Source organism: Zeus faber (assembly GCF_960531495.2).
Source record: "Zeus faber genome assembly, chromosome: 9".
In the NCBI taxonomy this organism is placed as follows: domain Eukaryota; kingdom Metazoa; phylum Chordata; class Actinopteri; order Zeiformes; family Zeidae; genus Zeus; species Zeus faber.
Window position 1 is genome coordinate 17,730,253 of NC_137197.1, and position 72,089 is coordinate 17,802,341.

Consider the following 72,089-nt stretch of genomic DNA (forward strand, 5'->3'; position numbering starts at 1 on the left):
GAGTGTGTGTGTGTGTGTGTATTCCTGACTACCATAAATCACTGCCTCTGGGGGGGGAAACTAGTGAACACAGAGAACTGCTGCATTTTCAACACAAGGCTGCAGCAGCACTTTTTAAAGTGGGCTACAGCAATAGAAAGAGAAAATGACAAAAGGAAGAAAGAGAAGAACAACAAGAATAAACGGAGCAATAACAAAAGGGTCCTCTCACACATTCTGTGGGAGAGGACCCCAAATACCATTGGTCAACCTCAGCTGTAAACTTATCCCTTTACGGTTAATTATATTCATAGAGAATTATTATAGTCATAATAGAAATAGAGCTGAAGTTTTGTTTACAGGAGACATTATATATATATATATATATATATATATATATATATATATATATATATATATATATATATATATATATATATACACACACACACACACACACACACACACACACACACACACACACACACACAAACACACAGTATTTTCTGTAAAAAAAAAAAAAAAAAAAACAATTACATTATTGCTCAGAGATAATGCAATTCGATTGTGTTTTCACCCCCGTAAAGTCCTACTTCGCAACCCTGCTTTTAAACAATTACATTGTGTCTGCACATTTTTGGAGCAGTTCTGTGGCATATTAAGCTGAAGTTCAAACCAAAGTGGGCATTACTGTCGCAACTCACTTTGAAATGCACACGGACCAAAACAATGTTGAAATGCAGGTTGTACAACATGTTTAAATAGAACAAAAATCAACAAGGCAGATCAACCTGATGTTTGAGAGATCTGAGCTGTGCATCCAGAGCCGTGGCCAACTCCAGGATCATAGCACAGGGCACCGCTGAGTCGCTGGCTCCCAAAAACACCTTCTCCAGGGCGAGGGGGTCAGGGGGCAGGGCTTTGGAGTCGTAGTGGCAGGCGAGCAGCAGTCTGCGCGGGACGGACGGATCCAGGGTGGCAACGATGTTGGTGAAGGTGACCTGGCCTCGAGGGGTTGCAGACTTAAAGGAGTCGAGCTCTATGGTCCAGCCAGCTGACAGCGAGGTCAGCGTGGTGGAGATATGCTGCGGGATATGGGACAAGGGAGATCCGAGTGAGAAACGAGTGTGAAGCACCAGAACAAAAAACGGATTCAACAGCGTTCCTCTCACCTGTCGTACGGCCAGGCTCCCCTGCGTTCCCGGGAGCCTCTCGATGAGGATCGGCCTCAGGTGAGTCTCCCACAGACGGGTCCCCTCTACCTGGGAGGCCAGGCGACGAATCTGAGCCGGAGAACTCTTACTGGGCTTGTGCGACAACTGAGGGGAGGTGAAAAAAGTACTTGTATTATAGTAGAGTGTCAAAAATGTCATGTTATTGTTGTTATTACAATTGTAAGGGGCCCTGTAGGAGGGAATTATGTTAGGCGCTGCTAGTGTTGGCATTACGGTAGCATTGCAGTTCATTCACTGCGCTTATAAGGAAGAGCGTCATGCCAATATGGCACGTCAAGAATTTGGAAGACTTCACGGCCACGGCATCATCCGTGCGAACCTTTTGACACTAAACCTGAGTACAAGCTGGTTAGCATGCTCTTGTCGGGTATTTTTGGTACATGCCTTGTCGATATGTTTGAGTGCTGTTGTAACAGCACCTTGATATTTGATAGGCAGAAGCCGGACCTGTAGGCTACGTGCAGTGACTATGGTGGTTGATGACAACTCAATCTGAGGATACGGTTAGGAGCCTTTTGGGGTACGATTTATAAAGGTTTGCACTTATGTGTTTATTTGGTCATATCTTTAACCTAATAACTTTGCGACTGGCTAATGGTGTGTTTTGTTTGTTTGCTTAGAGTGTCTGTCACTGTTTTAGTCAATCAATGATAGTAGTCGACATGCCAACAAACATCACGTCATTCTTGTAAACCTGATCCGCCAGTCGACAAAGACGCCACTCATAAGGTGTTTTTGTATATAGTATTGCAATCCCTTCTCTATATTTTGTATGACTAATATGTATTTTTGTTTGTTGTATGAATAAATAAGTAAATTCATTGAAGGCTTGGATGTCTGTGTGCCTCTATTAATGGAGGGAGAACCAATAAGTGTTACACAAACTTAACACACCGGAAACGCCCAAACGCACTCGATGCTCTATCATGTCTCACGTGTTCTCAGAAAATAATGTATGTTCTAGGTTGTGTGTAGAGTGCCAACAAAAATGCATTTGCCCCCTTCATGATTAGCTCTATTATTGCATTTCTGTCAAACTGAGTGGTTTCAGGTCTTAATCGTCCATGTCACCTTTGGGGGAAAAGTAATTGCCATATAAAACTGAACAGGTTGCACTACAGATAGATAGATAGATAGATAGATAGATAGATAGATAGATAGATAGATAGATAGATAGATACTTTATTCTTCCGCCGCCACACCTCCCTGTAATATTTTTCATATATTTGTTGTATTATTTGAGTCTCTCACCCTGTCTTTGGACAGATCCGCAGCAGGCGTGCGGTGGACATGGCCGCTGGTCGTGTCGTAGGACAGGCAGATTCCCAATATTATCGCCAGCACCAGCACCCCGAGGAGGCAGAACACCAGGACGCGAACCGTGGGCACACGCACCCGGTCGCAGCCCGAAAGTGAACCGCTGTTGGACTGGAGGAGCTTGTACCTCCGGCTGGACCTGGACATGGTGGCCGTGTGGACCGCGGGAGACGGGGAGCCCACGTCAGGCTTCAAAGCTACGTGACGAAACCAAACGTGTACACACGCAGACACGCGGGTCACGCACAAGCCCGGGATGAAACGTGTGGATGTCGGACATGTGGAAAGGTTCAGATTTTGTGCGTAAACAAGAGGGGCGGATGGCTCCGGCTCCGCTCGCTCGCTCGCTCGCTCGTTTGTTTGTTTGTTTCTCAGTTGGCTTGCTCGCCTGATTTCCTGTCCGCTGGCGGTTCTCCTGCCGGGCCCACACGTCAAATAAAGAGCTCTCGTAACTTCCGGGTAGTGGTTGGAGTCGCAGCGGCTTCCGCCAATGGGCGATGAGATTCCTTTTAAAGAGACACCGAGTTCACGAAAATGCTCAACGCTTTGGTAACGAAGAGTCAAGTGATGACAGCGCCGAGGTGGAAATCATCAAGTTGGAGAAATGGAGATCATAAAAGAGCGACAAGAAAGGCGAAAAAATACATATATAAAAAATACACATAAAGAAATAACAAAGATAAGAAGATGGCAAATAATGAAGTCATAATAAAGTAATCATAAAGAATAAATAGAATTGAAGTATAATAATAATAATAATAGTAAAAAGTCCAATCAAGCAGGGTAATAATAAATAAAGTATTTGTCAGCTTCACTGACCCAAATGTATGCCATGCTCGTTTTTATATATGAATGTAAATATGAATATATAGATGTAATTTTACTAATACTTTAGTAAAATTTGCAACGATAATATATTATCATTGCAAATCGTTACACGTTGCTTTTATAAAACTATACGTTTTTACAGTAAAATATCCATATTTTTTAATAAATGTAGAGCCGCAGTGTCAGCCAGTGTTCTAATTGGAGACGACGGAGGGGGAAGGTTTGAATTTCTGAACGTCGCGACACCGGTTTTTGGATTTGCTGCCCGATTAAACGACGCCGATTTCGCATTAGGGACGCCGAAGTTAGCTTCCGGTTCGGCAGTTCAGGGGGAAATTAAGGGAAACGTCACGCCGAAGTTATCCTCCGATTCAAACTAACGCTGGGGCGAGCAGCCGATTCACGGCGCCTGTTTTCATGGCGCATTAAGTGTCCTCGGAAACGTTACACTCCTTTTTCTACAGTCAGACTACCTACAGCCACGTCAGACTATGTACTTATAGTAGTCAAACTACTGTGCATGTGGCTGTCAAACCTGGACTATATTATAACAAGAAGTCCAGATTGAATTTCTAACACAGTATCTGATTTGTGGAAGTCATACTGTATTCTATTTGTGAAAACGGGAACAAGGACAGGATTACAGGGTACGATGATGTCAGACGTTAACAACAACAGCGGCATGGAGATTAGTGAGGAAAGAGGGAAACTAGTGACGAGGAGGGAGAGTGAGTCGGAGGAGGTGTGTATGATTTGAGGGAGGGGTGGGGTTAGGAAAGTGGATCGGATTAAGCAAACTAGAATCATTAAGAGGACGGGTTGGAGAAGTGAAGTATGCGAGAGTTTTGGGAGATGGCAACTTGCTTACCGGCTGAAGCACAGATGGAGAAGGCGACGAAAAATGAGTGATGTTGGAAAAGTCAGAGTAGTCAAAGTTGTAAGGGGTGGATGGGGAAGAGGGATGGTGGTTGCAAGGGGGTCATGTCCGGAATACCTCTCAGTGTTGGTACGAAGGAACTAGTGGAGAACTTGAGGGTGTGGAGTAGTTCAGTGAAAAGCGCTGAAAGAATGACGAGGGGAGCCGAGAAAAAGGAGACGGAAAGCATTTTGGTGGCGTTGGAGACAAAAGCCATCCCAAGGGAGCTGGACTATGGATTTATGAAATACTGTGTAAGAGGGGCTATACCAAAACCTATGAGGTGCTTTAACTAAAAGGAGGTTTGGGAATGTGGCTAAGGTGTGCAAGGGAAAGAGAAGATGTGGTGGATGTGGTGGGGATCATGGGCATGGGAAGTACGGAGAGGGAGCGAGGCCAAAGTGTTGTAACTGCAGAGGTTTACCAGTGTGGCCTTTCGGGGATGTGAGGTGTTGAGACGGGAGGTGGAGGTGCAGCAGATAAAAGTGAATGAAAGGGGATTACGCAGAGGCGGTTAAGAGGGCTTTACAGAAAGAAAAAAAAAAAAAAACAGACTAAGGGCGGAGAATATGACAAAGCGCAAAATGCAGAAGGACAACAAGAGCAGAGAAATGTATGGGGACAAAAGAAGAAACCGGCTGGTGAAATTGGTAGCAGGGGTGATAAATGCTAAATCTAAAACTGAAAGCATCCAGGTTATTGTTAAAGCAGCAGTGCACCACTTGGATATGATGGGGTTGAAATGGGAGGGAGTAAGGGATGAGCATTCCAACGAATGTTACTCCTTCGGTGGAATGCCAGAAGTCTGATTACAAATGGACAAGATTTTAAGGAGTTCATAGCCAGTAAAAGAGAAAAAACAGACATATGCATTCAAGAGTCCTGCCTAAAGCCTAATTTGTATTTTGCCACATGTGGATATGAAGCAGTTTGGCGAAAAAGGGGAGACGGTGGAGGTGGAGGGTGTGTCACTTTTGTGAAACAAGGGTTTTACTACAGAGTACTAGGTGTAGGGAGAGAACAGGAATACGTGGCGCTAGAGTGGGGGGTGAGAGGAAAAAATTAGTCATAAATTATCACAAGCCATGTAAAGTCATAAATTACAAAAAGCCATGTAAAGGGCCAGGGATAAACAAGCTTAAGGAAATAGAGGGGCAGGATAGAAAAAACATAGTGCTTAAACTTGCTTAAATGATGGAAATAAAACAAGGATAGATGTTGGCACCAGAAAGGAATATACGCTTGATCTCACGCTGGTTTCCAATAATATGGCACCAACGTTTGATTGGAATGTATATCAAGAAGGGACCACTGGGAGTTACCATTACCCAGTCTTCTGTAAAGTCAACATTGCTACATCACTGACCACAGAAGACGGGGGAGGGAAACGGGATATTTGAGAAGGCTGATTGGGAGAAACTGCAGAAATAAAGTGAGCGACTCCTGAGCCAGATTGATTATATTATCGACATAGAAACATTTGATGATAATATATGAAAAGGTGTACTAACAGCTTCACATTCCTAAAAGTAAAGGCAAAGTAAAGAAGAAAGCAGTACCATGGTGGGATGACAAAATGTAAAGTAGCGGTGAGAAATAGAAATAAAGCATTTAAACCGGTGAAAAGAACCCATCATTTCCAGCCAATGATTCAGTACAAACAAGCTCAGGCAGTGGAAAGGAGAATGACAAGACGGGAAAAACGGATATACTGGAGAAAGTACTGCGACTCGGTGGGGAACACCACTCAGGTAGTAGAGGTGTGTGGGATGATTAAAAAGACGGGCGGAGACAGGAGGGAGTGGAGGTATCCTGTGTCCAGCAGTGGAAATGATATCATTTATTATCGTACCATATTTTTGCAGTCAGGAAAAGTCTTGAGATGCTGGCGAAGGCTTTTGTTACGGTACACAGGTCCAATAATTAATCTGAGGAGGCAAGAAGAGGCGAAGAGAGAGAACCAAATCTGGGAAACATGGCGGCACTGAAGGAGGAAGGAAAGCACAGAGGATGAACAAAGTGTGCCATTCAGCGTGGGAGAATTTAAGTATGGAGGGACTGAAGAAATTGCTGGGGCTTTTTAATAAAGTTTGGGAAGAAGGAAGAATCCCAGAGAGCTGGAAGGAAGCGGTAGTTCATCAGATAAGGAAACCTGGGAAGGATCCCAGGAAGCCAACCAAGACTCAAGAAGTTATTTATCACATACATACAGTACATACTGGCATGTCACAAAGCGTAGAAGTCCTGGTGTGTCACAAAGCTTCAAATGGCTCAACAGACCAACTACAGGCCTTGACCTCAAACATCTGTAAATGGATGGAACGGATGGTCAACAAGAGGCTAATGTATTTCTTGGAAAGAAGAGGAATGCTGGCTACATACCAAAGTGGATTTAGGAGAGGGAGGTGCGCTATGGACCCAGGCAGTGGCGGCATTGGTTTTTGATGTGGGGAAAAGGCACATGACACATTATGGAGAGAGGGGCTGATGATCAAATCACATATTTCCGGGAGTTGGAGGGAAGATTTTCAACTGGATTATGGACTTTGTGAGCGGGAGATCCATCCAGGTTTAAATAGGGTCAGAACTGCCAAGCAAACATGTCGATCGTGGAACACCTCAGGGAAGTTTTGTGAGTCCACACTTTATTTTCTCTGATAAGTGACATGTTTGAGCCGTGTGGGAAAGAGGGAGGAATGGCGAACATATAGTGAAGAAAATACAAGATGGGATTCATCAAGTTGAAATGTGGGGGACGAAGTGGGGATTTAAATGTTCAGTAGTCAAGAAAGAAACTCATGGAAGGTAATAATCTGACATTATATGCAAGTAACTTGGAGAGAGTTTGAACTTTTTGTTTTTTTGAGAGTGAATTTTGACTCGAGATTAACATGTAGCGATAGTAGAAATGTGGAGGATAACGGTAAGGAAGTTATAAATATTGTGAGGTGTCTTTCAGGAATGTAAGGGGGAGGTGATACTGCACCACTGAAATAGGCATATGTAGCTCTAATAAGATCAAGGCGGGACTATGGGATGGATGGATCAGCAGCAGAATCTGTGCTGGCGGGGCTGGAAGAAACGCAGGCTTTGAGAGCGTGTTCGGGGGCCGTGAGAACGTCACCAGTGTGCACGCTTCAAGTGGAGGCAGGAGGAATGCCGCTGTGTCCTCGTCAGAAACAGCTTGTAACATCGTGTAAACTGCTGGATAAATCTTGAAGGGACGCGGAGAGAGTCATCCAACCAAAAGAGTGGTACAGGCCAGCTGGGAGAGGGAGATTGCACAAAGTTGAAGTTTTGGTTGGACGGGAGATGCAGCAGCAAGAGACCCGGGAGCGCACGAAAAGGAGTTTTGTCCAACGGTTTTATGGCCTTTAATCCCTGTGCGGACACTAGAAACTCTGGTGGTAGATTTGAAAGTACTTCAAATCAAGACAAGGGGGGGAAAAAAAGTGCGGATCTGGCGAGTGAGTTTTATGTGTATGTATAATCTATAAGTATAAAGAACCATGTGCAGGTTTTTACAGATGGATCCAAGGATCCAATAATAGGAAACACAGGTTCTGCAGTTGTAGTTGCTAGACATATAAGTGAGATATGCAGAGATATGCCTCCAATTGCCTCAGTATATGTACTGTTGAGCTGAATGCCATCTTGATTGCTTTAGAATGGGTTGAACAAAACAAACAAAAGTCTTAATCTGTAGTGACCCACCCCCCATCACCCTGTGTGACTCCGCAGTCGACTCTGTGGAGTCCTGCCTCTTCATGGGAACTATCGTCTCCCAGGACCTCAAGTGGGAGCTGAACATCCGCTCCATCATCGAGCGAGCCCAGCAGAGGACGTACTTCCTGCGGCAGCGGAGGAAGTTCAACCTGGAAGAGACGATGATGGTGCACTTCTACACCTCCATCACTGAGTTCGTTCTTACCTCCCCCATCACCATCTGGTACGCTGCTGCGACCATCAAGGACAAGGGCAGACTGCAGCGTGAGAAGAGGGAGAAGGTGAGAAGGTGATTGGCTGCAATCTCTGCGATCTCTCCAGGACCTGCACGCCTCCAGGACCTGACCCTGAGGCGTGCAGGTAAGATTGTGGCTGACCCCTCCCACCCAGGACACAAACTGTGAAACTTTTCCCTCTGGCAGGAGGCTGCGGTCCAACAAGGCCAAACCTCCTCGTCACAAGAACAGTTTCTTCCCGTCTGCAGCTCATCAACAAGGCCCCCACCCTGCTACGCCTTAAATTGGGTATGGGTATGTCAATGCGTTACATTAACACACATTCCTCATTCTTCTGGACTTTTATCCGTAAACATTGCACCTTCTGTTACACTTTAGATTGGACATTTGCACATTCCTGCCCAGACTGTACAGCTTTATAAAAAAAACAACAAAAAAAACAGCCTTATTTTACATATTCTTACATATTTTACTTATGTTTTACATTTATGTCTCATGTATGCACCAAAAAACAAGACAAATTCCTTGTTCGTGTAAACTTGGCAATGAAGACTTCCGTTCTGATTCTGACATAGTGTATAAATCACCAGGAATTACTTTACCAAATAATATCAGTACACGCAGGAATAAGGAAACAAGGCGCGGAGGTCATATTCATTTGGGTTCAGGGCAACGAAAGAGTGGAGAAACTAACCGAGCAGGTTGTTAAAAACAGAAAACATAGACGCACATATAAGTCTCAAAATCAGAAGGAAAAGGGCGTGGCGCCGAAGGAAACCAATAATGGGCGGCGGAAGCACTGGGATGCGGAGACAAAAGGAAGACATTTACATTCCATTCAAAATAGAGTTGGCGTTTGCGAGGAGAAGGAAGGAGACAATCACGACCAGGTTGAGATTAGGACGCAGTGATCTGAACGGTGCACTGCACATTTTGTGATCACTGTCAGGAAGCCGAACGTGTAGGCGCAGTGAGAAAGGACATGATGGAAGAAATGGAAAGATCAGGACTAACAGTAGGGTGAGTAAATGAGTCTTTTAACTGCAGTGTGGTGGAAGTGGATGAGGAAAACCTGACACACTGGAAGTTGTAGAACTAACTATCTAACACCGGGAGATGGCGGTAGTGGGACATTTCGGGCGCACGCTTGCCATTAAATCCCAAAGAAGATGAAGAAGACGAAGACGCGTTCTGATTGGCCGCCCGTTTCGTGGCCCATATTACGAGGCTGTTGATTGGTGCAGCGCCTTGGCCGAACCCCCCGGACGGTACCGCCGCTGTTTATCGGGGGATTTGGTTACGCCGTTGCCGCTTTCTGGTCCCCTTGGCTCGGACGCTGTGGATGCTGTGAATCCGCGCGTTGCCCCTCCAAGTTCGACCCGAGAAACGTCTTTTCCCCCGCAGTGAACACGAGTCTCACCGAGCCCTGCGACCATGCATGTGATCAAACGAGGTGAGTGTTAGCTCGCAGCTAGCTAGTGCTTCATGGGTGTTTATCGGCAACTGACAGCAGCTGTCATGGTCCTTTGGCTTCAAACTGCGTCGGTTTTTAGTGAAATAGTTTAAAAAAAATATATCACACTCCTGTGTCGTGTGTTTTGTGGAGGTTGACCACAAGTTGAAAAAACAAAATAAAGAAAAAAATCATTTATAAAGTGTTATAAAATATACACGCAAACCTGTCACTGTATGTATAGCTTGCACGGACAGGTTGTCTATTTAATATTGCCAAATTACTTTGTTTTTAGTTAATTTTTAGGTGTGTTATACATTGTTTTATTTAAACTTTTTTTTGTTTCTTTTTAGGTTATTGCATGTTGCCATTTATTTTCCATTATTACTTTATTTGGGGGGTTTTTCATATTGTTTGCTGTGCACTCCTGTAAACACTGCAATTTACCTGTTTAAAAAGTGAAAAGTCTATACACTATTTGTTTATCAACCGACTTAACAAGCTGATCAATCAGGCTTTTCTCATGTCACTGCTGCGTCTTGTGTGTGTTTTTACTTTGCGCCGTCGTTTTAATCACTTGTGTACATTTAAACTGTCAGCTGTTATTTCACAAGACAAACACCTGTGTTTCAGATGGACGCCAAGAGCGGGTTATGTTTGACAAAATCACGTCCCGTATCCAGAAGCTTTGCTTCGGGTTGAATTCAGACTTTTTGGATCCAGCTCAGATTACAATGAAGGTGATCCAGGGTCTGTACAGCGGGGTCACCACTGTAGAGCTGGACACGCTGGCCGCAGAGATCACGGCCACCCTCACGACCAAGCATCCTGACTATGCCATTCTGGCTGCACGGATTGCTGTCTCTAACCTGCACAAAGAGACTAAGAAAGTGTTCAGTGACGTGATGGAGGATCTGTACAGCTATGTCAGCCCCATTAATAACCGTCACTGTCCCATGATCTCCAAGGAAACACTTGACATCGTCCTGCAAAACAAGGACCGTCTCAACTCGACCATTATATTTGACAGAGACTTCAACTACAACTTTTTTGGCTTCAAGACTCTCGAGCGATCTTACCTGTTGAAGATCAATGGGAAGGTCGCAGAGAGACCCCAACACATGCTCATGAGAGTGGCGGTGGGAATCCACAAAAGAGACATTGACGCAGCCGTCGAAACCTACAACCTGCTTTCAGAGAAGTGGTTTACCCATGCGTCTCCCACTTTGTTCAACGCTGGGACCAACCAGCCACAGTTGTCGAGTTGCTTCTTGCTCACGATACAAAAAGACAGCATTGAGGGCATTTATGACACGCTGAAACAATGTGCTCTCATTTCCAAATCTGCTGGAGGCATTGGTCTCGCCATTAGTTCCGTCAGATCATCAGGGAGCTACATCGCTGGCACGAATGGCAATTCAAACGGCATAGTCCCTATGCTTCGAATTTACAACAGCACGTCACGGTACATTGACCAAGGCGGCAACAAGAGGCCTGGGGCATTCGCTATATATCTGGAGCCGTGGCATTCTGATATCTTGGACTTCTTGGAATTGAAGAAGAACACAGGGAAGGAGGAGCAGAGAGCCAGGGACCTGTTCTATGGCCTGTGGATTCCGGATCTCTTCATGAAGAGGGTCGAGAGCAATGGAGACTGGTCTTTAATGTGCCCCAGTAGTTGTCCTGGGCTGGACGAGTGCTGGGGGGAGGAGTTTGAGAATCTCTACACCAGATATGAGAGGGAGGGCAGAGCAAAGCGTGTGATAAAGGCCCAGCAGGTTTGGCACGCCATCGTCGAGTCCCAGACAGAGACGGGCAACCCTTATATGCTCTACAAGGATGCCTGCAATAGGAAGAGCAACCAGCAGAACCTCGGCACCATCAAATGCAGTAATCTCTGCACAGAGATCATAGAGTACACCAGTCCCGATGAGGTGGCCGTTTGCAACCTGGCCTCCATCGCTCTCAATATGTATGTGACCCCCGAAGGAACGTTTGACTTTAAAAAGCTGGCGCACGTCACCAAGATCGTAGTGAAGAACCTGAACAAGATCATCGACCTCAATTTCTATCCGGTGCCTCAGGCTGAGACCTCAAACATGCGTCACAGGCCAATTGGAATCGGTGTCCAGGGTTTGGCGGATGCTTTCATCCTAATGCGGTTCCCCTTTGAGAGTCCCGAGGCCCAGCGGCTCAACATTCAGATCTTCGAGACCATCTACTACGCAGCTCTGGAATCCAGTTGTGAGCTGGCGGCGGAGCTCGGCCCTTACCCGACCTACCAGGGCTCGCCCGTCAGCAAGGGAATCCTCCAGTACGACATGTGGGAGAAGACGCCCACGGACATGTGGGACTGGAAGTCGCTGAAGGAGAAGATCGCCGAGCACGGCGTGCGGAACAGTCTGCTGCTGGCGCCCATGCCCACGGCCTCCACGGCCCAAATCCTGGGCAACAACGAGTCGGTCGAGGCTTACACCAGCAACATCTACACCCGCAGGGTTCTCTCGGGGGAGTTCCAGATCGTCAACCCCCACCTGCTGAAGGACCTCACGGAGAGGGGACTATGGAACGAGGAGATGAAGAACCAGCTGATCGGCCAGAACGGTTCTATACAGGTTAATGTCAAAACCACAATGTAATGTCCATCTAGGGAGTGAAGAGAGCCAGGCTGACGCTTGTCCTATTCCTGTTCCTCCATAGAGCATCGACGGGATCCCCAAAGATCTGAAGGAGCTGTACAAAACCGTGTGGGAGATCTCCCAGAAGACCATCATCAAAATGGCTGCAGATCGAGGCGCTTTCATTGACCAGAGTCAGTCCCTGAACATCCACATCGCCGAGCCCAACTACGGCAAGCTGACCAGCATGCACTTCTTCGGTTGGAAACAAGTAAGTTTTGGCCGCAAAAACAAAAACTTTTAATAGGAGGGAGAGGGAATTTCCAAGGCGACTCGCCTGAATGACCTGCGTTCTAAAGTGCCCTTCTCCCTTTCATTACAGGGTCTAAAGACTGGAATGTACTACTTGCGGACAAAGCCCGCAGCCAACCCCATCCAGTTCACCCTCAACAAGAAGCTTAAGCCCGAAACGACTTCAGAGGAGGAGATCAAGGAACTCAATGACGGCGCCATGGCGTGTTCCTTGGAAAACGGGGACGAGTGCCTCATGTGTGGATCTTAATATTCCTTACCCACACACTTCCCTTTAACTCACCACTTTCTCAGGCGGAGAGATTTATTTTCTCACGTGAGAAACGGCTCCAAATTGCATGTTTAAAACTTTATTATTTATTATTATATTTATTATAAACAAATTATTTGAATCTTTCTAAAATAAGCTATAAAGTGGGTCTTGGAAACGCATCATTATTCCACTTAGCAAGTTTTAAATGTCTTTTAATGAATGGGAATGGAAAGTAATACTTCTGACCAAATTAGTATTGTGATTAATAAAAAAATCTATACAGTAATATCGGTTCATTGTTTTTATATTCATTTATTTTATATTCCTGTTCCAGGTTGTCTCCAGGCTGGTCCACAACCAATATTTACACCATTTCACAGTGTAAATTTTATTTAAAGTCAACAAAACCAAGACTTGAACAATAGTGCAAGCTTGAAAAAAGATTTTCTCAAAAGGAAACAAAGCCATTGGAAGAGATTTTTTTTTTTTTAAATATATTTTCTTATAAAATAATGAAAACATAATTTACACTTTAAATGTACACTCATTGATAAAACCCCAAGCAAAACAATGTTAAATCTAATGCATTACGTACCGCTGCCACATGCAGAACGCACCAATGCAGAGATAAAATGATACAAATCAGCTTTATACAGTGATCAGAAATCAAATGGCGTACATTGGATTAAAAACAGTACCCTCGTGTCTTCACTATTTTTCAGTTTGCAAAAGTGGCCAATGTCTTCAAAAATAAATTATCAAAATATTAAACATTAAAAAAAACAAAAAACTTTTGAGTCATACAATATTAACCACTTACCTTAATGCATTACTATGTAATTTGTGAGTGCAGCATCGAGGCACCAAGCTATACTCAATATGTATCATTGTGTATGCTAGAATTAGCTTCAAATTATACTTATATTAAACAAGATAAAATAAAAATAAAAAAAAGACACCCATGGCCCTCCACATGCAAAAACTTAAGGTTAAGACATCGCTGACTTCAATAACGGCTATATTTGTCAAGCTTCATGGCTGAAAAAGTTTTCCATTCGAGGAATAATCGGAGTGTAAAGGTTGTTCTAGGAATATGTGTTTTGGTTTGTCTTAATACACCCCCCCCCCCTTCTAAACCTCAACCCAGCCCGCGGGATACAGCTTTTTTTCCAAAATTTTTTTTTTTTACGAAATCCTAAACTAACCTAATAGAAAAGGTTGCAAAAATGATCTTGACATATTGCGATGTGCATTTTTGCGACTGGAAAATTCCACCTGATCAGACTAAACCACTCGGGTCCGTGCGGGTCGGGACATCTGGGGAACAAACCGATAGAACTGGGACATGAACACAGTGTATTTAGGTAAGATTGTGATCAAACATCCCAATCTGCCTCCAGTAATCCAATGTATACATAGAAATACGCCAAGTAGAAACCCCACAGCATGCTTTAGTCCGTCACACGACCAAAGGTGAATACAATTGTGCTTGTGGCGTGTCACTTCACTCAAGACCTTGACACTTATTCTTTATTGATTCTTATTTGTTCTTACTTTGACTACTATTGACAGGTGTACTTATCGTTAGCGGCTTTGGACAAAAGCGTTGTGTAAGGATATAACAGGGTTATTTACACCGAAGTGAGGAACCCAAGCGAACATTTTTTTGTTTGATCAGGGCACTTAACTGATGAAGAATGGACTGTTGCATAGGGTTGGGAGGAAGATGGCGTTTAGAATGTTTTTTTCTTTTTTATATATATTTTTTTAACCAGGGCTCGCATGGTTTCGTCTCCTTCCACAGATCATGGGAGGGAGAGAAGAATCCGCTTCCATTCAGTGCCAGACGAGCGTCCATATAAAAAGTGTTTTTGAGCGTGTGTGTGTGTGTGTATGTGTGTGTGTGTGTGTGCGCACCTTTCGCTGAGATTCTGGTTACGGGAAAAAAAGGATTTTGGACCCAGAGACTTTTTTTTTTTTTTTTTGCGTCCTGTGAGAGCGACGGGCGCTCACTCCCTTCGCACCCGTCTGCGACACGGTTCCTGATATGACACAGTAGCTTCAGTGTAAATAGTGATTCCAATGTACAGCAAAGCAAGGTCGGCTGAAACCTCCGTCGCATGTTTCAGCTAATGAGCAAAACGTGGCAAATAAATATGATCATCCCGTCCTGACTATTTCTAAGGCTTACTATCTAAAATAGTGACACTCACACACACACGATAAAAATAACAATCGGAGGATTTTAAGAACTGAGATGACTGCACTCTGTGAAAAAATCAAACAGACGAGCGACGACGCTGGTTTCACGGAGCTCACGACGTCGATGGCTTGTTGTTATACCTGTTCACTAACGAAAAGGAAATGACAGCCTCCGCTCGGATCTATATGACCTTAAACAGAACCACTACGGTCGCACACACTCTCTCTCTCACAAGCACACTCTAAAACATGTCCGGTGGTAGTAAAATCCATCTCTACGTTGTGCCACAACGCCGTCGCCTTGGTTTGAGTGTTTCCTGCCCCCGACACCTCGCTGACGCTGACACACGCACACACACACACACACACACACACACACACACGCTACTGTTATAAAGCCTCACTACAATGTAGATTACGTTTATAGAATATGCTGGAAGTACCACACAAGCACTGAACTACAGTACCATGTCTTAAAAAACGTAAAACCTGCGAGTCTGAGTGCACTCCGGGAGATGAAGTCCGTTTTGTTTTTGGCTGATTTGATGGAGGAATCATGTTCGACCTCTCAGTCTCTGGATTTAAAAAATAGCTTTTCTCCTTCTCCTCCACCGTAGTTCTCTCCAGTTTAAGGCAGTCTAGTTTTGGTCCGTGGGTCTCTGCGTGCCTGCGGTGAAATGACTCGAGGTTCTGTAACGGGACACGACTTCAGAACTTTGGGGGCTTTGCTCCTCGTAGTGACGGGCAGCCGACTTCACCCCCCCGTCACCTCGTTAAAAAAATAAAAAATAAAATAAAAATGTGGAGTGGAATGGAATGGGTGGAGGTCACTTCCTCTCCTGCTGAGGGTTGGTGAACAGGAGGCTGAACTTGCGGAGCTGCTCACTGGCCGAGTGGCTTTCCTCCTGCAGCCGCTGGTTGTTCTCCCTCAGATTAGCCATCTCCGCCAGCAGCACCACCTTGTCCTTCTTCTCCTTGGAGGGGGAAGAGGAGAGGGAAAAGGAGACTTGTATGTTTGTTCGGGAAAAGATGTTTATGCTTACACAACTTACTTTATATCGCCAGAGGAGCTAAAGAATCCATAAAACCAAACAAAAAAACAACCCGATAATTGCCTTTATGAATATTGTGAGTTTCCCCGTGTTTTGAAAAGGACATTTCACTTTTTAAGGCTTTAAAGTTCGCCTCGTTGCTCTGTACGTTTCTCAACAGTAAAGCATCCAGAGACGTTGTGCTATGAACAGTTAGAAATGATGGAAAGCAACATTTTAATGAGGCCGGGGTTGAACAACGACAAACGAATCCTTAAAGGACACGATGGGATAATTCTGCCCTTCTGTCACTTGATTTCTCGTAGCGTTACATCAACGACCGTTTCATAGGAAAACAGGGATCTCACCTTGTCCAGGTCGTTGTTCAGCTGCTTCAACATCACCTCCAGGTGGTACAGCCTCCCCGACAGGTCATTAGGAACCTCGTCGCTGAAAACATCACAAACATAAATGTTTGCTTGCAAAGAAAAATAAACTGCTAAGCCTCACATGTTGATGCTGGTTGCCGTAGGCGACCACAGTGAGTGAATTGGAAACCACTTTTTCAAGTTCAAGAGATTATTTGTCACATACATTTTTAACATAAAAAGTATGGACAGCGCTGCCAGCCAAAGAGCCAATTAGTGGATCGCAGTAGAGAAAGCTTATTACACACAGGGGTGCAAACAACTTGCTTTTTGGTGAATATCGCTTTTGACATGTCAATTTGGGTGACTTGTGTGAATCTTCCAAACTGATCTGGGGCGGGGTGTGTGCGACGCCATCCGCGATCAAACTAGTGGACTCGTTCTCTGATATTGAGTTAGAACTGAGATGCGGACAACGGCTCGAAGCGCTCCAAACAGCCAGGAAGCGATGCTGCGTTCATGGGCTCGGAAAACTGCAATGTGAGTCGGAAGTGATGCGTTCACTGGAACACCACCACCAGTGGCCGACGTATACAAGTATATTTCAGACCTTTTTTCCCCCACACGTGTTTGCATCCCTGTACAGTTAACGAAAAGTAAACTAAAAACTAGAACTAGGCGTGAAAAAACATTTTAGTTGAAACAGACAAAATGAAAACTACCTGAAACATTATTGTGTACTTAAAAAACGAACTATAATAAAATAAAAATATACAGGAAATGTCTTTAGATTTAGTAATTTTTTCTAGTCAGTTGGGTCAAAATTTTGAACATATAGCCGTTACAATACAATAACCAGTTCTTATCTTTGTTGACAGACAGCATTAATAATGATTTTGGCTGAGACCTCCTCTGGTGGAGAGCTACTTTTAAATGGAAAAATGACATTTAGAATTGACCATTGTTAACAATGAGGGGACAAACAAGACTGTTGAGATTCTTATTGTCTGTGTGGTGAGCATATGCTGTATGTGTGTGTAAGAGAGAGACAGAGACACAGGCTAAGTGTGATCAGGCCAAGTGTGACCAGAAGAGTTAGTGTTATCACAGCTCTTGTCTGTCTTGCTTGTGTTTCTTCACCTCTGAAGATTCAAATTCTGTAAAGTATCAGATAAACACAAACTACAAAGAATTTTGTTCGGTCACTGTAGTTAGTCTTTTTAACATTATTTCATGTCACATTTTCATTAATAAGCATTTATAGTATAACTGCACAGTATCTTAATTACTCAAACTATGAGGTGACTAAAAATGGCAACCATATTTTCAGATTCGGCAATCAAAAGCTGATGTCAGGTGGCCAGCCTAGCAACCACTTTTAAAAGCCAGTGTTGAGCCCTGAGGAGTCACCAAACTTTGGGAATGTTTAACAGATGTAAATGAGTGAAACAGCACCTGGGGTGGAACCAAACTGGTAAGGCAGAAATGGGAGTATAGCACCGTTTAAGTTAAACAGTGCTACGATAAAGTCAACAAAATCGCTTCTGTTTCATTACCAACTGCTCCAGGCTGGACGAGGAGGACTGCTGTCAATGTTTACTCTGGCAAGAGGAGACAAGGCGGCACCTGACTATACCGCTAACTACCACCAGATGGCAACATTGATAGTTCATAGAATAGTTCATCACAAACCATGTGGGAGACAGTGAGTAGATAGATTCAACCAACTGCCATTGCACAGAGCACAAGTACTGAGGCAACAAAATGAATTCCTCTGCATTTTACCATCCTAGTAACTGACGCAATGTGTTTTTGTTAATCAAGTAATTTCCCTACAATGTGGTTAACTATGTCATATAGGACTCCATTGAACATGTGAAAACATTAGAAATATACAATCTCTTGCCCTACCAAACTTGGTTATAGATGGAACGCCTTTTGCATGTCTACAGCTGGTGGAAATTGGTGAATCTGCATTGTGTGTGTGTGTGTGTGTGTGTGTGTGTGTGTGTGTGTGTGTGTGTGTGTGTGTGTGTGTGTGTGTGTGTGTGTGTGTGTGAGTGTGTGTGTGTGAGAGTGAGAGAGAAATACCCGCTGAAGGTTGGGGTTGTGCGCGGTGTCTGAGGAGTTTGGAAGTTGACTGGACTGATGACCGGCCTCATGTCTGGACCCCCGAGCGGAGGCTCAGTCAGGGAGAAGAGGGAAACCGCTCTTTGAACTGTAAGAGCAAAAGTCAGAGATGCACACGGGGGATTACAAAAATGCCTTAAAATAGATGTTCACCATGAGATAACACCCAGCCACAAGTACAGTAGACACCCAACTATCTAGACGCCATGGGAATGACGCTTGTATAAGACAGAGAAACACGAATGCAAAGACACAAAACCCCGTTTCTAAATCGGGCCAATGGGTTTATGAAGTACTTACAGTATGATCCCTAAAAATCGAAAACACTACAGGCCCATACAGTATAAGGGTAATGGACAACTAGATACTGAGGTTAGGATAAATGGGGTTCTACTGAACACACATTTGGCTTGGGCAGTGAGTTGAGGCTTGGCTGCGTCTCTTGTGTTTGGTCCTGCACCACAGGGGGCACTGGGGGATTAGACATGGATCCAGTTTGTGAAGGAAAGAAGGTTTTTGTTCACTGGGCACCGAACAACCCAGTACCCCCTCTCTTTCCCAGGGGTGTCATGTGACACATGGAGCGAGATTGACCGAACCATTGTGAACCCCGATGTAGACATAACGCAGCCAGAGGGGTGTGACACTGACATCTGTCAAACTACATTCCACCCTTTTGTGCAATATTTGTAAAACCAAATCCTAATATGTGCATAAAGTCAACTGAGCAACTGAGTAAGTATCGCTTAGCAACTAAGTGATTGCCAATGGCCAACCAGCTCCCCACCCCTGAAAATGACGCACAGGCATTTTCTACAATATTATTACATCATCTGCACTGTCACTCCACTGTTGCTCAATTACATGCCTGCATTTTCTTTGCATACATTATTATTATTATTATTATTATTATTATTATTATTATTATTATTATGATAGGATGTTTCCCCTTGGTGATCAAATAGGTTTCATCGTATTTTCTCCAGACCTTCCTCACCTTCATAGGCTTTTGCAGCATTGACCAAGCTGGACCACTCCAGTCCACAGGCGGTGTCCGGCAGCGGCATCAGCCCGGGGTCCAACCTCCTCAGCGGAGGAACCTTGTCCCTCACTTCCGTCAGGGACAACTCCGACGCAGACAGAGGGACTGGGAGAGAAGGAGGACGGCGGGTCAGGACACAGTGAAAAGCCCTCCCTCCCCTACTTCCTGTCGCTGAACATTAAAGCGCTCGAGAAAGCCCGCACCGCCGTGCCTAGAAACCACACCGCCGATGGCAAACTCACCCTTCTTGTTTTGCATGGTGTTGCCGTGGTTGCCGGAGGCGTGCCTGCGCGTGGGCAGGGTGCAGGTGAATAGCAGATCGGTCTGGTTGGCCTGATTCTCTGAGTTTGCGAAGCTGTTCTCCCTGCGGCCGCTGCATAGCGATTCGTCAGAGAAGGTTCGCTGCAGGGTGCGTCTGGGCGACTGCGGGGGAGACAGGAGCGGCGTTAGCGGCGCTCAGAGTGCCTCATATTTACTCATTTACACCTCTCCGTCCGCGTGGTCTGTGTGCGTCTGTTCCGTACAGTGTCTCTCTGCGGCGCCTCCGCTGGGTCCATGATGATCAGTTTCTTTAAGTCATCCTCAATGGTGCTCTTGTACGTTCGCCGTGGAGACCGAAGGTCCCGGAGTGATGCTCGCAGACGGGGCTGTCCGAACACGTTCTTCGAATTCACGTCTACTTGCCTGGTCACACGAGAAAACATCAAATCAAGCTTTACCTTGATTTCATCACTACGGATGTCCGATCATGACATTTTTGTTGATTTGCTGTTTTTATACAAATAATTGTTCATCTTCCGCCAGTACACCAGTGGCATACAATTTAAATTAAACAGTTCCAGGTTAAACAGTTAATTTGCCCCGAACGCAACTGATGGACACTCACCTAATTCACATTCTATTTATTGGGGCATTTCTAAATTTAAAATTCTAGGTTCCTAGGTTTAAAATTCTCCTTAAATTTGGATGGAAACATATGATTTCGGAATGTTAACGATTTTACAAAAAGATCGCAATCTGCTCAACTCATTGCAATCAGGTGCTTATAGTATGGAATGACAGCTCCATCATGATCATGATCATGATCCACCATGATCCAGTTTAAGCATGAGCAGTAGGGTTCCATTGTATGAAGTATGTAAACTGTCCCTTATTTCCCCATAGCAGTGCACCAAAATCTGTTTCTGAACAAATTTGAGGCAAGAAACAAGCAATCCAGTTGCTGAATCTTTACTCATATTGGATCTACAAGGCCAAATTTAAAAGTTTGTTCCAACTTTCATTGCCACTGCTTCTTGGAAATGCTTCAGGTTTGTGGTGGACAGTGCACAGGGCTTTTTTTGTTTCATTCAATTAGGAAACGTCAGAAAATAAGACATAAAGAAAATAAATATATTAACAATAAAAACACACTGTTTTTATTGGTTTTGTTTGGAGAAACGCGCAGCAGATCGCGTGGCACAGCCTATCGTTAACCTACCAGATACCTTTTTTTTTTTTTAAGAAACACAAAGCACATTAATTTTTTTTTTTTATATTCACATTTCCTTTATCTGCAGTTTTGTCAGGACAGTTTGTATTAATCCCTCTTTCTTTTAAAAGATTTGTGCTGGTTGGTGCAGCCAACAAAGCAGTTGCCATGCTTAGGGGGTCCAGCAGCTCTTGGTAGTACTTAAGCCGTGGGTGGAGTAACTCAGATTGGGGGCGGTGCTAATTCTCATGAGTCTCCAAGTGACTTAGGGAGGACACACAAATCGGAATGGCTTGTTGAATCGCATGTTTTCTGACAAAGGAAGCTCACAAAAAGGTGACTGGATTGTTCTATTTCACCGTTTGTGTATTAGAAGGCCCATCAGACACCCAAAGTGCACAGGCTCTGAAAAGGTGAGTTTTTCATAATTAGGTCCCCTTTAAAGGACAACGTTCACTACGCTTTATTAAACTCTTTTTGACCATTCCCAGTCTTATATACTGTACGGGGTGTCATGTATCTCAATAAAAGATTTAAAAAAATGATTAGACCAATTAGGTAAGTGTGTTTTAAGAGCTCAGGACCAGTAAAATCAAATCTCACAGTCACTAACTTACTTCTTGCTGCTGTTGCTATCAGTGCTGGAGGATGTGTTTGTGTTGGAGGTCGACAGGCCATTGTCTTCTGGTTGCCAGGCAGCCGGCTGACTCTTTCCATAAAAGGCTTTGGGGGCGGAGCTGGAAAGGGGGGTAGAGCTTAGATGAGCCGAAGTGGGCGTGGTGGTGGAGGCTCTGCCAGGCCGGGCTTTCTCAGCAGTTGGAGTCTTAAACCCTTGGGGTGTGTAGCAGGCCCTGGAACAACAAAGAGGACAAGGCGAAAAATGGTCGATTAATGTTTCCAAAGGATTATGATTTCATAGAGGGATGGTAATCAGGGAAAGCACTGTTAATACCAATGGAAGTAATTATTTTTAAATGCTCACACGTGGATCAGCCTTAATGTATGGGTAGGTGGCTAACTCCTATATTTTAAGTTGCAAAAAGTGCCCCTTTAACCTGCAAATTAGTTTTTCTCAAAAAACAAAGTTGAATGTAAAGTTTAAATAGTTCAATCAAAAAATAAGCTAAATTGGAAAAAAAATTATATTTAACGGTTATAATTACGTATGTTATTAGCATACACACATTCTGGTGTCCTTTGTTATAGGAGAATATATAAATGATAAAAATGTACTGAAAACTTTCCTTTTGTAGGATCTCCTTTTGGAGAAGAAAAAACAAAAAACAACTGTGAATCTAGATTCAACAGACAACCCGCCAAGTTCTTTCATCATCACCATAAATTGATATATATATAAAAAAGAAAAACATCTTCTAGATCTGTCTGAGCCTTTATCTATTTATTCTCCAACCATTTACACATCATGAAAACTGTACAATACCTGTGGCGAAGCATCTGTGTCCTAAAGTTTTCTGGGGTTTTTTCTGCATCTATGAAGTATTGCAGTTGAGTTTAGCCACAGACTAGGGCGTCCAGTTGATGGCACAAGGGATCTAAACACAGAATCCTTTTAATCCAGCACAGAGGGAAGCCAGACCTGTGCGTGTGTGAGTATTTAACAGTGACTATATGCATTTGAAAGGGGGGGGGGGGTTGTAATAATGCACCCACCAGCACAGCAGCTGGCCTGACTTCCTGTTTGCTTCCTAAGTATTTAGCGAGGAGGAGGAGGACAGCTATTACAACTCTATCGTAATAAAGCTGATTTAACTCTTGATATGATACAATTTCCAACCCTAACAATCTCTGCGGTTTATTGATAGTCTGCTCCTCTACACCATCTTGAAAAAAGGCCACCCAGCATCTTAGAACCTCTCAAGATAAAGGGCCTTCCAAACTAATTGCTCTCCAAAGATTTTTGGAAAAAAACCTTGGCCCCTCCCAAACAAGTTCTCTGGATCTGTGATCTGTGATATAATGGACAAAGGAAAGGTGCTGCAGTTGAGTTTCACTATTTATTTTGAACTGAAGTGTTCTGTACCACTTCACTTTTGGTAGAGGCAGAATTTGCTTAGCTTAAAGGAAAACATCAGCATTAAAATATTTTAAATTGTTTAAAAGATATCTATCACTTGGGTTGACTCCAAATGATGAAAAATTATAATTAACTATAATAATCATAATGATAATAATAATAATAATAATAATAATAACAACAACAATAATACAAATAAACAATAATAATTTATTGAGACCAGCTTTGCTATAATCCATGTTGTTGCAGCCTTTTTTAGTATAAACAGGCCAGAGTCGGGCTCTTACCTGGGTTTGAATGCATCTGATTTCTCAGCACTGGAGCCAGGAGGTGGGAAGGTCCTGGTCCGGTATCCTTTGTTCTGATTGGCCGACACGGGCGACGACTCCCTTCCTCTCGCCTCCCCGCCGCTGCTCTTTCCCACCAACAGCTCCTGGAAGCCGCTATAAGTCGCTGAGCAGTGCATGGGCTTGTGTGCTTGACTGCCGGACATGTTCCCATGGCGGTTGTGGTTGTAGTGGGTCGGGGCGTCAATGCCGCTGTCGCTTGAGCCCCCTTTGTTGAGAAGTTCGGGGTCAGCGTCTGCTGGCTCGCCAAGACAACCGCCGTTACCGCTTCCCCCTCGCTCGCCGCTGGCACTTCCATCAAACCAGCGCTCGTCACTGTGGCTGCTGGAGGCGTTGCTGGACAGAGTGTTACTGCTGGAGTGGCTCGAGTACTGGGTCTCCCCCTGCACACAGAACAGACAATATAGAAGTATTTATTAAGACAGAAATCACAGAGAATCCAAAACAATAACAATCAACATATCTGCTTTTCAAATCTAACTTGAATTAAAAAATGTATAATAATAATTTATAATAATTTAATTAACAACAATTCATTAAATTAATGTCAGACCAACACTTTATTTTTAATAAAGCCAAATAAATAAAAACAAAGCATTTCACCTCCTATAAGGTAACCAGATAAAGGCCATATCTTCTTACATTTGTCAATTTAGAACGCACAATTGCATAAAATGATTACACAATATCTTATTTCACTTAAAATACAATACCGCTCCAGGATAATAAATGATGAAAGCAGGTTCTTGCTCATCCCTAATATCTGACCTTTGAGTGTCTGTTTGGGGAGTCTTTTCCTGGGACATCTTGCCTGGTTGGCCTCCTCTGACCCCCTCCTCCACCCATAACCCGAGACGATGATGCTGGAACGTGCCAAAGAGGCTCTGTACAGAACCCCCCACCGACACACACACACACACACACACACACACACACACACACACACACACACACACACACACACACACACACACACACACACACACACACACACACACACAGACAGACAGACAGACAGACAGACAGACAGACAGACAGACAGACAGACAGACAGACAGACAGACAGACAGACAGACAGACAGACAGACAGACAGACAGACAGACAGACAGACAGACAGACAGACACACACACACACACACACACACACACACACACACACAGGATTAGAGCACACTACACTGGGTCTCTACAGTTGGCAAAGAGGATTAAATACTTTCAACACTTTTTAAATACTGACCACTAAAAATATACAACATGAGAGCCAGCTTGTGTGAATGCATGCAACAAGAAACCGCTATTATCGTTGCCTGAATAGTACACTTTTTTTGTGCGTGATGGTACCTGTTTTGCAGCGCTCCATGGTGCTGTCCTGGCTGGTGAAGCCTGAGGAGGATTCTCCACTGGAGGTGATGTCCAGACTGATGGGGAGCTCAGGACCCAGCAGAGGGCGCTGCCCTGTGCCATACCTATAGAGACAAAAAGTATGATGAACAGTCACTGAGTCACAAGTTTGGTTAATTTGTTTCCCACTGTTAATTTTCAACTACTGAACGGTCTACATTGTTCTATGATTTTATTGCATTTCAAATGTTCAGGTTACCTCGAAGTTCACAGGCCACATTCCCTGTAATTGGTCCAGGTAACATGTTTTGTGCAAACTATTTATAGAACTTTGTTCACACCTACTGTACAGGGGTTCGACCAGACTGACAAGAGTTTGCTTGTCTCACACCTGTCTAAAAGGTTCCAACTTAAAAAAAAAAAAAGGTCAGCTGATGCAAACAAGGTAGGTATGAAAGCAACCCAATTGCATAACATCTCCAATTGCAAGTATAATGACTCATAAACAACACTGTAACAGCCTAAAATGGATCCATTTATTAGTTTAAAAATGAAAAATGAAAGCGGAAGGAGATTTTCCAGTTTTGACTGTTTTTCTATTTCCCTAAACAGCCGTTGACTAAAACGTGTTCCTCAAGTTGGGCAGGATGTCGTAAACCCCCACACAGCCAGGAAGAGCCACCCACACAACAGAGCCTCCATCTCTGCTAATCCATGTTCACAGGTGTCTAACTGAGCGTAGCCAGGTTCTGTAGATTATGAACTGATAAATTCTCTTCGGGGACACATATCAGTCATTATGTCTAAATCCAAAAGGGGGAAAAGTTGAGACAATAAAGAGAGAGCAAGAGGACCACACCTATCAGGTGAAGGCTTGTAGCGTACGAAGGGGCCGGGTGTGATTCCTGGGGGCCCCATGGTGGACAGGCCCACCAGGCCAGAAGAGGGCGAAGAAAAGCTGGCTGAGGGGTTGCGGTACGGAGCCACTCTGTCGCTCCCCGCAGGGGAAAGGCTGTAGTGATTCTCTGGGTAACTCACTGGCCTGGAGGGCAATGGTGGTAAGAGAAGAAAAGACTTCAGAGCTGTATAATAAAAAAAAGATCACATGCTTTCTAGGGCTGTCAGTGAGTGATTGAGGCTTACTGACAAAAGAAAAACCCCACTGAGAAAAATGGGGCAAATATTTTTCATTGCAAACTTTCTAATGCAAGACACCTTCCAATTCACGACAACATTTGTTTACTTTGCACTGAAGCCGAGGTTGAATAATGATAAAGCAGCTTTAGCAGAGTAGTGGTGTGTCTCACCTTTTGGAGTTGAGGTGCTGGGGTTCCCTGTAAGGCACAGGTACCATTGCCTTGTGGGAGCGGGGCAGGGGAGGAGGTGGGGGGCCCATCGGTATCCAGCGCTGGGGGTTTGGGGCGCTGTGGAGCCCTGGGGGGAGCGGTGGGCTGTCCCATCGCCAGGCCGGGGGGCGAGGGGAGGGCCGGTAGCCGACGGCTAGAGGCTCAGGTTCTGGCTTCTGCTCCATGGTCTTCATCTCATACTCCTCAGTGCAGCCCCTAGAGGTAGTCAGGAGGGTTAGTACTCGGAATGTACCCGTATCCGAATCCGTTATTCGGGAAAGCACAAATAATGCGATGGACACTGTTATTTCTTCTACCCGAAGTTGCTCGTTATCATTCAGGAAAAAAATGACTTGTGTGATGTTGCACAGGACGCACAGGGCTTTTCTTTTTTGGTTAAATTAGAAAATGGAGAAAAATAAATACGTAGTCTACTGGTCAGGGGCCTGATGGGGTTTCCATGGCGACTGCCCAGCCTGCTGCACCCTGGCGTTGATCTGGTTGTGTTTCGCCTATCTCTCCCAGTGCCAGAACTCAAACTCAGTACATACACCACACAATTGGCGAGGGTTTGCGCGACTGTCGGGGTGCGATGTGGGGAGGGATGTGGTGTGCGGTCAGTTGCGGTAGGGCGGGCCTCGCCTTTGCGTGGGACATTGGTGGGCGGTTCGCCTGCGGGGTGGTGGTTTGTCGGCACGGGACCTGGCTCTGGGCCTGTGGTCCGTGCCTGCCGTCCACGGCCCGGTTTCTGCACCTGCGTCTTGTGCCTGCACTTGGGGGTGGGTTGTATGTGTGCGCCTCAGGGGGGGCAGGGTCTCCTCGCGCTCTCTGGGACTGGTTTATGCTCCTCGGGGCCGTTCATGGGTGTTGCTCCGCAGGCTCCTGGCTTCTGTAGGGTCTTTTGTGTCTAAACGGCTTCGGGACTCGCGTGGCTTCAGGGCCTTTTGGTGGAGGCACTTTGATATAATTCCGACCTCATGGACCAGAATCAATTGGGACAAGTCCCGTACACTCACCGGTAGACTCATGGTGGCGCGTGTGTGCCTCTGATATGTGTGTGCGCGCACACGCACACACACACACACACACACACACACACACACACACACACACACACACACACGCCACCAGCACCTGCTTTGAACCCACCCCCGAACACCCTCCAGTTAAATCCCTCTCTGCTGAATTGCTGTTCCAGTTTTCCTGGACTTAATGAACTCTGTTTTGTCGATACATGTTGTGATCTAAAGTTTTCCCATGTACATGTTTGTTTCTATGTTAATTTGTCTCACCCATGGTGATTCTCCTCTTCTTGGAGTAGTGATTAGTTGCTCATAGAGCAAAACATGGTAATATCGTTCTCCAAAGAGGGGGATTGGTGGTTGCTCTGTGTAACAAAAAGCTGTGCTCTTGTCTACAGGTCGTTTATAGGACAGAGTTATTGCAGCAGTTGTTGATGATTAAAGAAATAATAAAGAGTTGCATTGCAGGATGAGAAGTTGAACTCCACTTGCAGAATAACTCTGTCCTAGATGCAATGGCATACAAAAATACTCTGTGTTGTATGCCTAGCATGCTAACAGCACTGGAAAAATAAAAATAAAATTTCTCCAATCCACATTTCTGGAATATTTTGAATATTTTGCATTGCAACAAAATATCATTCAAAACATTTGTAATTGGTGGGCTAAGACGCTCCAAAATCTGGATTGGCCTCGGACCCAAAAAATTTGCCATTGCTCTGGCTCTAGTTGAAATATATTTCATAATTAATTATATGCCAATATTAAATCAATTTAGTGCTTTGAAGGCACACAAATTGCATTACTAATGAATATTAGGTTAGAAAATACAACATTTTCCCGATTCAAACATGACTTCCGGTATAAACCATGCCCGCTTCCAGTCTTCTGGCCGAATACAGAGACAGATAATTTTTTTGGTTGACAGATACGGAAAATTGTGTCTCTGTACACCTCCAGTTAGTACAGGTATACTAAGGAGTGATAGACTTTGTTTTAAACTGAGCACAATACTAATAAAGAATATAAACTCAAGTGCATCAGATGCATTTCATCATGATACAATAAGATATTCCTATGGATTTGTCTTAGCTCTCTATACAAATAATAATCTCTGCAGATGAATCAATTGACTTCATGTATGTTTTTTTGTTTTTTTTAAACAAACTCAAATTCAGACTTGAATGTGGTATTTAGGCAATAATATAACACCAATAAGCTCCCCACACAAAAAACTGAGCAAAGAAAAAACACTGGCAAAGACCCAATGACCAAGTCACCATCTGAGGTCATCGAATATTACTATGGGCGAACATGTGCACAAGCAAATGTGCACCTTGTCTTCTCACTTAAAATGAATACAGCAAATAGCACTTCCTTGCAAAATAAAATAAATAATTTAGTTAAAAAGCTTGCTGGGGCTTTGGAAGGCATCAGTGAGAGACAAGTGAGGTCCTGTTGTCAACCCACTGCGTCCACCATTCACATCTGTTTAGCAACCCAACAACACACTGAGGTGCCAGTTGTGTATTTGTCTCGGCGTATTGTACTCTGTCAAAACCCAAGCTACGCAATGACCATTAAAGCTTGCATTTTACGGGTATTATAACTGTTGTTGTAATGAAATCTGCAATTGCTCGTGGCAAAAGCCTGTAATGTAAGCTTAAATTGAAACCACCAGATCTAGCAAATATTGCATATCACAGAAATCATCATTCATAATTCAAGTCTACTGCTTGAGGTTAGGAGGCATTAATTATTGATATGTATGTATCCAAGACTAGCCAATTCTCTTACATACCAAGATGAAGAGAGAGGAGAGGGAAGAGAAGAGAAAAACAATGAGCTGTGGGGAAATATATGGACCAATGATGAGGTTGGATGGATGGATAAGACTGTAGAAACTGAAGCAGACTGTCTACAGTCAAAGTGTGATCTGTCCTGTAATATTTAACCGCGACCAACCCGTATGCTGAAACTTCCAATTTATGCCAAGAGAATAAAGAAAACAACTCAACTGGCCCTGCAGAAAAGTTAAATACAACAAGCCAAGGGGTGGGACACACACATAAAAATGTGAGCACACAAACACATTTTGGTGGCATTCCTCTCAGCAGAGGTGGACAATCAATCCCCGTTCGGACGAAGGTACCCCATCGCTATCAGAGAAAGACGCCCACAAACACACAGTCCGAGAGTACCAACCTTGAGAGGACGGTGTGTGTTTGCAGGCTCCTCCATGACACAGCTGGAGCGCACCCTCACGGCAGAAACACTGACATGCCGACACTACGAAGCCCGCCCTCTTTCCATGATATCCCCGTGCTTTTCCTGCTCGTCCTTAACAGAGAGCGAATGAGACACGCAAGGAGGGATATTTTCAACTGGCTTTCTTTCCATCTATCTTCCCATCTCACCCTTCCCTCTCACTCTCTCTCTCTCTCTCTCTCTCTCTCTCCCCCGCTCGCACCATCCACCCACTGAGCCACACATCCAAGGTAGTGTTTAGACACGTCCTTCTCATCAAGCACTATTCTGTTCCAAGTGAACACGCACACACACATGCGCACACACAGAATCCCCGCCTATCCCATCGCTCCCGTTTTCATTTGTGCAGGGCATCCATTTTTAATTAAATGTGCCCTTTTATTTATTTATTTGTTTAATTTTTATTTTTTTCCCTCCTTCTTTTGCATGCTCCAGGCCTTAATCTCTTACAATCTGTTTTCCTGGCACGCCAATGAGTCAGAATGGGAGTGCAACAAAGGGGTGAAAGAGGGAGAGAGAGAAGAGAGAGGGAAGGACTGAAATACAAGACTCTAATTATCAACTGCTTCAATGCCAGAGTAGAGAGCCTATGTGTGTGTGTGTGTGTGTGTGTGTGTGTGTGTGTGTGTGTGTGTGTGTGTGTGTGTGTGTGAGAGAGAATCAAAGGGATTTTACTTGGTGTGATTAAACTGCTTCGAACATTAAAGCAATCTAACCACAGTGCATCACAGATCCAACCACAATTACTGTATTTATGGACTCCCCACACACACACACACACACACACACACACACACACACACACACACACACACACACACACACACACACACACACACACACACACACACACACACACACACACACACACACACACCTGTGTGTGTGGTTGTGCATTTATCACTGTAACCTTTCTGTAACACCACATCAGTGTGTCGTGGGGCCCAATTATTGTTTTTATTCCATCACAGTCAAAACCTCGGTGTGGGATGAAAGCTTGCAAAGGACAGGAGGACAAAACCAGATAGGAATGGTGGAAAAGAAAAAACAAGAAGAAGTGAATTAAGAGAGAGAAGGGAATACACTCGAGAAATGCCTCCTTTGTCTTCTCCGTCTCTCTCGTTTCCTCCCGGCGAGGCCCTCGGGGAATCGGTCCACACAACTCTCTCGCTCTCTCACCAAACTCGTTCACACACTCCCACACAGAATCCTCTCTCAGAACGTTGGCGTCTGGCCACCATCTCGCCCTTGAGCGCTCTGTACTTCATCTGCCTCCCTGATTTCCCAGACTAAAAAAAACACCGAACCGCCCGCGGGAACCAAAAACAGAAATGGCGACAAACCTGCGGGGCCCTCCCTCCTCGTAGGGCGGGATGATGACCACCTTGACGGTGACCGACGTCCTCAGCAGGTCAATCATCTGCTCGTGGGTCAGCGTCACCGCGGCAACCTTGCAGATCTCCACTAAGCGGCTGCCCTGCCTCAGCCCGGCCTGCCAGGCGAAACCGTACTCCTCAACCTGCCGGGAAGCAGAGACTGGGGTGAGACAACGAGGCTCGACGACAGTTGTGAACGATGGGGGTCTGGTCCGCGCCGGGGGGTCAGAGCGCCGGCCGTACCTCGGCCACAGTGCCGTCCAGCCGCACGTGGAAGCCCAGCTGGCCCAGTCCGTTCCTCCTCAGGGTCATGTCCACCGTCTCGCAGCCCACCGTCAAAGACTGGACAAACAAGGGAAAGATGTAGAGTTTGTAGACCAGTAGTTTACTGTATAATAATAAGATTATAGATTAGATAAGATTTTTTTTCGTGATTTCTGGACTTTCTGGGCCCACTGAAAAAAACTTTGCAGAGAACTTTTTTTTTTTAATTTGACGAACAAGTGTGGAATATTTCTAGGAGGGTTTTCCTGGATGTTTGAGGAGTTTATATGACAAATTTGTTTGATATCTAGGAGCCATTATTATTATTATTAGCCTATTATAAGGTAAAACTGAAGGGTGTTGGAGGGCCAAAATTGGCCCATGGTCCACTCTATGGACAGGCTTGGAATTAAGAATTAAAGAATGCTCCATATGCCGCTTTACATTCCCTAGTTTTATTTCCTCGGCACTGCTTTTTGCTGCTCTTACACCTGAACTTCCCTCCAGGGTTTTATAAAGTGTCACCTTATTCTATCTTATCTCCTCTCTCACCTTTAATCTATGAACCACTTCTCTGATGTCCGGGGCAAAGCCCTCCGGTACGCGCACAGCGATGTGGTCTCCTCTCCCGTAAAAGATCTTCAGCGCCAGCCGCTCCGGCGTCCAGCCGATGACGTCAGCGCAGAAACAGTTGAACACCACCTCTTTGGTCGAGCAGTCGATCAGGAGGACGTACTCGGCCGACAGACCCAGCGCGCAGGCCAGCTCCGTTACGCCGCCGCTAAAGTCCTGGGCCTGCACCCTCCAGGCCACCGCCCCCGCCGCGCCAAGCTCCGCCCCCTCCCTCGCTTTGGAGCGCTCCCGTTTCTTGGACGCCAGGGAGATGAGGTTGTTGAGTTTGCCCGCGGAGTCCAGTGGCGTGCTGCTGACATAGTTCTCCGCCAGATCGCGGAGGTACTCCTGCCGCGTTCGCGTGGCCATCGTGTGGAATTTCTCAGACTTGTGTGCCGAGGTCTCTGCGTTGATGACTTTGGCCAGCAGGAAGTTCCGAAAGGCTTCCGGGTCGCGGAAGAGCATGCCGTTGGGGATGGGGGGGCCGAACGGGGGCACGTCCTTCATCCGGGTCACAGCAACACTGAAGACAGAGGAGCGATGGAGGCAGTTTGAGAAACAGCATGAACAGTGGTAAACAAACAGTTGTACTGCACAAGTGGTGGGAGGTTTAGAACCTTCTGGGAACTTTTACCTGTAACAAGTGTTTTCAGAGCAGGGGTTGTGCACGCGTACAATCACAAAGACGTGCTGGAAGTGTGAGCGGATATTTTGAGGTGTGAAAGGCAGTGCTCCAGGCTCCTGGAAGATTATAGTCACAATGTCGTTTCCTATGTGCCTCTTCCTCAAGAGCTGAGGATGAGAAGAAAAGAGAAAAGATTATTTTGACTTTTTTTTTTATTTAAGATTCAGGAAAACTTTCGTTGAATAATGTTTTTTTTGCCATTACGTTTTAATGCAGTTTTCATTAGGTTATGAAACTAGTGAGAAATAATGAGAAATTATATAAAGAGATGGCAGCTAACTGGAAAAGTGAGAGATAGACATACAGGTTACTGTGAGACAGTTAACAGTACAACAGCTCTTTATGTAATTCATTTTACTACACTGTGTGTTGATATCTGTGTCTCACAGTATGGTAGTCTGTCCATCTGTGTGAGTGTAAGAGTCGGACAAATGGCGTGCAGTCCTCTCTGTGGGTCTGCTCGCCACTTTCCCTTTTTCTACAGAGCGAACTGTGAAAGTAGAAATTATGTAATCCAGCCCACTACATAGAGTTAGGAGTTTATTCTTCCTACATATATATAAGATCTTGCTCTTCTTTCACAAATGCTCATATCAGACACATCCATCCATCTACTGAATTTTACAGTGATGGCTGATTGACGCTCTTTAAACCTTACGCCTGCCAATCGTGTTTGTCGGAATAGTGATTCCACAATTAGTGAAGAAACGGACGTCGCTTTCAGTCCATTTTCAAAGTACAAGCATCATGTGGAATTATTGGAGAAACACTTTGTTGCAGTTTGAGTGTTTTTTACTCATATGCAGGAAAAACAAGAAAAAAATGTTGGAATTGTGTGGCTAATAATGAAAAAAAAAAAAAGAACACACACACACACACACACACACACACACACACACACACACACACACACACACACACACACACACACACACACACACACACACACACACACACACACACACACACACACACACAAAAACATCATAATTATCCTGCATCTTATATAAAAATTGTTTAACCGAAGCGACTTCATCCTTTTTTTTTTAACTAATGCTGCCACCCACAGGTCTCTCTCAGTAAGTGAGCTGCAAGCTGATACCCTCCCAGGGCCTCTGGATGGAGTTGTTGTGTTGTTTATGAAACTAAACTCTCACGCAAATGAAATTAGGCAGTAAAACTATATTGAAAAGGGAGATGCTACATTGTTCAAACACACAGGTGTAACATGCTCATTAAAACCATTGCTTACCTACTTTTTTATCAGCTCTTGATCATCTTGATTTGGAGTATGAATGGCTTACATTTAAACGCTAGGAGCGCACCAATACCACTGTTTTGAGTCCAAAAATTGTAGGTATTGTCCAATTAATCCATAGTGATTAAGATACAGCACATTTGTCTCTGTAGAAACAGTTACCATGCTTTCATGTGGAGCGTTATTCAATATGAGTTTCCCTAAGGTTGATGGAATTTTGATAAAGGAACCTTTGACTTTGCTCGAAAACACACAAGTTTATGCAGTTGACAGAAATTGTGAAAAATATGTTTACAAACTTGGGGGAACATATGCGTGGGATGCAAACTATACAAAATACACAAACATGTGCTGCCTTACAAACTGCGAATATACAGACATATAAAGATATTCCTCATAAATGCATGGGGAATATATCGGAAAACATTCTTTTAAGAACATAGAAAGTGTGGAAAAAAAGGAGAAAAAAAATCTCTTTGGACCACTGAACCCCACCCAGTGGTGTTCAATTTACGAGACTGACAAAGAAAGAGGGAGAGAGAGCCAGAAAGACAGGCCTGAAATGCCCAGTCACACAGAACAAAGACTATAAAAACAGGCAGAAAGGAGGAACGCCAGAGACCAGTCATGTGGCTTCATTTTATGAATGCTTGCAATAGTTTATATCCCAGAATGGATAGCGGAGGCTGTTAGGAACCACAGCCAACACACACTGCAACGACAATCTGAAATGCTCTCGGTGACACTGACAGAAATCTTTTTTTTTTCTCTTTTCTTTGAAAAAGTCCTTTTCATCCGCTTACATCAGAGCCGGATCTGTGTTACTTTTATCTTTTGTTTTTATTCTTTAAACTTTATTCAACAAGGAAAATTCCCATTGAGATTAAAACTCCCCTTTACAAGAGGGTCCTGGCTAAGACAGGCAGCAGTACAAATAACAGGGTAGCAGACATTAAAAAAAAAACATACAACAATTTACAATGAAGATTGAGACAGGCAGGAGAGCCTACCTGCTGTGGGTTGTTCGGCATGTATGGCAGCATGGTGGACACATGGAACATGATCTCGTAGCCCTGATAAGTGGTATACAAGGAGTGGGTGCCTGTGGAGTCCGCTGCAGCATGAAAGAAGATAGAAAAGGAGAAGAAAAAGAGGGAGTGAGAGCAGAAAGACAATGAGAGGATTCTCTTTGATGGAAAAGGCGTATTCCTAAAGGTTCATGGGAAATCTTAATTGACAGGAAATGCCACGGCCAAGGCTGGAATGACTAGTGTTTTGTTTCACCGAGGTCAATATAACTCGGGCGGACGTCTGACTCATGATGACTTACTCTTTGTGTCAAGCTGGGCAGCGTACTTGCTGAAGCCTTTGAGCAGCACCTGCTCCCCCAGCAGCTCCATGAAGGCAGAGTAGGCGGGCGAAGCCTCCTCGTTGTTGTACATCTCCTCCTCCGTGCTCTGGCCGGCGCGGCACAGCAGAACGCCCACCTTGTGCTTCTGACTCAACTACAGGAGAGACGGCGTTCGCATTAGCAGCGATCATAACACACACACAAACACACACGCACGCAAGAAGCTGATAGAGCACAATTTGTACCCTCTGCTTCTGACTCAACTTGAGGTCAGGATAAATGTACAACGCAGATGCCCATATACGTGCATCCTCCGTGCATGCACACACCCCCACATTCGCAATTTTATAAACATCTCAGCAGCCCAAACTAATGTGGCTGTGGTGTTGTGTGCACCACCTGGATGAATACAAACAAGCAGCATGCTGGCACAGCACCTCCTCAATCAGCCTGAGAGATGAGATAACATGGCTAAACATTAAACCTTTTTAAATCTAACACTTCAAACCCCACTCGACACATCAAAACTGTACTTTGCATGGACGTTGACTAGTGTGCAGAGGTTTCGGTCACCCTCATGCACGTAAACACACACTACAGGGTGTCTAATGGCCGCATCTTCTGTCGGACAATTTTATTACTGATCAGCCTCTCCCACCAGTGTGATTATTTCATCACACTAAGTTTGGGACAAACATAAAAAACTCAATCCTCTTAATAACTCTCGAGGCCCAGCAGTTCCACTCACCCCCTGTTCGTCCAGCTTGAGAAGCTGCTCGGTGACCTTGGGAGTGTTCAGGGCCAACCTCAGACATGAGACGTTGAGCTCAGGAACCACTTGCTCCAGGACTTCCTTGAGGGGCAGACCCCGCACGGTGCCATGTCTCCCTGTGGAGGCTACGGCATCCTCCAGGATGGAGCCTCGCAGGGTCACCAGCTGCAGGCGAGGGGAAAGGACAGCATGACCAGTTGAAGATAGTGCCAGGCATGGCAGACATACAAAATAACACAAAACTAAATGAAAAGTACAATGTCAAAAAAATAATCTACTCATAATCGTTTTGAGAGATCTGAGCAAGTGTTTGAAACATGTTTGAAAAGCCTCTTTGTATTACATCATCTTATCCAGATGCGGAGAAATAACCCATTTTAGCCAGATATCGCACCCGTATTCAGTTACACGGTGGGTGCATCCCCAAATCAAGACCAGACAGATACACTTCTTCTCAGTGAAAATTCAGCTGGGAAAAGTGAAAAAAAAAAAGCTCAGGAAAAACAAGCTCAAGAACAGAAGGGCAGACTGGGCTGAGTTTTCCCCCGATCACTCTCCTTTCAAAGCTCATGTACATAAACACTGAGACACGAGTGCATACATACACACAGAGGTTCATTAAAAATGCAACGCTCAGACTGTAGCTAGAAGGGGCCACATATGCACTTGGACCCTGTAGTCTGGAAGACACCACAGAGGAATTAAACCTCAGAGAGGCGGGTGAAGCTGAGGAACAATGGCCTTAACTAGTTTGTGTGACACCGATTGAGCCTCTGCATCATGCTGCGTGTGGATGTCAGAACAGCGTGTGGATGTTTATCTGTGATGAAAGGGGGAGAGAGAGAGCGAGATAGGAAAGCAATTCTTTCCACCTTGCTGTCAGCACCGCTGCACGGTTAAAAGACGAGCCTAAAGGGGAATAAATATTTGAGAGCAGTGATGGCTGGATTGGAGAAAATCAGCCGGGAGGCTCGCTCTCGCTCTCTCTCTCTCTCTCTCTCTCTCTCTCGTGTGTGTGTGTGGGAACAGCAGGCTTTTGTAGAGCGACTGTCTGTGAACTGAGATCTGTGTACTTAGAGATCAAACCACTTCCATTGTTGCACCCGAGTTCAGATGATGAGGCCAGGCAGCCATGTAATCCATAAGTAAAAACAACAGAACACAAATACACAAGTGGAGCCCCCAAGAAACACACAGGACAGCGCAAAACTGCTGTTTTGTGTGTGTGTGTGTCATTACTTGGGGAATGCTGGGCAGGTAGACATAAAGACCGAATGAAACAACATAATTACCCTTTCCTCTGCACAGCGCCCGAGCTGAACACAAACCACAATGGTGCATTGAAAAAATGATTCTAAAATGGCTTTGGAGGGAATTCCACCACTGAGGAATTTCAGAAAACATTGTGAACTCCTTTTTGGAGGCGTATGAGTTGTGCCTTCCTTTTCAATGCGGGGTCAAGAACTTAAATAGGTCTTTTTGTTTAAAAATGTTTTAACAACATTTGAACAAGCTCATTAAATTGCGCAATATGATATAAAATCTAAGTACGGAAAGGCACGGTCACTCTCAATTCAAACTTTTGAAGTCATCGTTATTAGTTTGGTTTAATATTTTAAAAATAAACAGGCTAGCCATAGCCAATAACAGTAAAGTAAATGTATTGTTAATGTGCAGACACTTTTCTACTCTCTCAATTTATTCCTTATATCCCCCTTTTTTCTAGTTTATTATGAGTTACCATATCTGAATCGACCTACAATTTGCTTTGTACCATCCTTTCCACCCGTCCTCACCGTGGGTTTAAAGTCCAATCTTGCATAAATATTGTAAGCAGTTATTGCCCAGGACTAGCTCTAGAAACACTGCCGCTTTTGTCGGCAGCTGCTACAGCTCGTCAAAACTGTAATTGTAGTGGTGAAATATGAAAGGGTACCCAAATGTGAGTATAATATTCTTCGCCACAATGCGTGCCAAGTCATGGAATGGAACCTAGAATTGTCAGTATGGTGACCTTTATCACGAAGCAATTGGTCAAAATAAATATTTGCACAGAACGATTCTCATAAGGGATGCACCGATTTATCGGGCGTACATCAATATCGGCCAATATTCGGCTTGTTGGCGGCCATCGGACTATCTGCAAATAAGATGACGTTCACCGATGGCAGTGGCCAATGTTTATCTGTTGTGTTGCATCAATTTCGTGCTGGCAAAAAGTTGTGGTGGTTATTTGTGGTCTGACTCGGACAACGGTAGCCTACCCAGCTGCAGATCCGGAGGCGATGCTTTTCCACCGCATGGTACCAGCCAACTCGACTCGACTCTACTCGCTTTTGGTACAAGGTAATTTGTTTTCCACTGCAGGTAGCAACCATAGCATGAAACTGCCGTGACATCCTCTTCAACGCAACAGACACAGGAACAATGGAGGACATAGAAGGGATGGTGTTCGTGATTCTTTTGCCATTAAATGGAGTAGTCCAGCAAACAAAAATTTTTAGGGTTGCTATAGTAGAATGGCTGTTTGCAAATGGCGGTTTGTGCAGGGTGTTCCGCGTCACGCAATGATGACACAGTGATGCAATGATGCAGTGACGATTCTCTCCGACCAATCAGTGGTCTGCAGTGTTTACTACCCATAACAGCCACTGGCTGGACACCACTCTGGCATGACGTAAGAGGGCAACGGGTGCCGTGCGCACGTGTGGTTTGTTTCAAAGTAAAAGTGAAAGAAAATGTCTGCCATGTGGGAGTAGTTTCACTGTCTCGAGGAAGATCGGCAATATGTAGTTGGTAAGACATGTTCCAGTGACATTTCAAAAACAACGGTCTCCGCATCTGCCAAATTGTTATTTTAAACATCGGTATAGTCCCAGAATTTATATTATAAACATCGGTCCCCTAATTCTTAGGCTATAAAACAACGATTTAAGAAAATCAAAACAACTTCATAGTTACCCGCAACATACCTTTCCTTCTCAGTGTATTTAACCTATCATAATGGACGTGTGTCAAATACTTTGGTGTGGCCAGTCCAGTGTTTGAATTGGCTTCGTTGAGTGAGGCCTGGCAAGGTGGAATTTTCCATTGGCATAGAAGGGTGGAGCACAGTGGAGCAGAGAAAGGTAAAGGCCGACAGGTTTAAGTGTGACACGGCGAGAGCCGGGGCCAGGAGCACATTAAGAAGGACAAGAACAAAGCAGGCAGATAAAGCCCCCATGCTCCCCCTAACTGATGTATGAACTGAAGCCACTCAAACACTCTCACATTCCAACAGCATTGCGTATACATACACCATACATGCTGGTATGTACACATGCTCTATAGATTATTTTATATTGTGGATGTTTGTATGTACCTCGCTAGTTCGCACTATAAGACGGTACTGGAATTGGTCCTTGAGGTCTTTGGTGTCGTCCAGCTTCTCCCTGCGGATGCTCATTGCCACTGGCCCCAGCTTTTCGTCCGTCCCAAAGTAGTTGGAGTGCTCTGAAACATGAGGGGAGACAGCGGAGTGGTGTTAACAGGCTTTACATGCCTGGACATGTCCTTATTTATGTTAACAGATCAAAGGGGGAAAAAAAAGGTAAAGAAAGTAAGCTCCTCCTGTCAAACCTGCTGGGAATAATAGGGATAGGAACTAAAACAGGAAACGGGAGCTTGACGAGAATCAAGGTGAGGAACCTGGTTTCAGGAATAGAGAAGAGGGAGCTACAGTAAGTGAATGGCGGCGCCTAATGGCATTATGCATACAAATTACCGGGCAATCAATACTTAATTGTAAAATCAATTTCATTAAGACAAGTAAAAGCTCAAGGACAATGTCAATGGCTCCAAGTTAAAGGTGTAAATGGAAAGTGGAAAGGTAGACCCCACCCCCCCCCACCCCCGTCACAGAGGAAACGTTTAGATCAGGGGTTTGTGGCAAGGCCTTGGAAGACTTAACTCTATAATATCATTTTCACTATTCCAATTCTCTTGTATAATAAACTTGAAGTGAGGTCACATTTATCGGATGTGTTGCAGAACCATCCCCGTGTTATGCATGGCAAAAACCTTAGGATCAATCAAATATTTTAGCCACTTGAGAGAGAATGACTAGTTATTATTACCACATTATATACATTATACTACACCTATTATATTGGTTATATTTATTATATCTGTCTGTTATTACATTACGTGCAGAAACTGTGTGATACAATGCAGTCATACACTAAATCACTTCAATTTAAAATAAAAGTCAGGAAAACTGATTTTCCTGACTTGTATACATTTCAAGGCAGCAACATTAATGAAGCATTTTAAATTAATTGTTAAAAATGCGGCTTACTGGTAGCATGATTCTGACACATTATGAGGCCCTGTACACATTTTACAAGCATCTCGCATGTGTTCTCCTCTTAAGCTCCATGGCTAAGCCAAGATGACACCACTGCCACGGGCAGAGTGGGAGTTAAAACACACATTTACGAGACACTTGGGCAGGAATCTAGTTTGACAAGTAAGTAGTCCTCCCCACCGACGACCCCCGCCCCCCCAAACCAGAGTAAGCCAGAACTCTGTATAATTCACAAGGCTCATGCCTGCTTAGCCTCCATGCTGCGTCTTGCAGCGTAAATGTCAGTTTTTCGGTGAGGCTCGCTGACGTGCACACAGGGCAAATCGTGCGATACGTGCAAACACGGGACGGATTCCTCTCAAGTGCCACAGCAGCAAGGCAAGTCTGGGAAGTCGACAGCGGATGAACATATTTTTGGAACGATAACCTTTATCTGTGTGTCCAGAGGCACTGTCTCTTTCATAGTACACGCACACGCACACACACACGCACGCACACGCGCGCGCACACAGCATCTGTCATTAATTAGAGTGTGGGACGATGACTCTTGCTTAGGGGGACTCCAAACAGTTGATGCTAACAAGAAATGCCAGCGCGCACGCTCCAATAGATTCACGCTTGCGTGAATGCCCATGTGCGTGCACAGGATTGTGCACTCCTTACACAGTGAGATTAATGAGCTGCCCCTGCACACACTGAAAACCAGACGGAGGACGAAGCTCCACTGACCATACAGCATCCTACTGTATGTGAAGGGGTAATTCCTTCTGATTCAGGTGGAGCTTTCACAAGCCAAGCATTTTCCAGAAGCAGAGTGGCAGGTACATGAGTAATAAAGACTCCGGGAGCATTGCCAGTTTGGCTGACTCCACTCCACACATACACAACTGGATGTATTGGTCTGAAAAGTGATACTGTGATACCGAAGCACTGGTGCAAGGAGAGTAACAAGCTGCTGCACTCTTACATTGGGTGAAAAACAAATCAAAAAGTGAAAAGAGGGATTTGTCAAAGATGTGTTGCGAAATTAACAAAAAGCAGAGAAAATGATAATTGAGAGGAACTTTTCAGTTAAACACAGTAATTTAACATTTAAATTAATTTGTGATTGGGTTGGAATTTGATTGAAGTGGAAAATGGTTGCAGAACCTCCAAATAAATAATCAATATTACAATTTCGTAATCTATTTGGAAATTGAGACAATAGAATTTAAATGGAGTATAGTTTTTTTTGTTTTTTTTTACCCAGCCCTGGTGTTTGTGTGTGTGTGTGTGTGTGTGTGTGTGTGTGTGTGTGTGTGTGTGTGTGTTTGCACACATTTTACCTTTGCCATGGAAGTAATCTCTGTAGTATCTGGCCCCCAGGTCTACATGCTCTATGCTGTAGAGCTTCAGTCTGTCCAGCCTGGTCACCTGCTGCTCGATGGGAACCTCCAGCACTGACACACTGGCGTTGCTCCTCCTCAGCCAGCCCCGCACGGCCTCACCCCCTGCCCTGTCCCCTCCCCGCTCGGCGGAGGAGCTGAGGAAGCTGACGTTGCGTTCGCCGTGACCTCCGGTCTCGTTGAGGAAGTGGGGGCAGCAGAGGAGCAGTGGGCTGGAGCCGAGGCCTCCGTTGGGCCCGTCCAGGGGGTCCATGGCCAGGGAAGCTGCTGTTGAGCTGCGCTCCAGAGTCAGGGTCAGGTCCTCCATGCTGGAATAGGTCGGGTCCGTCCCACTTGCAGCCGCGGACCTCGAGGCAGACAGGGAGACGGAAGCGGCCGATGCCCCCGTCGCAGTGTTCCTCCTCTGGGAAGCGGAGCCACGCTGCACGGCCGCTTCGTGGAGGTCGAACAGAACGCTCTGGGCGTCAAAGTGCACAAAGCTTTTGGGACAGACCCACGCTTTGTAGGAAGCGTCTGTTGAATTCCCTCGCCCCATCCCGTCCTCGCCCGCCTCTCCCTTTCCCCCATCCAGCTCCCCTCTGCTGGAGCTTCGAAGCTTCCGGAAAAGAGAGGAGGTGCCTAGCGACGACTCCGTCCCTCCGCTCTTCTTCCTTACCCTGCTCTCCGTTACATCCCTTCTTCCCGTCCCTCTGTCCTCGCCACTCAATGTGGGCCCGGGCGAGGGACTGGAAGGGAGGGTCATGCTCGGCGGCGAGTCCGGAGCGCGCAGTAGCTCCCCGAGGCGCACGGGCGCCGAGCTGCGCTGGTCGGGCCTCTCCTGGTGGAACTGGCTGAGTATGTCGAAGAAGCTCTGCTCGGGGATTCCCTGGATGTCGATGGAGGAGGTGCTGCCATACTCTCTGAAAAGGTTTGCCACGCCCCCTCCGCCACGGCACTCCACCTCGGAGCAGAAAAACAAGCAAGGATTAAAAAAATTGTAATTCCATTTTTTTTTAATGTCTATGTCTTTATGTTGTGTGCTTATTTTCCTGACCAGGGATCTCTTGAATAAGAGATTCAATCTCACAGTTGTTGGATAAATAATAAATAAAAAAATAAATAAAAATTGAAAATGTTTAAAACCTTCAACTCACCTCATTCTCGTCCTGCTCGCTCAGCGTCAGCTCGCTGTTGGAGCGCTGTCGCAATGGCGGGAAGACACGCAGGTTCAACGGGGAACCTCTCGGGCACCCAAACCCGCCGCCACGGAATTCCACATCCTTGGATCGTCGCCGCGGCAGCCTGGCTGCTCCTCCGCGCACCAGCCCGACATCGGACGAGTAGACAGACGAGGAAACCGAAATGGAGCAGTCGTCTCCGTGGTGATTGCTTCCGCTCTGCCCGTTTTCAAGCAGCGACTCCCTGGACTGCTCGCGTCGCGGGGGCCACTCTGCTATACGTGCCCTGACGCCCATTTTGGGCACCGACACACGGGACTGCGTTGCTGGGTCTGGGTGTCCGTTTGCCATGTGGCGGATCGGTGCATGCTGAGAGCCCGAGAGAGGCAGTCCTGCTCCCACTCCCCCTCCTCTACCTCCTCCCCCACCATCAAGGAGATCTGAGGAGGTGCAGGTGACCCCCCGGTCTCTGTAACTGTTCATGGCACCCTGCAGGAGCTCAGGGCAGGGTGCGAGGCAGTAGGAGAGGGGGTTGGCATCCCGCGCCACGGGAGCTGCAAAGTGAGTCGGAGAGGAGGCACCCCGCGCACGCTCTGCTGATGCTGCTAAGGCCTCCAGCTACCAAAAACATCGCTTTTCACAGGTATGGTGGGAAGCTCTCCACTGGACCAACAGGGCCCAGTTAACAGTCAAAGGCTCTTCCTGGACACTTTAGAGTCGGACACAGACCTGTGGAAGAAAAAATAAAAAGAAACAAAAATATTTAAAAAAGGAAAGAAACTTAAAAAAACCTTAATCAAGTCAATTAAACTGGATAATTTAAAACAATATTTTCAAACTGACAAATACGGTCTGACTTTGCAGATGCCTGAAGAGAGACAGCTGGCAGCATTAGACAAAAGAGTTATATTTGAGTGACAAAAGTCACTGAAATATAAAACAGCGTCTTCAAGACCAAGTGAGAGAGTGAGGGCAACCAAGACAGAGGGAGAGAGAAAGAGGGAGAAAATGAGGGAAGGCGATATGACAGAGGATTTCTCCAGTTGAGGCTAATCTTCGGGAGGCTGACAGGGATATTATTATCACACAAGCACACACCGGGGGTGCGTGCATGTGCACACGTGAACACTCATGCACCTGCGGGATGGTAAAGCTCTGGCCGCTTTGCCGCAGATTAAAAACGCCTTGGAACACCTCGCTAATGTTATCTGACCGGAAATAATACGGATCCAAATAGGGGAAATGTGAGCGCCCCGATCACCCCACGCTTTCCCTGCATCACGGTCCTTTATTAGACAGACAGCAGCAATGAAACCGCTCACATCTCACCTATCACCTGGAGGAGTACCTGAGGTGACGATACACATTAGTTAAGAATATGTGTTGTTCTATGTGGAACAGAGAGGAAGCTTGTGTGTTTTAGAAATAGAGTCGGCTTGTATCTACGTGTGTGTACGGTGTAATAAGGTTTGATTGGGAGACATTAGCAACACACAGAGGCAGATACTGGTCTCACGGAGAAAACACATCATGTGCCAATTATTTATGTTCTGGCAAATTTGCACTCCATAATGTTCAGTTAAACTCATGGATTGGGATGGGAACTCTGTTTCAGCAAACACTTCGTCTGTTCGAGATTTGGAATCATCAGTGAAAAGTTTTTCTTCATACATTGATCGGTGGATTGATAAGATTAACAGATACAGATATGACAATGGTTAGTATGAGAGGCTTGTCTAACAGAGCTGACATGTTTAGTGGAATTGGGGCAGAAATAGTGCTGCTTTTGTTTTTCTTTCGCGACCCACCGTAAAGCACAGTGTACTGACCACTTTGCTTTCTGAGTTGAGCATGTCTTTTTTTTCTCTATGCGTTTGGAGGCAGACCAGACATGAGCGGCGCGTGACTGACCCGTGGAGTCTGCACCTCAATCAGGAGGTCATCTGGACACTGATCTCCCCATGCCTGTCTCCATACGTTTGTGCGTGCGCGCGCGCGAGAGAGAACAAGAGCGAGAGCGAGAGAGAGAGAGAGAGAGAGAGAGAGAGAGAGAGAGCGAGAGACAATCGAGATAATAACAGAGACAGGCTGCTTCCCCCCTGGAAATAAAAACTTTCAGGAGAGACAAAGAGAGGATGGCAGGGAGAGACGAAAAAGCAACAGGATGGTAAAAATGCTGGAGGGAGGAAGACAGAGCCAGGAATAGAGTAAGAGGGAAGAGATGCAAAAGTGAGATGAAGGAGAGGCAGTGAACCACAATGGCTTGCTTCAATATGCCAGCCTCTTTGAGTCGTTTTTTGGAAGCTACAGGCTATTCCTCATGAGACCGCTATTGTTGTTATTTATCCATATACAATAGATCTCTGCTTCTTTTCCTTTTAATGTTTTTTTTTTTTTTTTCCTGTTTTTCAAAACTCCCTCTCAACATGATTTTGTGAGGCGAGTCTAAGTCAAAAGCTTTTCTAGTATCCATACCAATTTCACCTGATGAGTAAATTTCTTTCAATATGTATTTTACCATGAACAAACTTGAATGTACCATCACTTTACTCAGGCTTTATATTCCTGTATAAAATATCTGTTTGAACAAGACTTTGTTTAAATCCCCAAACTTTGGAATCCATCTCAGCTTATGCCATCCTCAGCAACCAGCACTGCAATCAACAATTTTTCTTCATCCCCGAGTTTTGACTACAGTGGGAAGCTATACATCGACAAAGCATACATTCTGTATTGTTATTTTTTTGCACAGAATATAATTTTAGTGCAAATAGCCAACAAACTGTGGAACGACAAGTCCAATTGTGTAATCACAGTGGCAGCTGAGATTCAATTTACATAATGTTAAGCTCTAATGATGTTATGATGAGTACTTGGGAAATTATCACACACACACACACACACACACACACACACACACACACACACACACACACACACACACACACACACACACACACACACACACACACACACACACACACACACACACACACACACACACACGATTAACAGCCGTCCGGTCCCACAGTTGTATCATGTCTTTGTTTTGGAGAACCACCCATGCTCTGATCATCGGCCTGTAATACAATATCAGGCCCAGCCTCGGATTATCTAGCCCCAGCTGCAGGAGCTGCAGAATTGGCTTATTATGTGCCTAAGGAGCCTGGTGGGAACAGGAATAGAGGGAATAATATTCCCTCTATTCCTCCACTATATTACAATCTACTCTGTACCAGTGATTACTGTCAACAGTGGTATGCTCCTGCAACTAAATTGAGGACAACAGAAATTGACAACTAGACTCGGACAAAATGGAAAAACTATACAATGTGTGATAAATGTGTTGCATAATACAATAACAATGTGACACACAATATCAGGGCAACAGCGTAAAACCTTTGTACCAGGAACTCAACTTTAACTGTCGGTGTTACCAATTCTGAATGTAGAAATTATGTAATGAGTTCATGGTACTTTTACATCATTGTATGGTATGATGTGAATTATACAAACACTAAAATGATAGTGATAAACAAAACACGATCTTTACTGAGCATTCATCTCCAGCTTTCACAGTTCAATGGAAAAATCCATCCATCACAAAACGCTCTTCACAAAACTTCTGTTCATTGGGAAAGCAGCGTATTGAAAAATATTTATTATGTAACTCAATTTTGTGATGGTAACAATGGTTATGCATTACATTTTAATACAAACCACTTGTTTTGTTTCTTTTTAGTTCATTCTTTTGGGGTGACCTCTGTGTATTTCCGGGTGTTATATTAAGTTGCACATGCTCAAAAGGCCCCATCTGGTTGGATAATTGTGTTTGCATGCGGCTGGGTGTGGAGGGCACAGAGTGATAATATTCTTTTTACTGATAATGCGGCCCTCTGCAATGTGTATATTGCATATTTTCATATCACGATAACGATAAAACAATACCCTGCGCAGCCCGAGTTATGACCTGAAATTCCTTGAGATTTATTTTTTGATCTGTATTCTTTGACAACGAGACCTTTGGTTTGACATTATCACTTTCCATTACAATATACTGTAGGTCAATGTGGTGAACCTCATTCAAATTGTTTAACATGAGCTCTTCAATGTATAATCACATCTGGTGATATAGATCTTAAGTATACTGACTAATATTCCCCATTTCTATAGAGAAGACGGGAAGAGAAGTGTAGGGAACCACATTCTTCCATTGTAATGTGATTCTCTTGCACTCTAGCTGTACTTGGGTGACTGGGGGTGAGAGTGGAGTTTGTGGCGATGGTCAAAGAAAGGGTTGGTTGTCTCAACAAAAACCTTACTTTGAACCAGTAAACAACACCGTTAAAGAATAAAGACAAAATGAAGACATTTCTGCTATTAACAACATTTCAAAAACATCATTAGTCAAACTCCATCAGCAAGAGAGAATATAACTTGCAAAGCCCAAGGACAAACATCCAACTCCAGCTCACACATCAGAAGACCCACCACAGGAATTTAGCGCCTTTTAATTACTCACATATAGTAATTACCCAGTGCTCTGGTGTACCTCCTCCTCGTCTCGCTTTCCCTCCCTCCCCAAACCCTTCTTCATGTTTCACACTGCGTCCTCCCCAACTGGCATTGCATGATGCAGCCTTAACGCATACACCGCAAATACACACTGATGCTGGTAATTGCACCGGCTAAATGACAGTAATGACAGAGTTAGTGGAGGAGTGCAGCTACCAGAGAAATGAGTGTGCTTGACAAGTAGGTGGAGCCGCTGCTGCTTGTGGGAGGGCTGTGACGCTACAGGCAGACCTGAGATCAGCAACGCAATGAACTTGCAGAGGAAGCGGGAGCTTGTCATCAAGGTACTGTAATGCACCCCTCTCTCTCTCATTTATTTATTTAGTGCTTTGTTCATCGATTTGTCTTGCATTTTTTTGTGCTTGTGCCACTGGTGCCACTCTCTCTCTCTTATAGATATACAGTATATATAAAGCTATATCCCATTATATGGCTGGTAATTGTGCAATTGAACAAATCATTGTGGTAGTAAATGTTTCACAATAGCCTGGGATAAAGCGATCATGTCAATTCCTGTTTGTAATGCTTTGTTTCTAATGTGGTTGCGATTATATCCCATTTTCCATCAAAGGCAAAGTACAAGCACATAATCAAATTTTGCTAACTAATAATGTTGAATCACCACAAAACTGGTATAATTTCAAAATGTCAATCTGATGCCGGCACAGTATCACGCATCAAACATAAAGACAAAGCACTTGTGAAATTAACCTAAGCTGTGTAATAACAGCTATGGGTGTACATTAGGTTGACAATGCCGTGGCGTGGGCTAGATTAGGGGTTGCGTTAGAGAACAGATGGTCGTGCATATGACTGGCAGACGGCAGACAGGAGCCGGAGTAGAACGGGACAACAACATAATAGGACGCAACACTGACTGGCAGGTTGCAGGCAGCATATCAAGCTTACACAACCAGCTAGGCCTCTGCCTTCGCGTGGAGCGGCACACACAGAGAGCGCAAGGCGTTTAGCCGGCACGTTCTCCATTGCAGTATTCTAGGTAACCACCGGTGGCGGGAGAGGGAAAGCGCCGTGCGAAGCAGGATGTAGTAAACGAAGAAGAACGCTAAACAGCAAACATGGCTACCAGCAGAGCATCAGAGCTTGTTTTCGCCGAGGAGGAATTGCTGTTTGTGGTGGTAAAACTGACAAACCTTCCTTGCAGAGACAGGAGAGGGGGGTTAAAGTTATGTCCTGCTCAGCATTTTATGAAAGAGGAACATACTGAAATATGGAACAGGGTCATAATGTGTAATTACTCTCCGTTATTGCAAGATTCTCTTTAAAGAAACTGCACATAAATAACAATAAAAACGTTGTTTCATTGTGAGCTGTTTGAGCTGCTTACGTATAGTATTTTGTCTCTGCATCAAAAAGTTGGTTTTCTTTGAATTTCACATCTGACTTGTGCTGCGGATCAATTTTGGCCAACATATTAGAAACAAAAACAGCAAAACACTGATCTCCCATCGCTTTCAATGCATTTTTTTCCAGGCGACCCGGCGAGTCTCAAAATCTAGGAGGACCTGGTGCCGTGACGTAGCAGGTCCGCAAGAGCTATGGCGCCAGCCCCTGGTGACGGAATTTTCTGCACGTGCCACCTCGCGCCCTCACAGCGGGTATAAACTAGGCTTAAGAATGTCATTAGTTTTGTATATGGCCTCACTGAGTCCACATCAAACAGCGGTCATTAGTATGGAAAGGAGGTAAGAAGCACACTAAAGCCCTGCTAGTTCACAGGGCGCACTGTTCTGTAGATTCGCCCCAAATTCTACCCACCTCATGGAAGTGGGCAAACGAAAAGGAAAATGTCATATCATTACCCAGTATACTAATGCTTATAACTAGTAATACTGTCGAACCGTCAGAACTAAAATTTATTTGGAGAGTGCAAAAAGTTATAAACAAACAAAAAAAACCCCACTAAAAACAAGGCAATGTCACACTAGAGCAGTGGTTCTCGACGTGGGGTCCTTGAAGAGACTCAAGGGGGTCCTCAGCAAAATGATGTAACAATAAAAATCTTGGGGGTCCCAGAGACAAAATCATCAAATAGGGTCCGTGGCCTGATGCGTTGTCAGTGGTTAGTAAGTGGTTAGTAAGCCACACATACAGAGGGACGCACAGGGGCACGTGTACGGCCCTGTGTGCTTCTCCAAGCTGCGGTCGAGATGCGTCTTTTACTCCTGCTTTGTCTACCTGGAAGTGACAGTTGCCCTTAGACTGGAACTCACTGTGCTGCAATGCGAGTCACCCCTCTCTCCCTCCCCGCTCTCGCCTCCTTCCCTCTGGTCTGTTTTCACCACCCCCCCCCCCCCCCTCTTCTTCACCCCGCTTTCCTCTCCCGTCTCTCCAGACCCTGCTGTCACCATCTCTATTGATTTCCCCCGACGTTGTTTCGCCGGACCCTTCTGATGTCACCGCTGTCACTTCCATCTGTCTGTGTGTCTGTCAGGCTGTTCGGTCAAACACCCCGAGAAGAGAAGAACCGAAAATTTGGGAAAAAAACAAGAAAAGCTACGGCGAGCACGGATTTGACAAACGCATTGTGAGAACAGAGACAGATGATCGGAAAATAGTAGCGTAGAAAGATAAAGGTAGAGAGGGTAATTTCGGATACGGTCAATGGGTGTGTACCAGCAGTGTCTAGTACAGTGTAAAGGTAAAAATACCTCTCCTGAAGTATTTTTGAAATAATAAGATACTTTTTGATCACGTGCATCAACATCTTTCACTTGCTTGGCTGTTGTGCCTTTTTTTAAATGCAGGGTCGTCCACAGAAAAGCACCGTTGGAAGTGGAAGTGTTTACTTTCCCAAAGACACTTCACCAGTGGAAAGACCCGGACTTAGATTTAGCAAACAAAATAAATTGCTAGCGTGGAGGGTTTCTATTTGTGTAGTGTGTATGTGTATGTGCGTGCCTGTAATTTGCGTGCAAGATAATAGAGTGCTTCCCTCTACACTTCAGCTTTCGTAAGGCTGCAAACCAATTTTTCCGCACGCGACCTCATCTACATTGCATCTTTTAAACCTAATCATAAACTACTCCGCAAATGAAGTCTTCATCATTTTTCTGAGACCACAGCGGCAGTTGACTGGCAAATGAATCCACCTTGGGCTGCTGCAACAGTCAAAAGTACTGTACAGCAGTGTGTGTGTGTGTGTGTGTGTGTGTGTGTGTGTGTGTGTGTGTGTGTGTGTGTGTGTGTGTGTGCGCGCACGCATATCTGAACGGAATACTTGCTTGAAGATTTCAATACACACCGAGCGTAATGTCATGTGTTCAGAATGAAAAACGTTCCTCTGAATCGTTTGGCCAATCACGTACACTGCGGAGATGCGCACCAGCGGTTACGCCGTCAATCGTTCTCGTGCACGTCGGCGTTACGTCCAATCAGCTTCCGACTTGCTGCTAAAATGTACGTTACAGCATGATTCTAGATTAAGGGGCGTGCACCGGACAGAAGGTGGGTGAGGGAGTTGGAATTTGCCTTCCCTTCAAGCTGAGAGCAACTTTAAAATAGGTCGAGGGGACAAAAGGGGGAATGATGGGAATATTAAATATTCATTTCATTTTCAACTAAAGGGCTCAGGGGTGCAGTAGCAAGTACTGTTTAGTTTAACTTTATCCTTGGACCCCAGGCTGCCACTCTCCTCGCCCTTAGATTTTCCAGGACATGCACAGGCTTTCTTTAATCAAGCCAACAGTTGCGTGTGAAAGGAAATAAGTGTGCACAATCTACCCACACAATAAAAACGCTGTGAGCTAAGATGTTGGCACAGGTAGACAAATAGCATGCAGCTAGCTTGGTGGAGTATTAACAAATTATATAAACACTGCGGAAATCACATCAATCAGACAGCACTCCATGAAGAACAACCACAAATCCAACAGTAAAATTAAAATAAAAAATTCCCTCGGGATGAATTAAGTGATATCTTATCGAATGTACAAACAGCATTTTGTTGTTTTTTTGTGAGAGCCAGCTGTTACACAATCTGCCGAAATGTCATCAGCTGGTAATACAATGAAGAAACACACACACACACACACACACACACACACACACACACACACACACACACACACACACACACACACACACACACACACACACACACACACACACACACACACACACACACACCTTGTTATTTACCTCTCGCAGCCTTCAGCGGTGCTGGTGAAGCAGGTGTGGCCAGGGTTCAGCACAGGGCAGCGATGGTGGTTTTTCACTCTTAAAGGAGGGAAGGAAAGAAATTATCAAATGCACCTTCAGCTGTATCCATTTTTTTATTTTAAATGCTAACACAGGTAATGGGGGGGGGAACAGTGCTAGGGGAGGGGCCATGCAAAGTACGACTGCAGTGCGTCATCGACTCATGAGTTAGGCCCGCCCAGAAATTTTGCTCATGCCGCTTCACGACGTCTCCCCATTGCTTTCAGTTGCTATCGAATTTAATTAGGATTCAAGATGTTCATTGGTTTACTGTCACTCTGGTTGTACAAGTACACTCGCGTGAAATTCTTTGCTGGGAGGCTACGATATATATAATTATAAAAAACGGAAGATAAAAAGCATGTAAAAAGTATGACAGCAATAAAAAGTGTAAAAACAATGGTAGGTTGTTGGGTGGGTATAGAAGCAATAAATATAAAAAGCAGTAAAAAAGGTGCATGTACAATCAGTAGTCTTACTTAGTAAAAACTAGATAAAAAATAAATCCTGCCCTTCTGTAACAGGGAGACCACGTTTGCTCCATGACATGATGTGTGCGCACACACCCCCCACCCCCAGCAAATTTTGTACGATCGCCCCGGCCTAATGTGAAGAGAGGTTAAATGGAGGAAGCCACATATGGGGGATGGTGAGAAGGCACTGAGCAGATGTAATGTACCCAAGGGGAGACCCATTACTGTCTGATAAATACAGTTGCAATCAATATGGATCAATAAAGGTCCATTTCCCCGACAGTGGCAAGCATCGTCTTTAGCAGCAGTGAGCAACTCCTATTCTACATATATCATATAGTTGAATACTTGTTATTTAATGGTAATAACAGCCTGGTCTTCCAGGGAGGAGATCACATCCTTTGTGGCCCCTTTTTAAAGTTTCTTCCACCCCCCTAGTGCTTTTTCTGGCAGTGTTTCCATGTGAAGGTGGGGGTTCAGGGGAGGGGATGTTGTTGATTTCTATGTGTGAGACTATGTATGATAGTATTTGTATATATGAGATTGTACTGTGATTACAGGCTTTAAAAATAATCTTGACTTGTGAACACCTTGTTATTGCTCAGGCCGAGCGGCCTCCTGAACACAGACAGCAGAGTCAGCGTAGCCCAAATTAAATTAAACCATAAGTGAAAACTTCCCAAGCATGGCAGACACCTCAACCCACAGAGAACAGCCTCAGCCTGAAAATGATTACTCTATGTGTGTGTGTGTGTGTGGGGGGGGGGGGGGTATCCTCAAGGAAATACCCCCAGTACACAATTTTTCTAAAATAATGCATAAACCTGAATTGTAAACAGGAGTTTTGTAAGTTTTAACTAGGGCGATGTGCACTGAATATTTAGTGAATCGTTCAGCAGTCCTGACACCAGTCAGCCAGAAGGAGTATTCAACAGGCAGAACAACGTCAATTCACTTCCTCCAATCGCGCAGGAGCGTGTGTACTTCAGGTGAGAAGGCCATAATATGTGAAGCGTTAAACATGATTGGCTGACTTGACTATGGGCTGTTGTGTCATGGCATTGCTAAATCCGTCTGAGCAAAATGGAAATCACGTGACTGAAACCAAATTAGAAACCAAACCCAGTTCAGTAAATGCAAATCATACTTTACTCCTCATTACAGCAGAGCATCCTCTACTGCTGGGTTGCAGGGAAAGAGAGAGCGGGAGAGAGACGGCGCATTTGTGTCTTCAGGCATGTCTGTGACTTCACCATCTTCAGCATTATGGGATGGTTTAATGGGGATTAAACTCACAAGTCAAATGGCATGAATATTTTAGAGAGCTTGCTGTGTCAGTACTATGAGATGGGCTTACTTTGAAAAGTCTTTCTTTGTAATACAGTAAGTTAGATAGAGAACACTTCATCATAAGTTGAGCAGTTCCATCAAGATCGCACGCACGCACGCACGCACGCGCACGCGCACGCACGCACGCACACGCACACACACGCACGCACACACACGCACACACCATCCAGAATCATGATCAGTTTATTCCGACACCTATGTTTGTGACATCAGAAGGGTCCGGCGAAACAACGTCGGGGGAAATCAATAGAGATGGTGACAGCAGGGTCTGGAGAGACGGGAGAGGAAAGCGGGGTGAAGAAGAGGGGGGGGGGATGGTGAAAACAGACCAGAGGGAAGGAGGCGAGAGCGGGGAGGGAGAGAGGGGTGCCTCGCATTGCAGCACAGTGAGTTCCAGTCTAAGGGCATGTGTAATTTGTTCTGGTGAGGTTCGGTGTGTTACATTGCAGAGCATTAGCATTAAAAAAAAAAAAATGCACCTTCACAAAATAGATCTCATACACATTTAAACATTTTGGATCTATTGCCATTTCCACACATTTTTGAAAACATACCAATATATAAATGAAAATCTAAAACAAAATTCTTCCACGTCCTTCTATCATTTCTTTAAATGTAGAGCCAAACTGGAAATCGGGCCTAAACGTAGCCATTTGTATGCAGCCTTCATGCAGATGCTTCGACAAGAATTTATAGTTCTCAAATCCACAGAAGGCAACACGGGAATACTCTGCACATCTATGTTGCACATATCTGTTGCACATATGTGGGAAATATGCCTTACTGCCTGCATAATTAAACACACACACACACACACACACACACACACACACACACACACACACACACACACACACACACACACACACACACACACACACACACACACACACACACACACACACACACTGCGGTAAGACGGGAAGGACAAGAAGGGTGGGCAACCCCATTGACACTCCAACACTAGGAGGTGGAGACACACTTTCATCCCTTCAGTCTTTCATTCTTGTCCACGGCCCTTTTTTCATCCCTCCCTCCAACTCCTCCTGACTCTCCAGCTAATCTGGTTTAAATGAAAGGAATGTGTGAGTGTAAAGAGAGCCAGTATTTTTGCTTCTTTCCCTCTGTGTCGCAAAGGAATGGCACGTGCCGCGTCCCACAGTTGGACTACGCCCGGTGGCTGAACTACAATAAAAAAAAAAATATATATATATATTTTTTTAATAGATTTCGTTGGAGAATATCTGTGGGTTTAGCTGGCGCTCATATGACTGGAGGCAATTCTGCAGATTTAGAATAGACAGGGTACTTCGATCTTAATGACATCCCCTTGTAGGCTATAAATAAATATGGAGATTCTCTAATTGAACAGCGGCTGATCAATATGGTCTGATGCTTACACTGCATTCCAGATGCTCTAGCGCTGATTTTGCCTTTCTAGTCTTGGTTTAGAAATGTTTTCATGGGAATCTTTTTCATCATCTGTTGGATTGCAACAAAAATATTTAACCAAAATCAAGCATTAATAATATATATGTAAGAGGAAGCTGGTTTTGTATTTATCTGTACAGTGATTGGTGTGCTGTTACCACTCCCGTACATTAAAAAAGTATAAATATGTTGACAAAGAAATAGTATGAGGCACTGCAATATCCCCAAGACATAAGTCAAAAGTACAGAAAAGACAAGTTACTTGACGAAGCAGAAAAATAAAATGGGGCAATGTAGTTGCACAACATGTACAGTGTTCCTATCACATTGGCGATGCTGCTGAAACAGCCAAATCCCTATGCCTGTGCTGGTTGCCATGGGAACGGGAGGTGCATGAACAGGAAGACGTATGATGTAGGCGGCGGGCCAGAGGCATTCTGGACATACCACCTGAGAGCAAAGTGGTAAATAACAAGACGCATCGCCTCGTCGCACGCACACACGCACGCACGCTGCAGGTGAATGGACGGCTCTTCCTTAAAATGTTGAGGGACATGGAGAGCCAATAACAGTGTGTGCAACAGAGAAAAAGTATAAACATGAAGGATGGGAAGAGGAAAAGAAAAGAAAATAGAGCTCCATCTGTGTTCTTTGTTTTATTAATCTGTGTATTTACAGAAACAATACAATAGGTGCTATGTGATGTTTTTTTTCATGTCTTTGTCACTCAGATACACATTATTCCTCCCCATACCTTCTTCCCTCTCAGTCTCTTCTCCCTCTGTACTATTAGTGGAAGCAGGGGCTAATTAGGTCAGCAGCCATAAACCTAGCCCTCTTCAAAGCGCCTGTAAATTTGAGGAATGGAAAGGGCCTTGTAGGTCATCAACCGACCTCTGTCACAGGTTACTTGTTTTGGTTTACAAAACCAAATCTGGTCAACATTCATTGAGCTTGTTTATTTATTTATTTTTAAACAACCTAAAGCTTCTCTGCATTTTCTAGAGATGCTCTTAATGCTGCAATGTTTATAGGGATAAGCTTATTGTACACGAAAAAAATTGTGAGTTAAACACAGACAGCTGAAATAAGAACAGATCAAAAGCTATATATCAAGGTATTTCAACTTAAAATTTAAAACAGATATGTCCTCAGAACCAGTGTGATGATTGCCAGCTGCTGTAATTCAAGCAATCACGAAAGAGATCTTTGAGTGAAGAAAGGGAATTATATCCCCATTCTCCAGTCTATGGCAGCGTTGAGTTACATCTTCAGAGTATATTATAGTGAAAGGAGGAAAGGAACAGCTAGAGAGTCACGTTTCACACATTAGCCCATCATTTTCCTTGTCTTACCGTGGCGTTATGTGTGGTGTCAGGTGGGTGAGCGACATATAGGGCGTAATGTTATCTACCTTCTGGCGACCGGGCCTGCATTCTGTCTGAGTGACTAACAGATTGTTGGGCAGAGGTGCATTCCTGTACGGTGACATGCAGTAAATGTCAGACACGGTCCCAGCCGGCGTGTCTTTCAAGACCGCTGCTAAACGGAGCAGCTTCTGTCACACCAACCAGATCACTCCTTGATTACCTTTCTTGAAGGTACATTCCTGAGCTGAACCCATGTTTTTTCAGCAGTTAAGGTGATGTATTTAGAAAATTAGTCGCTACTCAACACTTGAACATTGCACATACTGTTACACTTTACACCGAACATTTGCACATCCTGCACAAACTGTACAGCTTTATTTTAAAAAACAATAACAGCCTTATATAACATATTCTTCCTGTTGCTCTACTTTACATTTATGTTTCATGTATGCGCCGAACACCGAGACAAATTCCTTGTACGTGTAAACTTACTTTGCAATAAAGATGATTCTGATTCTGATTGAACCGTGGAGCATTGAGGCCAAGTGGTCAATGTTAAAACAAACCTGAGAGCTGTTGACGGGCTTGTGCTGATGACCCTCTTCCCATGGTCACAATCACCCCAATGCTCAGATTACAGATAATTGAAAGACAATAAACAAAAAAAATGGTTGTTGGGTCTTCTATTTTTATTATCACATGAAATGCTTGCTCTCCTTCCCAGGGAGGACAGGGACCAGGGACAAATTTGTTGCACCATTTTGATTTATTATGTTTGCTCAATGAGACCTCAGCACTGTGGATGTCTAATAATACCATGCCTTGACCCCTGGGCACTCAATGTGAAAAAAAATCTACCATCACAACATGGGACCCTGCCTCTAATGTTGTACAAAAAACATCCCAAACGGTGAATCTTTGGTGTTAAAATGCCAGTAATTTTTTAACGTTCAAATGATTCATAGTGCCATCGCTGACTAGACAACATAACAGTTAGATACAGCCACAGTTTATTAGATAATTGGAAGACAAACAATGATGAAGCAAGACTGAATCCCCGCCTCTCCACTCGTGGCATTGGGCTGGCCACAACCCCCACAGGGAAATAGTGAGGCTGGGTGTGATTCCCTGCATGCATGTGTAAGTGCATGCAGAAACAACGGGTCCTGAGGGTGACTTGCACCACAGCTGCTGTGGCTCCCATGGAGTTGTCCTCAGGGAGAACAGTGGGCAACTACTGTTTGACGCGGATTAACCCCAGGCCGCCGCACATGGGCCGTCAAGGGAATGTTCAGATGCGCAAACAAATTCTCGCAAGCAAAGCTAAGTACTGTGACACATAATTCTCCAAAAAGTTAAATGCAGTAGATTACTATTTTGAGGCTATTATATGTTGCCATAAAAAAACACAACACATATTTTTCCATAAAACTGTGATGTGGTTTCTGTGGATGATGTGGAATTCTTGAAAAGTATATATAAAAAACTATTTTATGTAAGGAACACAAGGTATCCAGCATATTCACAGGCATTAACACATGCCCATATTGTAGATTTTCTTCACTTAATTTACTGGCATCAATTGTGTGGACCCAACATTTCCTCTTCAAAGGATTTGGATGAACTTAACAACTGCAATAAGTGGAACCAAAGCTCATTAATCACAAGATACAAAACAGAAACTTGTAATGGTTTCCAAAAGTGGGAAATTAAGCTGGATGGAACAGTTTCTTTGGGTTTAATAGAATCAGAAACTCAGAGTTGAACATGGATGCAACGGTACACAGTATGTTATTGAACCATTCGGTACGCCCCCCCTATGGGTCAATACGCACACGTGAACTATTACATATTATGGTATCACAGTAGAAGTCCACCGGACGTGTTGGCGCCGCATACAGGTGTGGTGCGGCACGCTGTAAGTGCTGCTTCCTATTGAATCCACTGTTGGAGCTCCACTGGCCATGTCAGCCGCGCAAGGACCACATAGAGCCCTGCAGCATTTCTCTATTTTTGCGTGAGAGGTCTATTTTTATTTTTTTTAACTTTACTAAAACAGTGGTCTGGCGCACAGATCGCGGAGACCCCATCGCTGGCGCCTGCATCATCGGTACCGTCGGAGACAGACAGACAGACAGCCCCCCCCCCCCCCCCACTGTGCCGTTGCATCCCTAGAGTTGAAGGAGCAGAGTAGCAATGTTAGTGCTTACTAATATGACCTTTGAGCATATTGCTTATTCCATATTGATCACATCTGTCACAACAGTGAGCAGCAGGCGCCGGACTAGTGTATGGCAGCAGTGTGAGACTGGCTAATTTATGTCTTTTGTCCAGTTGCTCTGAAGACATATTATGGAGATTGAACTGCAGAAATACATTAACTAAAATCAACCATTACAGCGCATCCAATTTTTAAATGTTTGCTATAGGTTCATTAGACATTCGGATATACTAAGTTATCACTGTTCTATTATCATAACCAATCTCAAAACACGCACACACACACACACACACACACACACACACACACACACACACACACACACACACACACACACACACACACACACACACACACACACACACACACACACACACACACACACACACACACACAGCAATATCTAGAAATATGATATCACAATATTTTCATCTGAATTCATTGCAATATGTCATTACATTGTCAGGCTATGTGCAATAAAGTTAGGATGTTGAGCCAACCCAACATTAGGCTATTTCCCAATTTTATATCCGTGCAAATCTGGCAAACACACTCAGAGATTGTTTTGTCTCCTTGCTTCAGAAGCGCATTGAACTTCTCCACTGTGTTCTGTCACATAATAAAAAAAAATCTGGATTAAATCCAGTGTTTCTGGTTGAAAAGAGAGAATTCTTTATCGTCCGCTTGCGACAATGCTCGCTGACTTTGCCTTCAGCCTACTACGCACTGGACATTCGGCTCCTATTTATTCTAGGCAAGTGCCCAAAGCGTGTTTTTAATTTGCAGCACAGCAACAGCCAACAGCACATTTTCATACATAAAAGAATATTTTAAGATTAGATTTCATTTTCTTTTTACATAACACTTCATTATCGACAAAGCAACGTCAGAAAAGTGAATCAGCCTTGTGTGTGTAGCCTATTGGTAAGATTTGATTCACCAACACAACATTGGCATACAGTTAAAAGCAGTATATGGATATGTTTATAGAAAAAAAACACAAGCCAGTCAACTAGTCCGCATCAAAGGGAATAGTAAAATTGGCAAATGTTGAATTACCCTCACATTAAGTATTTACCCAAATTCCCAGGACAATTTGCGCCAATACTGACATCGCAATATACAGTATACCAATCACAGTCAATATCAGGTTACATCATCCTATCGCCCAGGCCTAACAGACAGATGAAAATGAAATAAATAAGTTAATGAAAGAGGTTCTTCTCAACCTAAACTTCTATTAGCTTCTGCAGGTATCAATTTACGGTCTTTCCTCAAGCCATGGCCACGAGGTTGCCACGATGGAGTGACAAACAGCCTCATCATTTCTCTCAGCAGAGCAACAGTAAAACATCTTTAAGGGGACTGTCTTCCCACTGTCACTCAGCATGTTGGCTGGGCCATTTTCATTAGTGCTCAAGCTAGAGGAAGTGGGGGAAGGGGTGTTTGTGTCTGTGTTGTGGGCCTTTTCGAGGTTCTTCCTGTAACTGAATCACTGCAGTGACAGGCTAATAAGGCAAAATGATGATGAAGCTTTGCAGGGGAAGGGCCTCAAAGGGACAGAAGGAAGGAGGAGGCAGTAGCAAATGGCTGGGGATTTTACAACTTAATGCTGTGGTTTACATTTTTAATTGTCAGGGAAGAGGCTAGATCAGCAATGAGGACCTACAGTTCAATTTAAACATTCAATAAAAATGAAAAATGTGAGCAAACCAAACTAAATGGTTTAATATAATAATACAGTAATGTAGTAATATAAAACAGATTTATTGGCTGGTTTAACATTCACATGGACATACTTTGTACAGACCTCTGGTCAAACTAATGGCTGAGTAACTTAATTATGAGTCAAGCTCATGGCCAGTGACCAGATCTGAGGTCAATCACAGATTAAGCCTCAATCAAAAAATCCTTAATGATGTCCATTTACCCACTACACTGGAAACAGATTATCCACAATCAGTGTCACCATAGAAATGGGTGTGTTTATGGCTGATGTCAAGATCTGGCAACAACAAACATTACGCTTTCTTGAGAAAAACACAGATTGAAGTAATGTGTGAAGTAATATAATATTTAATTAGAGAGAAATTCTCTTAACTTAAGCCGCACCTGGGAGAGTCAATTCTAGTGTGCAATGCAAACACAGTGGGGTTGACTCTGAGGCTTTGGGCCTTTGAATGTAAGGACCGTTTCTTTAGTTATTGAGGTCAAATAGATAAAAGGAGCAGTTATCTAGGCTTCCGAATGATTACCACAAGATACGTCGGGAAATTTGTCGGTTCTACTTTAATGGCAATGACTTTGTTTTAGTCATTCTACATCGATCGCAAAAAAAGATCAGCCCAGTTAGCTTTTCCCGAGGTCAGGAAAGCCTGACCCTAAACAGGCATCCAAGGCTGAGCCTAAAATAGCAGAACCTAGCAGCCGCAGCGTGCTTCGAATTAAAGTGAAGCGTATCACTGCCATTACAGTTATTTTTGAAGCACTGATTAGTAAGAATGGACACTGTTGCTCCCTTTTCTGAAACAGACTCAGAGTGATGCAACAACAATGGCCATATTAATGAGGTCAAGGGGTGTGTGGGTGTTTTTGGGGGGAGGGGTGTTACAGTGTGGTCAGACAAAGAGGGCCTCTGACTGACAGTCTCCCTTCCACTCCCTTTCTTCTCTATGTCTCTTTTTCGCCCCCATCAATGGAACCATTGAGAGAAAGTGGAGGCAGTTTGGGCCGTTTTCTATGAGGACCGTGTAAGCTCCCGGTGGAATGGTTGAGTTCTCACCGACAAAACGGCCTGTCATGAATCGCTTTACCCAAACAAGCATATTCACTTGAAGAGCCGTGCTCCTCATATCCCTTGCACGTGGAGTCTGCTTAAGCCTAATAGGACAATTAGATGGCTTAAATTGGTGCGGCTCTGCACATTAGCAACCACAAAAAAAAAAAAAAAAAAAAAAACTGGTAAATATCGGAAACAGGAGTGAGTCTGCTTGCATGGACTGCTCTGGGACTTTGAACATGCCGATGATGCCACCTCCACCAAGCAGCAGTACAGTTGTGTGGCCTAGAGAATGTCCACCAACAGAAAGGCAGTCGCAGGGTTGAGAGATAATGGTCAGAGATAGAGATAATTTCCCCCGCTCGTTCCTGTGATGTCTGTGAAATTATGAACTCCTCTGGGGGTTCTCTCACAAAGACAAAGTAGACAGTAAATGTGCTGTTACTGGATTTGTATCTATCCCCTCTGCCTCCCCCAAGCAAAATGTGGGAAAGACCCTGTCTGTTCTGGGATGAGGACAAAGGTACTGGATTGAGAACTAAGTTGGCAAGAGAGGCCAAAACTAAAATTGAGCACATTTATTAAAGCTGTCAATCATTTAAAATATTGAATCACGATTAATCGCATGACTGTCCATAGTTAATCGCAATTAATTGCAAATTAAAAAAAACAAACAACAAAAAAAAAAAGACATAATATATTTATCTTGGTCTCGAGACAAAATGCGATTCATGTGGTGCTTATTTTGTGTAAACCAGAAAAAGGGCTCTTTAAGGTTTACAGTATAAGCACCGCTCACATGCCGAGCTGGGAACGCAGGTGCAGCCAGTCAAGGGTGCCTGACCAATTCCAACGTGATGTAATCAAGTCAACATACTGACGCAGTTGACTTCCCCACTCTTTGTCTCCCTTCTGCTATTTCTACACTGAAATTTAGTGAAGGCCCAAAAGTGAAGCTAAAAGGAAGCCCTAGATTTCATGCCTAGAGTTTTAAACTTCAAAATGGAAATACAGTATATAGAGTTGATTGGGACTGGAGCTCCTTCTATACCTAACAGCTAATACCACAGGGAGCCAGCCACTAGAAGAGAAAGTACAAGCTCTGATGTGAAGATAATACAGATCTTCAATAAACTGTGGACCAAAATGACTACGGTGTATGCACAAGCCATATGTGTGCATAAGCTATACAGCTGTCCACAAGATGTGTCGATTACATGGTTTTGAAATGTCCATTTCATTCAAAAAGCACTGTCCTTGCTTGACCTTTGGCCTGGTCCAAGGGATTTCTTTTTTCTTCTTCTCACTTGTTTTTCTTCATATCTCCAAAATCCTGGTACAAGCTCCTTGTGAGCTTATGGAAGTGCTCCTCCGGCCCAGTCCACCCCACTTTGTCCTTAGGTGATCCTGGCACAGTCTCCTTCATACTAGTATGAGGGGGGAAGCTTGGGGGGGAGGCGTTTTTAAGACAGGCGAAGAGGCAGGCAGAGAGCTTCTGGAGGAAATTAAAAACACATCCACCACTCCCTTCTACCCTCCCTCCCGCTGAGCAGGGCCAACTACTGCTGCCTTGTTGTAAAGTCTGCCTACCAGCCTCCCTCCAGTTCTAATCCCAGTTCTGAGAATCCCAGAGTCCCAGATATGAGGGAGTGAGGGCTGGCCCTCTGCCCCTCAGTGCCGACACAGAAATGCTCTGATCACAACCACTATGCCAAAAACACTCTTGTACACTCTCTGCAAAACAAAAAATAGCCCTAATGTGCCCTGTGTGATGGCTATTCAGATAAATTCTCCCATAACACTTTCTCATTTAAAGGAGACACGCTTTGTCCAAAACTCATTCGAAGAGAGGAGACCCATCTTTTTCTTTCTCAGACTTTTTTCTTATTCCTGTCGTCGAGCTGGCATGTGATTATTGGGATCAAATAGTTTATAGCCAAGGGAACGATGAAAGCCAAAGACGGGTGAGAGCAGACAGTAGGGCTGACAGGGAGTGGGGGCTGGGGGCGCTGGGGAGGGGCCTATGAGGCAGGAACAAGGGGAAAAAACTGGAGGGGAACCCCAAAAATATGATCTTCACTGTTTTTATAGTAACTCGGTCAAATTTGGAACGGCCAGCATAAAATTCCCACAATCGAGAATGTTTCTTTGTGGCCTTGTTTATAATTGTAAAAGTTTATTTTTTGGATAATGTGAAGCAGTAAGAAGACTTAATTTTAGTTTATGGTCTTGTAACAACACACACTTTGTGAGTTCGATTTTTTTTCAGAACCTAAGAAAAAAAAACAAAAAAAGTCAGCTTAGTTTGTGGTTTGATCAGTTTTGCATATTTTCCATCAATCCCCTTTGTTCAAAATGGTCAAGATGCAGCAAAAAAACGGATGAGGAACAGCTCCATATACATTCAGACAGCCCAAACAAATCCACCAGTTGCTGGTTCTCCTGGCAAAACAGGAAATATAACTCCATCACCGTAGCAACATGGAAGAGAAAAGGTCTGGTCTGCGAAAACCTGGCAATCAAGTTTCACTACAACATGACGCACACCGCAAGTCAGAATCAGATCAACAGATGCATACAAAATATACACAACAAATATACCACAGACTCATTGAATACTACTGTGGGCACCCTTTTCAACACGAGGCAAAACAGTTTGGGCGTAAAACTGAAGCCCTGAACGCCTGTAAACTCGCTTTAGGTCATTGAGAAATTGACGCTTGCATTCCCACACTGTAACTCTGCGCGAAGGTAGGAGGGAAGGGGGTTGGGGGTTCCCTTCCAAGCATCTGTGGCAGGTCTGGTTAATTAGGATAGTGTGTCTTTATGTGGCACATGTGTTGCAGAAAGGGACACACACTGGGCCACACCTGTTTTTTTCCCCCCCAACACACGCTTCCACTTCTCTCTCTTCCGCCTTCAAATTGTCCCCGCCCCTTTTGGATTCCGTGCATTCTGTGTACCTGCGTATGATTATGCAAATCTCCCCATCTCTATATCTGTCTGTCTCTCTCAACCTCTCAGGCTCTCACGCTTCCGTCTGTTTGACCCATATGGTCAGGGAAGAGAGGAATGAGAAAAAGGCAGCAGTGCCCAAGTCTTGCTGGGTGGCCTGGGTCCAAGCTGTTTGCTGATGGCATGGTGCAGTTTAGAGGCAACGGTAGCAGCAAGTCAGCTCATCACACTTCAGCTGCACAATAGATATAGAATAAGAAATAATGTGATGTGTGAAAATGTTGTGCCTGGAACCAGATCTTGACGTAAAAACAGTAAAAAATATACTTAAGAGTTTAAACGTGTATTTCTGAGATGTGATGTTATTTTCAGTTCAACTCCATTGCTTTAAAATTTGTCAGAACTTGCTGTTTTGCTATAGTCAACTAAACTTTCCACGTGTATACGGTATAACTGGTACGCTGTATAAATAAGTGCAACAAAAATGTGCCACAACGCAAGTAGCTCTAACACCCTGTTTAAAGAAAACACACAATTCAATTCTTATATTATATATATACGCGCACACACACAGACACACACACACACACACACACACACACACACACACACACACACACACACACACACACACACACACACACACACACACACACACACACACACACACACACACACACACACACACACAGTGGATATTCCGAGATCATCGCTGACGTAGATTGTGTTCTTGCTGCGCGCTGTGTTATCGTCATGCGTTTGTTAATCTGATTGGCTAAAGGTGTCTGTCAAGGCATGGATTCAAATCAAATGCTCGCTGGGAAAGGCCATTCTCTCCTGTGAAAAGGACTGTAAAGACCTCGCAAGAAAGACTTGGCACCAGGCACTAACTAACAGACACACAAAACAGCTAATGAAGGTTTCGCTTGATCGACCGACTCCAACCACTTCTATTTGTGGCTCGCTCTGATACCGTCTACAAACACAGTCTTGGAGAAACTCAGGAACAACAGCTGTTCCTCAGTTTCTGTTCCTCAGGTTCTGTTCCTCTTTCGCTCTATTACAAACAATACACACAGAAATCAATCAGTTGCGATTACAAAGCAGCAAAACTAGCGCCAAAGCTAAGATACAGAAAAAACGCATTTCCTTAATGTCCTCTCTTCCTCTCCCAGAAATTTGCCAGGTCAATTTAGTTTGTTCTCCTACCAGAGGCCTGGCACTCGCAAGAGCAAATATTGACTGTGGGCTGGCCTGGCCTGACTGCGTGCTCTACCACATCACTTTGGACTCCGGCTGAAACGACTGAAGGTACATACAAAAAAATATGAACCACTTGAGTCTGTTAGTAACTATGTTAATTGGTGAAAGAACCCAAAAAAGCAAGTATTAAGTCAACGAATTTTTGTAAGAAATTTAAATAAATAAAATAAAAATGCATAAATGCATAAATAAACAAAGAAACAAATAAATAAATATAACTGGTTTGGGCCATTGGTTATTCGGAACTGCAGTGACTTGAGATTCGACAAACAAGAAATTCCTTGGGGTTGTCTTTAGTTACATGAAGACAATGCCTTCAATGTGATTTGCCAGTTTCAAGACGTGCTTCTGTGCCAGGTACCGTTTAGATCAGGGGTGCCAAAGTTATTTTAGTTCGGGGACCAGATTGGTCTTAAAACAACTTCCCTGGGGGAAGATCCCTTCCCTTTTGAAACCGTGGTCAGAGGTCCACGCATGCACTCAAATTACAATCCACAGCCTAACCAGAAGCTGTTTGAGGCTAATAAAGTTGCAATCAATCTACTGTTTATCCAATTTCACACAGATTGAAAATAACTACATTTGAATTTGTGTAAATAATCATCATCATCATCATCAAAGCATGCAGCCTGAATCTGTCCCATGCTCTGAATGTATGACAACTGATTTAGATAATCCTCTGCCATTCACCACCTGCACAGCAGATTTTCCTTATTTCAAGTTCCGGTGTTGACAAGTGTAAACCCTGATACAGTGCCATGATCAGGACGCTGAATCCCTTCGCAATCACTTTGCAACATGGTTGATTGATTTGAGCACCGTAATCATTTTTAGTTGTAGTTCTTGAACGTGTTGCCGCATGTTCCAGGTGTGTCTAGAAGGGTGCAAGGAGCCAAGACGGTAAACAGCCTGCTTTGGCGACCTCTCCTTACGACAACCTGGCTTGCACTGGGCCATCTGTTTGACCAGCTAGCTCATATTGTGCCAGTCCAGCCCAGAAGGCGTACCTTCGTTGAAACATACACAGGCAGTCCCCGGGTTACGAACGCCCAAGTTACATCTCAGCCTATCGTTTAAATTTTTTTTTTGAGGTTACATACATTGGTTTGTACTACCTTGTACCTCTCTCCCTCCCTCCTCAGTTGGATGTTTCGAAAATGCTTGATATACGCATGCTTATGATTGTTGTGACAAGAAAACATTCAATATCACCCAGTATGACACTTCCTTGTTGACTCTGCTAGATGTAACTGTGTCTCGGGGGGGGGGGGGGGGTCTGGTCCATCTGTCAGATGCTAACAACTAACAAGCCTTCAGGTCTTCATGTGCTGCTGAAGTCTATCAGAGTATTGATGGAGTATCTTTGCAGCACTGGGCTGCATACCACTGTACTGTACTTGGCTGTAGGCTGCTTTGAGAAGTGGAGTCGCGCTGTGACTAAGCGATTTGGACGGAGCGGAGACTGACATGCAAAAGCAGGACAATCTCATTCAGCTGCTGTGACCAACTCTTTCGTTTTCCTCAACTTGTGTCCAGCTGATTTCCACTATAAAATGTCCAATTTGTCCGCACTCTTCAGACTCGCAAACACACACTCTGTCTGTCTCTTTCTCACACACAGAGGCTCCCTTACTCTCTTTTAAACCACCCCTCACTCTTTCATGGGTGGAATCAGTCTCTGTTAATTATAAAATCGTACCGTATTAGCAAGGAATGGGTGCAGAAAAACTGTGGAATTAAAGGGGAGGGCCCTAGAAATGAGTGGAGAAAACAGAATGGAATAAGAACTCGCTGAGCAAGTTAGTTGGAGAGAGTCCTGATAAGATAAATGAAATCTAGTGTGTGTGTGTGTGTGTGTGTGTGTGTGTGTGTGTGTGTGTGTGTGTGTGTGTGTGTGTGTGTGTGTGTGTCTAAGGAGAGAGAGCGATAAAAGGCAGAACAGTGTAGCGATGGAGGAAGCGTTGACCCGGATTCTGTTGTGACTCTGCTAGACGAAAGGGCAGTGTGTGCGTGTGTGTTCGTGTGTGTGACCCACGTCCAGACATAAACGTGCAGTGACAGGGCTGCTGCTCTGCCCTAGCACTAAATCAACCTTCACTTGTCGCTACTTCTTCCCTCTGCCCTCTCGGCTCTCTGCAGTGTAGCGCTTCACAAGCATCCACACAGAAGCGGAAGAAAAAAAACAATCTGTTATGGAAATTTGCTATAAAACGCCATAAAAGGCGTTATATGGGCCAACAGACAGATCTTAATCTCAGGAACAACAATCAGCTATTGTGAGGGCATTGTGTGTATTCTGCCATTATCAGTGGTGTGCTCCACGCTGCTCTGTGCAGCCCTGTGGCACTCATCCATGCACAAAAGAGGGGGCTACACGCAAGGAATGCCAGGAACTTGGCGTTATGAGCCCATTTTATTAACTGTGAGCCCAGAAGAGTGAGGAAAACAGGCCTGCTGTGTCGGCTAAGAGCTGGGAGAGGGTGGACGTGATGGGGGCCGAGGTTGTTGCTGGGGGCTCACGCTGCACTGTAGACAGGCCCCCGGGGCAGAGGCCCACTCTGGTGGGGGTAAATAAACACGCCTGCCTGGCTGTGAATGCTGGTGGAACCAACAGGGAGGCGCACTTCAAACCACATCAGGGCTACTTCACTGTTTGTTTATGACCGGGGAACTGCCTGACAACTCAGCACGCTACGAGCACATGCATAACACACACACACACACACACACACACACACACACACACACACACACACACACACACACACACACACACACACACACACACACACACACACACACACACACACACACACACACACACACACACACACGGCTTTATGCATGACTACTTTTGACCCATAATCAGATGCTTTCACTGATGAAAAAAATAGCAAGCCTCAACAAAACACAAATGCTGATTTAAACAAACATTTTACTGAGAAATAAAAATGACATACATAAAAAGAAAAAGGCAACCGATACACATAAAATATCTGGAGGCGTAACACAAGAGAGCAGCAATAAGCTGCAAACTACTGGCTCACTTGGGCAAGAGGATTAAAAACACTAAGCTCACCGTTTTGGCGAAAGACCCCAAGATGGTGAGCTAAGTGGGTTAAAGTGCACCCCACGTCTTTTAATTGCTCTAGCCTCCTCTTCTCCCTCTCCCTCCTGCGTCTACCAGAACCAAATCAGAGTAGCCGGTCCAACAGCGGATTTGGTGGGGATAAAACAGATTGAGTGGAACAGACATGCACCCATATCTACATGTACTACACTACACTTATCTACATATATTTTATGCAGATAAGATATTTTCACTGAACTCGTGAGAACCCAGTGTAGACCTTAGGGCTGCTCCTCCTTTGCCCAGAGGGAGAGCGCTTGCTTTTACGAGTATTTGCCTCTTCTGGTTTCTCACACTTATGCCTAATGTGTAACCTAGTAGCCCCCTCTTCCTCCCCTGCCTCCCTTTTCAAGGACTTTCAACTGGACTTGTGTACATTTATAACCTGGCCCCTATGTGTACATTTTTACAACTCTGTGTTCACACACTTTGTTCCCGCTTCTGCCCTGTAAACCCTAACACTTAATTTTCGGCACATACAGAATCGCCAGCTAATGTGCTGGCGCGTGCACACATGCACCCACACACACAGAGCTAGTCAGACATTGTGGAAACATGAGGCCATGGCGTAACTATGATACTGATGCATGGCAGGCTTGGATCCACTGTAGAATAGTGCCAGGCCCCAGAGAGATCAGGCTACATCCGCCTGCCAGACTTCAGCTAGGTAGAGCAAACAGAGTACAGTAGGTCCATTGAGATGGAGCTGCAACGCAGGGCTACAGTGACATTGTACAAACTGTAGAGAGGGATGAAGCCTTTCTGTGAACAAGCATGGGCATTAAACCAAGCACAAAGATTCAGAGACAATCCCAAAGGCTTTAAGCCCAGATTCTCCCATGCTTCCCACAAGCTACTACATTTATTGCCTGACCACACACACACACACACACACACACATACACACACACACACACACACACACACAGACACAGACACAGACACACACAGACACACACAGACACACACACACACACACACACACACACACACACACACACACACACACACACACACAGGTGTTGAGCTCAGGTGACTGGCCAGTCTATTCAGACCAAATTATAAAGGAGGGCTTGTCTCTGCAAGGAGAGGCTCACAGAAGTAAGGTGTGGCTTGTTTCAAAGCACAGGCACATTGTGTGTGTATTGTGTGTCTGTGTGTGTATCTCAAACTTAAGGAAACAGCCAAGTAGAGTTCTGTCTGACACCATGCATCCCAAAGTAAAGCTCAGTCCAGTAAAAAAAAAACATACATGTGGACATATGATTCCAATACAGACACTATAGTGATAATTTATGTGTGCTTGTTTTAAGGATGAAGAATCGATAAAGGGTAGCAGGAGGAAGGAGTTGCAAGAAAGGCCTAGAAATGTAGCCATTCAAAACTAGCTTATCTGTGGTATCTGGACACAGATACCACAGATGAGGCACAATCGCCACCCAGCAAAAGATGTATCTGTTCCCACTACCACCTCTCTCTTTCCTGAAGTCAGCTTTTTCTTAAACCATCCCAACAGAGAGGAAGTCAAGCCACTGTATCACTGCGGCATTTATTTACTTTGATTACTGCTTGCTCTCCCTTAGAAACAGGGATGATGTGAAAGATTGGGTGGCCATCAATTCGCTCACTCAGAGTAGAACCTGTAGTCATCAAAGCCTCGGCCTAAACCAAAGCAGAGCATTGTCATAACAAGCCAAATCCAACGAGAACTTGTTTCCCTTTAACTCTGGTTTAGAGAATGGCGTGAGTCCAGGGTGTGGTTCCAAAGTCATGCATGCACACATGCAAACAAATGCTGTAGTGCAAAACGTGTGCTCACGAACAGGCCTACAGCATATTCGAGTGTAGAGAGCAACAGGATGCGGTGAAAACATTTGAGAAATGACATAAAAAGAACGTTTGGAGAAGAAATGGGCAAAGTGAGAGGGGGATGAGAGGGGGGGCGGGAGATACTCCGCCTGAAGGCTCCCCCTGGGAGGGCCAACATTCCTGTCAAATGCAGACGTGGGAACTACTAGAAAACACACACAAACACTCCCACCCACCAACATGTCCTGCTGTAGACCAGTGTGCATGTGTGTGTTAGTGTGTGTCAAAGAAAAAGAGCATTTGCAGTATTTGCAGTGCAGAAATATAAATGAACTAGGGATGCAAATTTAAAGGAATTTCCTTAATCGATAGTTGTTAACCATAACCAACAATCGTCGATTAATTTACAATATAAAAGCTAATGATGTCACCGTAGGGGGGGGCAGCATGGCCCGTGGGGACCTACGCAATGTCGCGGACCTCCGAGATTTTGTGACTTGGAATGAGGGGCGCGTTCTCCCCATTTCATCTTATTTAATTTCAAAATGGACAAGTTCGAGGCAAGACTCGCTGAGCTGGTTTGAGCACACAGGAACATTCACGACCAGTCTTTGCGCAAGTTAAATATTTTAACTTTTTGCCGTCCCCCACGACGTAATGAGCCAGATGTTATGTAGCAGATCAAGTCTGGCGCAGATAAGGAACACGAGACACTCATAAAATGACTTAATATTCCTAAAATTCTGATATATTATAACAGACATAAAATAATTTAGTTGAAGATATTCTATTGGAGTCATCACCATAGCAACAAATCCCTTGTTTCCTTTTGCTGTCGTACATCTCCCTCGTTACGGGTTCCTGCCCGTGGCTTTCAGAAAGTGCCATTATCCCCTTCCAGCCTAGTGTGTTCCATCTGAACACAGCCTTAGTTGTTGAGGAACAATAAACATATACCGTAGTTTTGTTCTTACATCGAGAAGCCCCTGTTTTCTACACACAGCCATGTTTGTTGTTTGTCATTTTTCCATCTACTTCTACTTCTTGCTCCACTGGGCATTCTTTTTCTCGACTGCTCCCTGCCTTCCAGGTGAGTACTACTACTTCCTGGCTGGGTATTTTTTTCTCAAAACTCCCTGCGCCCCACAGAGACTCCCGTTGATACAATAACAACAAGACCGCAGATTGTTCAGTTCTTAACAAACAACAACAAAATTGGAACGATTCAATTCTTATTGGCAATTAACCGATAGTCGATTAATTGTTAACATCCCTAAAATGAATGCAGAAGAATTGACTGGAGAAGGAACGGGTGTCTGAGTGGAAGCATGAGGGAGCATGTCAAGAGTTTGCAGTTGGAAAGCAAAGTGGGTCAAGAGAGTTTCATGTAGGGGTGGGGTGATGGCATTGACCTTCAGTGTGTGCACATTAAAGAAAAAAAAAAGGGTGAGAGAGAGAGTCACCTGGTAACTGCGGGACAGACAATACGTGCACTGTGTTGTCCGGGTTGCGCTTCTTGGTCCTTTCAGAGGGCTCCTCCTAACTACATTCGGCACAATGTGAGCGGATCCAGTGAAGCTCTCGGCGAAAGCGAGCGCATACTCTCCGGGGGTGGCTGTATAATAGATCGCACTTTTCCCTGCAGATTCACACACCCTCGTCCTCTTTCCGCCCCAACAGGCGATCTCTAGGGTCCACTGTCACATTCACACACTTTTTAATCCTTGTCGCTTCCATTACTTCTCCTCCAGGTGTCCAAGCACTTTTCCCACCCAGGGAACCCGAAGCACTGAGACAGACGGGTCGCTTATCTTCTCGAAGGCCGTGCTG

The 72,089-nt window shown here is 44.5% G+C and overlaps 3 protein-coding genes across 3 annotated transcripts in view; 1 reads left to right on the forward strand and 2 right to left on the reverse strand.

The window, feature by feature from the left end:
* The window catches only part of qpctla (glutaminyl-peptide cyclotransferase-like a), a 4,968-nt gene extending 2,189 nt beyond the window's left edge, over positions 1-2,779 (reverse strand). Inside the window, exons 1-3 of the mRNA XM_088845570.1 lie at positions 2,466-2,779; positions 1,152-1,298; positions 771-1,064 (exon numbers count right to left, since the gene is read on the reverse strand). Of these exons, the coding sequence (XP_088701696.1) occupies positions 771-1,064; positions 1,152-1,298; positions 2,466-2,678 (654 nt within the window). The 5' untranslated portion in view covers positions 2,679-2,779. The remainder of the gene's footprint in view (positions 1-770; positions 1,065-1,151; positions 1,299-2,465) is intronic.
* Positions 2,780-9,544: 6,765 nt separating this feature from the next.
* Positions 9,545-13,159, forward strand: LOC307235326 (ribonucleoside-diphosphate reductase large subunit-like). Its single transcript, XM_080007362.1, has 4 exons — positions 9,545-9,690; positions 10,324-12,305; positions 12,391-12,579; positions 12,691-13,159. The coding sequence occupies exons 1-4, from the start codon at positions 9,672-9,674 to the stop codon at positions 12,868-12,870; spliced, it is 2,370 nt and encodes a 789-aa protein (XP_079863488.1). The 5' UTR covers positions 9,545-9,671; the 3' UTR covers positions 12,871-13,159.
* An 864-nt stretch (positions 13,160-14,023) lies between these two features.
* sipa1l3 (signal-induced proliferation-associated 1 like 3) lies at positions 14,024-43,165 on the reverse strand (the record flags this gene model as incomplete). The annotated part of the gene is made up of 22 exons (XM_080007363.1): positions 14,024-16,049; positions 16,475-16,556; positions 18,566-18,692; positions 19,602-19,751; positions 19,889-20,069; positions 20,171-20,330; positions 21,735-21,968; positions 23,440-23,882; positions 24,268-24,383; positions 24,842-24,966; positions 25,701-25,883; positions 26,149-26,403; positions 30,821-30,996; positions 31,097-31,195; positions 31,670-32,252; positions 32,364-32,521; positions 34,683-34,786; positions 35,003-35,177; positions 35,772-35,960; positions 39,157-39,287; positions 41,466-42,465; positions 42,659-43,165. The coding sequence occupies 22 exons, from the start codon at positions 43,163-43,165 to the stop codon at positions 15,903-15,905; spliced, it is 5,325 nt and encodes a 1,774-aa protein (XP_079863489.1). The 3' UTR covers positions 14,024-15,902.
* Positions 43,166-72,089: the final 28,924 nt, after the last annotated feature.

Excerpts from the sequence above, each read along its gene's own strand:
- LOC307235326 (XM_080007362.1), top strand. Across the intron at positions 12,306-12,390 it reads GCCAGAACGGTTCTATACAG|AGCATCGACGGGATCCCCAA; the intron begins GTTAATGTCAAA and ends GTTCCTCCATAG. Across the intron at positions 12,580-12,690 it reads ACTTCTTCGGTTGGAAACAA|GGTCTAAAGACTGGAATGTA; the intron begins GTAAGTTTTGGC and ends CTTTCATTACAG.